The 52,103-nt window shown below is 39.5% G+C and overlaps 1 pseudogene across 1 annotated transcript; it reads left to right on the top strand.

Moving 5' to 3' along the window:
• Nucleotides 1-11,682: 11,682 nt before the first annotated feature.
• On the top strand, nucleotides 11,683-35,640 carry LOC100585882 (annotated as a pseudogene). Its single transcript, XR_004033263.1, has 2 exons — nucleotides 11,683-11,823; nucleotides 35,185-35,640. The product of XR_004033263.1 is annotated as a heat shock protein beta-1 pseudogene (transcript).
• Nucleotides 35,641-52,103: the final 16,463 nt, after the last annotated feature.

A 52,103-nucleotide genomic window follows, 5' to 3' on the forward strand; every position in this document is an offset into this window, starting at 1 on the left:
GTTAACATGCCAACACATAGAGAAAAGTTAAAGTTGGAGGGAGAGCTCCTATCAAGAGTGTCAGGGGAGCAAGGCTTTGAGCCCAGGATTTAATCATCTTCTTGTCTCGTCAATCGGCTCTTAATTACAATTCCCTTTGGTGGAGGAGACAGTGAAAGCACACTTCCTTATGCAGATCTTTCTCAGCAAGTATCCTATAATTAAAATAAAGGTGATGAGAAACAAACAGAACATGAGAATGATGGGAGAACAAGCCCAAATCATAAAACTGCTTTTGCAATCCTTTAGAAATGCAAATAGAATTTTCCTTTTGCATTAGCAGACACCATGAAATCTCAACAGAGACTGGCCAAGGCTTCATCCCTCTGACACTTTTGAATATTCATGGAACTCATGGATCAACAGCACTTCCAGATAAATCCTTGTAGATAGAACCACCTACTCCCAATGATCTGAGATGGAGTAAACAATAGATAGATTACTTTACTTGCTTTCCTGTTTCCTTTAGTGGAAATAAATAATTGCAGTCAATCTTCACCTCTTCTGGAAATAGGATTTAAAGTAGAGAGAGGTTCCCATCTCTGCTCATCTGAGCTTCAGAATGAGCCCCCTGCTTTCCCATACATTTCCCTGATTCTCTGTCCAGTACCCCAGGGTCTGCTGTGTTCCAGATTGTTCTTTCATCTCCCTCTTCCCCAGACCCAATTTGATTGTTTATTGATTACCCTTCCCAATTCTGGAGGCTCAATACTCTATGTAAAGAAATGTCCATAATTTGCAATTCCAGGCAGAAATTTTGAGAAAGGACATTCTTTGTGCTCCTTGTAAGATGCCCTCAAATATCCCTGCAGGTTCCTCCAAACTCTAGACCAATAGTCATTTGCCCTGTCTCCCCTGACATCTCTGCTGCTATCTCCATCCCCATATTGAATTACAAAGTTATAAACTCTTGCCCCTTATTAATAGTGTTAGTTGTCATTTTATTATGTCATGTCCTGTACCAGGCATTCTACAACCATCAGCTCATTTAATTTTCACAGAACTTTACCAAAAAATTTGTTAAAGCTACTGTTAAAAGAAAAGTTTTAGCTAAAATAAATTTAAAAGAGTTTAGCTGAGCAAAGAATGATTCACCAATCGGGGAGCCTCCTGAGCCAGAGTAGGCTCAGAGGCTCCGTCGCAGCCACATGGTGGAAGAAGATTTATGGATAGTAAAAGGAAAGTGACATATAGAAAATGTAAGTGAAGTGTGCAAACAGCGGGATCGGTTATAGTTAGGCATTTGCCTTATTTCAACAGGGTTTGAACAATGGCCACCTTTGACTGGCCAAAACTTGATGATTGGTACAAGAGTAGGCTACAGTCTTTTTACAGGTTCACTTAGGTTATAGTTCATGATGTACAGAAAAATCTTTAGGCCAAACTAAAAATGTATAAGGAGGCAGCTTCAGGCTAAACTCGATTTAACACTACTATTATTCTCATTTTGCAGAAGAGGGGATTGTGGCTAAAATGACAGAACCAGTATTCAAATCCAATCTGTCTTCAAACTCCATCACTTCCCTCTCTCACACTCCCACGGTGCCCTCCAAAAGTGCTCTTATAGAAGGAAAGTACTAAACAAGAGAAATGTTTAAGATTCTGCTCCAGTTATGAAAAAAAGATAGGCCACAGCCCCCTTGAGTTATCTCATCTGCCAAATGAGGTGGCTGGATTAGTACTAAAACTCTTATTCAGGGGGAAAAAAGGTATCATTGCCTTGTATTCTGCCTTGGTCTTAAAGTCTGCATAAAAGAAGAAGAATGTTTGAGCCCTTCTTTTGTCATTATCTCCCTGAACTTACATTTTCTACTGAATTTAGTGTTTTTCATAATTTCCCCCTAGTTCCATGATATTGACTTTCTGCTCTCACCCTGGGTTTTATTTGTACTGCCCAGAGCTGGTCAGTCCCTTTTAATTCTGCAATTGATTGTGGTTTCTAACAGGCATCTGAGCCCAATTACAAGCATTGACTCTGATCTCCAAGTGACATCATTTTATTCCCTGTGTAACTTCAAGGCTTGATGTATAGACCCACCACAGGAGTGGTTACCAGGCTTAGTTATGAGGGCCAAGATGCTCTTGGGATTCCTATTTCTAATATTTATTTGTCTAATGTGAATTTGATAGATTAAATCTAACTGCCAGAGAGTAAAGAATTGCTCTGGAGGAGCCAAATTTAAAATAGACTGTTTCAAAAATTCTCAAAACCACATCATTGTGTAATTATGTGCAAGCACTCAGGAGCATTGCCTTCCACAAGGAATTTACACCAACTCAGCAGCTCAAGTTCACGTGTTTGCCAGAGACTTCGGACACCAGAGAATCGTGCAGAAAGTGACTGGGATTTCACTGATAAACCGCATATACTTCCACAGGAGATATGAAGAAGGAGAAATTAGGACCACACCATGTACAACACTGTACTGTGTACTACAGACATTTGATTCCTACCTTCCTACCTGCTCCAAGAGCATTTCCTTGCACTAAATTTATGATAGTTTGTATATCCCTAACCCCCCAAAATATAAAGAAGATGTCATAAATTGTGGCCGGGTGCAATGGCTCCCATCTGTAATCTCAGGACTTGGGAGGCTGAGGCAGGTGGATCACCTTGATGTCAGGAGTTTGAGACCAGCCTGGCCAACATGGCAAAACCCTATCTCTACTGAAAATCCAAAAATTAGCCAGGTGTGGTAGTGGGCACCTGTAATCCCAGCTACTCTAGAGGCTGGAGCAGGAGAATTGCTTGAACCTGGGAGGTGGAAGTTGCAGTGAGCTGAGATTGTGCCACTGCACTCCAGACTGGGCAACAGAACAAGACTCCATCTCAAAAAGAGATGTCATAAATTGCTTATATTGTTAGTCAAAACATAGATTATTTTTAAGTTCAATTGAATCGTTTCTCCTGGTTTTTATTATTCAGTAAACAAGTTAAACCAATAATGGTATTAAAATAGCACTAAGATTCCTAGAACAAAACAAAGTCTAAGAAGCTTTCAAAGTTTTGCCCTAGGTAACATATCTAGGAAGGAACTGTTCTGCTGGTTTCCCAGTATCCCCTGATATTCTATTTGAAGAGCACTACCATGAATGTAATCTCATATATAATATTTTAAAGGTAATGATACCATCACTAAATACTTTTTAGACAGGAAAGTTGTACCTTAAATCTAAAGGATCAATAGCTACATAAAACCAGCTGTGGTTTTTGAATGCCAAATTACTGTCCTATAGAGAGAAAATATTTTTCGATTGTATTTGAACTCACGTGAGAATAGATTGCATATCTAGTTTTGAAATAAAGCAAAAAAACTCTAAATAAAATCAACATATAAAACCCAGATTTGCTTAAAAGGAAGAAGAGGAGGAGGAGAAAAAGAAAAGAGTATCTTCTTCCAAAATAATTTATAACTATTTTTTCTGAATCAATAAAATGTGATTATTACTTCCTGTTTACAGAGCTGAATACAATCTTTTTTGAAGAGCAAGATAAACCCTTATGAAAGTCACATAACTTTTATTTGTTAAGAGGCTTATGACATAATTAAAATCCAAAACCCCTAGCCTGGCATTCAAAGCTCTTCACAGTCTGGTTAGACCTAATGTTGCCAACCTCATCATATCTCATTGTAGCACATCCCTCACCATTCTCCAGCTACATACCACTGCTTGCTCTCTCCAGAAAAGACTGTGTCTTCGTCTTCCACACATTGCTCCCACATTTCCTGCACCCTAGAATGCCCTTCTTTTCTTTTTCCTTTCTCTCTCTCTCTCTCTTTTTTTCTAATTTCAACCCCTTCACATTTCTCCTGTCCAACACTTAGAAATTATTTGGTTTCTTCTCTGAAAGCCCATGCCATTTTGCTTGTTCTATCACCAGTGTCACTTTAGTTGTTTGCATCTCTATCTCCTCCTCTGAACTGCCTCTGAGCCTCAGAGGCAGGAGATATCCCATAATTATCCTCGTATTCTCAGAGCCTAACATAAGTGTTGGCCCATTGTCAATAAGCAGTAGTTGTTGAAAATGAATGAAGAGGTAGAAGACTGAACTACTCAGTGTGTTAATTTTTACAAACACTGATCCAAAGACCTCCTTTTGAAAGAAAAACTGTGTCACAAAAAGATGTTGAAACCACAAGTATCAATATCAGTAATTTTAATATCAATAATGCCTGAGCTCTGAATCCCAAAGGGCATATTTACATTGAGCCTTAATTCTACATATACATCTGTCCTGACAGAATGCCTTATACTTTATTGTAAGCAATAAAAACAAAATGACTTAATAATAAACAGTTATCTTATAGGAACAAATGTTCCAAAGAAGAACAACTCAAGAATCGGCTCACTGAAGTCACCAAAGTCCCAGGTTCTTTCCATTTTTCTGCTCTGCTCTTTGCAGCACATTACCTTTCCCATTAGATTGGCATTCTTCATGGTCTCAAGAGGGCTGCCCAGTTCCAGCCATCACTATCAGATGTGACATCACCCTAGGCTTTGTGCTGCAAGTCCCTTGTAATAGAACCCTCTCCATCCCAGCAAAACAGGAAGGTTGGGCACTTTACAGCAAACTCAAGACAAATGGCAAGTTTTCGTGCACAAGTCTTTAGAACCTAAGAAGGTATTTATGGGAAAGGGCTTCAACTTATTTTGCTCATATTTCACAGAACACCACATAGTCTATTAGGCTGAAAATCACTAATTATTATTAAAAAAAGTAAAGCACTACCAACACATAGACTGATTACTAATATCATCCTCTGATAAAAGGAACCAGGTCTCCCAGGAGAAATGGCTGATTCTAAGACTGTAGCATGGAGCATGCAAGACAAGCCTAGAGTGACTTCAAGTGTCGAAGTCAAGATGTGCTCAATAATGACACGAGAATGTCAGAAGGTCACAATAGTCACCCTGAAAGAACTCCTAATGGCCAATGCTGGAACAATTTGAGCAACAAAACAACATAATACCAGATTATAATGCAAGATTGAAGATATCCATGAATATCTACTGATACAAATAAATAAATGGCAGGGGTGAGGGGGAAACAAATCTCCTATATGAGAGAATTCCAAATAGCTGATGTAGATACCACTCCCCTCAAAGAGGTGTGCTTAGTTACTTGCTTTCAAAAAGTAGAGTATGAAAAAAGGAGGATGGGGTCTATACAGTGCAGAAAACTGGCAAACACTATTTTGGCCAGACGGTCAAGATTAGCATCATCGGTGGTAAGGGATATTGACAGCATGTACCTTAGTTATAGAGTGATGAGAATGGCACTTAACCTCTATAGTCATTTTCTTAAACACCTAGAACCCCAGTCTAATCAGAGGAAAAACATGAAATGAATGCAAATTGAAGGATAGTCTACAAAATATCTGACCAACTCCTCGAAACTGTCGAGGTCATCGGAAACCAGGAAAGTCTGAGAAACTGCCACATACCAGACAAGGCTAAGAAGACCTGATGACTAAACCCAATGTGGAATCCTGATTTAGGTCCTGGAACAGAAAAAGAAAATTAGGAAAAAACTACTGAAACCAAATAAGTGTGGAGTTTAATTCCTAGTAATGTACCAATATTGATTTTTTTTAATTGTGACCAATCTACCATAGTAACATAAGATGTTAAAATGGGAGAAACTGAACGAGGGCTATATGGGAACTCTCTGTATTGTTTTTGAAACTTTTCTGTAAACCTAAAACTATTCTAAAATTAAAAGTTTATTTAAGAAAATATAAGCCATACCTGTCGAAAGCATAAAAGGTAAAAAGGGAAAATTAATAAACTAGACCTTATCAAAAGTCAAAATTTTTGCTCTGTGAAAGACCCTGTAAAGAAGATGAAAAGATATAACACAAACTAGGGAAAAATATTTGCAAACCACATATATGACAAAGAACTCATATCTGCAACATGTAAAGAACTCTCAAAACTCAACAATGAAAAAACAAACAATACAACTAGAAAATGGGCAAAAGACATGAACAAACATCCTATCAAAGAGGATATACAATAGCAAATATGAAAAGATGCTCCAATGTCAATAGCTATTAAGGAAATGCAGATTAAAACCAAAATTTCACACCTACTATAACTAAAAAATAATACTAACGAAACACCAAATGCTAATGAGAGTATGGAGGAGTGGAATCTTCCATACATTGCTGGCAAAAATATAAAATCATAAAGCCACTCTAGAAAAGAAGAAGGCAATTTCTTATAAGACAAATATGTATTTGTCATAAGACCCAGTGATTATTCTCTCAGGCATTTAACCCAAAGAAATATTAACTTAGGTTAACATAAAAAAAATACACATAGCAGCTTTATTAGTAATTGCCAAAAACTGGAAACGACTCAAATATCTTTCATTGGGTGAATGGTTAAACAATTCTGATATGTCCATACCACGATGATTATTAAGCAGTAGAAAGGAATGAGCTATTGATACATATAACCTAGATGGATCTCAAGGAAATTATGCTGAGTGAAAAAAAATTCTCAAAAGGAAACATACTACTACATGATTCTATTTATATAGCATTCTTGAAATGACGACATTATAGAAATCAAAACAGATTATTGGTTGACAAGGGTTAGGAGAGGGATGGGGAAGGAGAGGCAGGAAGGCTGCGTATGGCTACAAAAGGTGGTGTGAGAGATCCCCACAATGGAACTGTTTCATATGTTGACTGTGTTGGTGTCACATGAATCTATGGATATGATAAAATTGTATAGAACTAAATACACACATACACAAATGAGTGCATACAGAACTAGTGAAATCTGAAGAAGGATATTGATCCTATCAATACCAATTTTCTGATTTGATATTGTACTACAGTTATAGAACATGTTAACACTCGGAAAAATTGTGTGAAAAATATACAGGCTCTCAGGGTATTATCTCTTACAACTGCATGTGAATTTAAAATGATCTCAACATTGAAAGTTGCAAAAAAAATGTAATCAATGTAGAAGAAAACACCAGGCTATAACAGGTGATTTTTTTTTCAGGATTGAAATATCTGCATTTTCACCATCTAGTTTTATCTTACTAATTCAGAGGAAAAGAAAAATAATTAAAAGTGCCCTAAAATGCAGCAGCTATGTAATCCATCCCCTTCTGCTATGTCATGTCAGTATATCCCAGGGACCACAGGCTCAGCAAATGGAAGCTCTACAAGAAGCCAAGAACATAGCATTTGTATAATTCTGTTGTTGGCTTGTTGTATGAGCCTTTAGGAAGAAATTTTCTATTTAACTCTCTGTAGGACAGAGCCAGAATTCTATGGTATGTTTCTAGGTTCGCCTATGTTGATGTTGACTTATTAATCTCTACTCTCCAGACATAATTGCTCAACCAATTATAAATTTATCTATTGACAGTATTGTTGAATACATTTTTTCCTCTATAGCTATAAGCATGTCAGTTTTTAAAAAGTGTTTTATTGAAACCAGGATAATCTCCATTTATAACATTCCCTGATCTACATTTGCCATATAAAAAACCTTCTTAAAAAATGTGGTTAATCTGGCATGGCCTTGTTTTACATAATCCATTCTGACTCATTGAGATTTCTCTCTTTCTTTGAAATGCTCTAAAAATGTTATAGAGTTTGTTTCAGGAACAGTACTCAGTTTTCTAATCTCTAATTTAAAAATGTACCTTTATTGTATATTTTGAAAATTAGAACAATGATAACTTCGTTTACAAATATTCACAATCCAAAAGGATGGAGAGACACAAAAATGTACAAACAGGGAGGTGAGGGACAAGAGTAATTTTGCCTTAGCCAGGAGATTTGGCAATTTTAGGCTTCCCAGTGCAGCTAAGCTTTAAGCAGATTGTAATAAACCACAACTGCTTAATTAACAGTTGTTGAATATATGATTCATGAGAAAATAAATAAGTAAGCCCATATTTGTACAAGATAATATGTGTAAGTATGTTTTTGTTTATAACAGGAATTAATTCAAACTAAGTAACATTAGAAAGGATCTGTAATCCCAGCACTTCCAGAGGCTGAGTTGGGAGGATCACTACAGCCCAGGACTTCAAGACCACCTTGGGCAACATAGTGAGACTCTGTCTCTAAAATAAAAGAAAAACAAGAAAAACGTAAAAGAAAAGAGTTTGGTTAAATGACACATAGCATGTAATTATAACAGTTGTTAAAATAAATGAAAAAAAAGCTGGAAGTATTAATTTGCAAAGACGCCCAAAATATCATATTAGGTAGAATAAATGAAAATAGAAAATTGCAAAGATATATGCATATATGCATGCATAACCATATATGCATGCATAACCATATAAAGAATATCATTTTATTTAAATATAATAATAGAATTTTTTGTTATATATATAGAAATCTAGAAAAATACACAATAAGTTATTAACCATTGTCTGTGTGGGGAAAGATAATGGGTACTTTTATATTCTTTTTATTCCTCTGATATTCAACTTCTTCAGGTAAGCTTTGTTGAGAATGAAAAAATAATCTGAGATGAGTAGGCGCTGCATCATCAAAGAAGCGAAAGGTGTTGTAGCCTAGGAACAGTTTCCATAGGTGTCACACCTAGGGGACACCATGTCTCCTGACACATCTAAGGCCTGGTCTTGGAGTTGGAGGCTGAAGAAAAATGTTCAATAGCATCTTAATTAATACGTTTGGTGTTAATATTTTCTATAGAGCATGGGATTTTAAGAAGGGGTAAAATCACCAAGCCTGCACTTTAAAAGGCAATTCATTCATGTTTTCATCCTTGATGATGGCACCTCTGCCTATCTTGGGGCTATATTTTGAGGTCCCTTGAACCATACTCATTTTTTTGAGATGTCACTGCCTGTTCCTCCTCTTTTTCTCAATGGGCTGCTATGTAATTGCGCGGTAAGAGCCCTGTTCTTGAGAGCCACCATCCCTCTTGAGCCCTCTTTCCTTCACAGTGCAGTGCCTTTTAGCTTTTCTCTGAACATTTGGAAACCTTTATCTTCTTTAAGTTATGAGTTTGTAGTTGATTCTGCCCCTCCTCTCTTTGCTTCTATAGTTTCTAAGGTAACGTGATCACAGTCCCATTTTCTGTCATTTACTCACCCTTAGCCAGTTTTTCCTTATTTTCCAAAGTAAATCAGAAAGAAATTTTTGTCACTGCTGCTTCTAACTCCCAAGGCCCAGCTCCCTCACTGCTGAGTTGAGATGACCGATGCCCCGAACAAGCTAAATGCCCATCCCAGAGGCAAAACTAGAATTGCAGTGCCTTTCTCTCACTTTCCACTTGGCATTTTTCCTCCATATTGAATGACTCCCAACGGGGCAGATGGCATGGCAGCTGGAGGGAGGTTAAGGAGCAATTTTTTTCTTTAAGCTGGTGCTTTTCTCTCACATAGGATGGGAGAGAAGAAGATGAATGAGGATGCATAAAATGAATTATACCTTATTTTTTTAAATAATTTAAATCCAAGATAGACCATTTCTTGTCTTTACCTCAAACTCCAGTCTTTGAAAGAGACCAATTTAATATCCTCTTACAACATAATTAAGGCTCAGTACTTTAACAGGAGTCGACTAAGGCATCTAAATCCTACCAGTCTTGTCTCTTGAGCTCTTTTTCACTCTATAAAATACAAGCCAGAGAAGATTTGCAGCGGAATATTTCTACCTATTCTCATCCACCTGTCTAGTGCCCTACAGTAGTCAACTTCCCCATATGCCACCACCAGCACCAGCGTTTTTCGCTGGGAAACAGCAGGGAAAACCAATTTGGCTCACATGCACTTGAGATTGTGTTTATGCCTTCAGAAGACTCAGCTCTGCCCCATGCAGACTTCAGAAAGGAGTGGAATCTAAGAAGCATCACTAAAACCCTGAGCTAGCATTTCTACCAACACGAGTGCTGTGTCCTCCCACAACCGGAGGCCTCGCCAGGTAATAAAGAGAAGTCAGCAGCTGAACGAAGAGCCCGGAGCTCCCATGGCCATAGCTGCTTATGATCTGCACTTAGGAGCAAGAGCCAAGTTGTTGATGGGGCAAAGTCCCAGCAGGTGCAAGTGATTCTCATAGGGGACCTGTCGTTGTCTATAGGATTTTATGTACTTTTAGTCACAAATGGATGTGCACTTAAGAGAAAACAGTGTCGTAATCCTAGCACTTTGGGAGGCCGAGATGGGCAGATCACCAGGTCAGGAGATCGAGACCATCCTGGAAAACATGGTGAAACTCCGTCTCTACTAAAAATACAAAAAAAAAATCAGCCAGGCATGGTGGCGGGTGCCTGTAGTCCCAGCTACTCGGGAGGCTGAGGCAGGAGAATGACATGAACCCAGGAGGCAGAGCTTACAGTGGCACTCCAGCCTGGGCAACAGAGCGAGACTCCTTCTCAAAAAAAAAAAAAAAAGAGAAAACAGCGTCCCTCCAACCACCTGGCTAGACTCTAGTTAGGTCTTGCAAATAAATAAAATATTAATATTTCACCAGCCTGCAGTTCTGTGTGGTCATTCTTTTTTGGCCACAAGATATAAGTTAATGAAATAGCTTATATGATCATTCTCCTTATTTATCTAGAACAAGTTACTACTTTCCCTCCACCAATGGGCAATTTACTTACATACAACTCAGTGACAGCCAATCCTTATGGTTCCTTGGACATGGAATCATAGGATTCCAGATCTCAAAGGAGCCTTGAAATGTATCCCGCATCATTCCACGCACCCTCATTATCACCAGGGGGTCCCTGGGTCCCAGCCTCCCTTCTCAGCACCCTGGATAGGCTCTGTGACTTTGCCAGCAGACTTTTTGTTTGGAACAACTTTTTCCCATGTTCTGCCTGAAAAATTTTCTCATTCTTCTAGGTGCAGGCTAAGGGTTACCTTCCTTGGAAGACTTCCCAGCAATCCCAGACACAGACACAGCTGCTCTGGACTCTACGTGTCTTTATATATATTTTTATTACAACACATGAAACACTGCATCGCAGTTACTTGTTTGCCTATCTTTCTCCTCTCTCTATTCTCCTGAAAAAAATTCCAACAAGCCTCTAACGTATTTGAGGACAATGACTTTCTTTCATGTTTTAATCATGTTTGGAGGCAGAGAGATTAAGCGATAAAGAAGAGGGAGGAATCTGAGTGACAGTGAAATCAGGGTGGATATGAACAATTCTATCTGTATACGTGCATGTGAACAGATTCTTTATATACTTATCTGTGGCATGCTTTTATGTGGCTGCGATGTTATTATATGATTAGGGATAGTATTTTTAGCCATTCACAATACTTTTAAAATAAAGATCTATGAAAAAGAGGGCGGGTTTTCAAATCCTCTCTTAATCATTGCAAAATAAAAGGAAAAGGTGATTGTGTGTTTTCCGTGAACAGGCTTTTCTGTTTCAAGTCTGAGCCTGAGGCATCCACTTAAAATGGCTTCCAAAAGCAATTCTAGGTATAGGCTCTCCCTTCTTACCACAAAAATGTTGAAGAATACAGAAAAAGCCTAACTCTTGTACTACCTCCCAAGATCTAGGACTGACAGTTCAATTGGAAGAATCTGGGAAAATTTCCAGATTCACCAAAAGTCACTGAACACAGAGCCCAAAGGGGTAGCCCATCCACACTCTGATGCCAGTCACCATCTGTCCATGGTGCCCCGACACCAACCCTACAGCCCTTTACCCTACCCCCCGACACCTAGTCCCATCCTCACAGACTCAGAATCTGAAGCTGTCTTAATCTGGGGTTGTCTGCTCACCAGGCAAAGAAACCTGCTGAAACTGGCCCAGGTAAAGGAGTAGTAGGTGTAGTTCAGAGAACCCAGAAGCAGGAAAAACAGCCTCAGGTGCTTAAACTGAAAAAAGAAGCTCAAAACTGACTTTCCTCTTCAGGTCTCAGACGCTGCACTCTCTAAGCTATGTGTTTTTCTGTTTTGTTTTGTTTGTTTTTTGTTTTTTTTTCTGTGTCTCCCAAGAACTTCCTGCATGTGGGGCTCTGATGACTTCCCCGAGGCCTGATGACCATGACCTCCCAGTCCAAGAGCTTCACAGAGCTCCAGGGCCTTGTTCTGTACTTCCAGGGGCAGGCTCTGAGTGGCCCAGCAAAATGGGGATGCACAGTGTGGCAGAGAAGGGGTTGCACGCAGCAACACAGTGTTCTTCAGCCTTCCAGAAAACAGCTATTGACGGGCCTCCTCAGATTCTGGAATGTGTATGTATTCATTTGCTAGGGCTGCCGTAACAAAGTACCACAGACCCGGGGGCTTAAACCACAGAGATTTATTGGCTCACGGTTCTAGAGGCTGGAAGTAGGAAAGGGTTAGTTCCTTCTGAGGGCTGCAAGGAAGCATTTGTTCCAGGCCTCTCCCCTTGGCTTGGAGATGGCCATTTCCTCCCTATGTCCCTCATGTCTTCTTCCCTCCATGGGTGTCTCAGCGTCCACATTTCCCCTTTTTATAAGAACTATTTTTCATAGTGGATTAAGGCCCAATCTAATGAACTAATTTTAACTTGATTACCTCTATAAATACCGTAGGTCCAAATAAAGTCACTTTCTGAGGTCCTGGGGTTAGGGATTCAATGAACGAACCTGGGGAGCAGAGGGAACACATTTTACTGCCTAACAGCACAGTTCCTAAACATGAGATCTTTCTGCATAGACCCCTGGGAAGTCTAGTGTTTGGTGGACTGCCATGTCAGAGTGGCAGCCTATCTTGCTGCATCTAGAACTGCTCAAGCCAAATGCTCATCAGAAACTGAGACTCGGGTGAGGGGTGTATGGGCACCAACCTGCCTTTCAGGTGTGGCTCTGGGAAGAGGGCTTCCAAGCATGCTCAAGTGCCTAAGAGTCAGCCTAGTAACTAAAATAATACAAAACAAGACAGCAACAAGATCACATTTACGTCGATCATACTGGCAGAATGTTAAGACAGGACTGCATTTTGAGAGGAGCACACACACCACACATTGCTCATGTCAGCAAAAAGTGGAACCACATTTCTGGAAACAATTTGGTGATTTCATCAAGGACATTTTAAAAAGTTGTATAATTTGACCCAAGATTCCTGATTTTAGAAATTTTTCTTCAGAAACTAACAAGGGCCACATTGAAAATTTTCTATATAAAAAAAATTCTTCTCAGCATCAGTTTTAATAGTTAAAAAAAAACCCTGGAAAACAGCCTCAATGTCCAATAAAAAGGGGATATGGCATATTCATATGACGGAGTAGTACAATGAAACTAGAAGTTTTCAAATAATTAGTTTTAATGACAAAATTTTTTGATATAAGGTAAAATATTAAGTGAAGCAAGCTACAAACTTATAATACATTATATAACAAACTATATTTAAAATATTCATAAAAATAATCGAAATTTTAGCAATTTATTTGGTGATAAGATTAGAAACTTTTATTTTTAAATTTCCATATTTCCTAAACTTCTTGCAAGGAATATATTTATACATCATCTTTGTAAAGCAGAAAGAATAGCAATTTTTTTTAACATTGTGCTTCCTTTTCTATTGTCACTTCTCTTCCTTCTCCTCTACCCTTACTTTTAACCAAGGCTAGAGGTCGAACAGTGACTTGGTGCTCACAATGTCTATTGCACTATTTGACTCAATAACTTTAGGTCTATTTCTCATTGTTATTGCATCCACTGTAACTTTTTCCATACCCTGATGCTCATGCAATAAAAAGAATTAGTGTAACTTAACCTAACTGTATCATTGGTTTCTATAAGACTGTAAAGCTTATAATGGGACTTGAAAATGGAAATACCCTGGTGGAATTACTGTCACATATAGACTACATTTTTCTATATTTCTCTTGTAATTCCTGACTTTGAGTTCCTCCCAGTAGGAATACACTGTCCTTCATGAACAAATATAAATATATAAATATAGCAACATTATAGCACTTCAAATTGTCATGAACTTTTCCAATCTTTTTTAAATTCTGACAAGATTATTTTCTAATGAAAGAATATGATCATGTTAATTTCCCAGTTTGAAAATCTTTTGGTGGATGTTGGGCTATGCTACCTAGGTCCTCCTTTGGGTGCTGTGCTGTGCTGTGCTACCTAGGTCCTCCTTTGGGGCTGAGCACCCCTTCTCCACAGTTGCCAGGAATGTTGGGGCTAATGGTTGTCAACTGAGTGGTTCCCCAGAAGGTACCCTCAGCTGAAGACAGCAGCTTCACCCAGGGCCACACCCCCTCCCTAGGAACAGCCAACCTCTGATAACTAGTCAATGCAGGCTGTAGAGCTTGACCCCCTTGCTTTCAGTTGGGGCAAATCTGAAGGGTCATCTCAGCTCTAGAGCTCCCTGCAGGTCACTTCTTTCCTCTGCCCACCTCTCCTTCCATCATTTCCCTACAGATATTGTTCCTGTGAACACTCTCTAATAAACATCTGCATGCAAGTAAATGTCTGCCTCTGTGTCTGCTTCCTGGGGGAACTCAATGTAAGACTTTGTACCAGGAGTAGTCTGAGGAAGCAGACTCTAAAATGGGGGTCTCTAAATAGAGTGTAAAGTGGGGACGTGGATGATCCCTGAACAACTGGTTATGAGAATCCTATCACTGGTGGTAAATGGAGCATGCGTAGCCACAGGCATCCTGTAGCAGTGAAATTGTTAAAGCTTTTCCCAGTAGTGAGCTGCAATTGGATACTAATGGAAAGGAATGCACTAGGGTGAGAATTATCTCAGTGCTTGAGAAATTTCAGGAAAGCAGAAATTCTAAGAACTATGGAATTAGGTATCTATTTTTGGGTGCAATCAATACACTGAAGGAAAATAGTTACAATCTGAGGGTTGGGGAGCTTAATCTAAGAGTTGGAGAGCTTCATTGGCATGATATAGAGTTCCCTTCATCTGCTGAAGAAAAAGCTTAGTATCAAAACCCAGGACCTGCTTATAAGAGAGTAACAGAGCTTCAGAGGAGGTTGAATTCTAAAGCTCATCAAGTCTTCTGTTGCCAAAGTCAGGGCTCTTGGAAAGGCACAGGACCCTGAGACATGGGATGGGAATATCTGAGCTATTGCACTTGAAATCTTTTTTTTTTTTTTTTTTTTTGAGACGGAGTCTCGCTCTGTCACCCAGGCTGGAGTGCAGTGGTGCATGCACTTGAAATCTTAAATGCCAGATCCCTGTGAAATCTCTGCACCTGCTAACACAGTCTACTCTTTTCTGTTACAGGGTAGCCCCCCTTCCCCACCTTGATTGAAGATGATGAAAAGCAAGGGGGAAGGTCCTTGCCCTTACAAGATACTACACACCTCTTTAAATGCCTACTCCACATCCCCTCCTTGACACACACAAATAACTAGGATTAAGTCATATCATAAATTTGTCAGGAAGGTAATAAGTTTACTAAGAGAGAAAAGAACTATTCCCTAAAGAAGCCACAGGACCTAGCCAACATGTACCAGCAGGATCTGATAGATGAGACTACATCTTGAAGGCACTGGATCAAGGGAGGTGGCAAAGTGGTATAAAAGAAAGTTTATTGATATAGAAGTACTCTCCCATGATACAAAATTTAACACGCTGGCAAAGACCCAGTCATGCTTAAATAGTTTTTGGAACCTTGAAGAAAGCAATGGTCCATGTATATAAGGTCAACATGGAAGAAAGGCCATGGAAGACAAAAAAATAGATGATCAAAAGCTCAGAGAAAGGAATGTGGTAGAAGGAATGTACTATGCAATGCCAGAAAACTAACTTGCTGACTATGTTCTGTGGGCAGCCTGGTAAAAAGTGTTTACCGAAGCAGTAAAAAATGCACTGGTTAGAGGTACAACTGCATCCCTGAGAATCTCAGAAATGGCTGTGTTCTATAGGCCAGGGCTAACAGTGGGAAATGATCTTACACAACTGGGCTCCCTGACAGCAATAAGAATGATAAAATCCCAAAATCAAAGAGGTTGGATGGTGCGCTTAAATATTACAATCAAAAGGGAACAAGTTTTCTAATAAAATGCAAGGTCATTGTAGCAGTCAAAAAGCTCTGGGGGTAATAGAACATGTCACACAGACACTATAGATGAGTAGGCAACAAGGTTAATGCTCAGTTTGTACAGTCTACATAAATCAAAAATGGATAATCAGAGGACTGAGGAAAGCTGTCCCAGTAAATCGTCATACTCACTTTTCCAGCTTCTGAACCTAAGCATTCAGACCCAGATCCCACACAGACTGACGTAGAGACCATGTGCCTTGGAGAAACCTGCAGTCCTATGGCAAGTGCCTTCATTAATGATATCTCCAGTCCTTTTCCAAAAGGACACAGGGCCCTTTAAATGAGTAACCATACAGTGGGGAAAGGAAAATACCAAAATACTTTATGACTGGTACACAATGTGCAAGCTGATGAGATACTGGGAGACCCATGGTCCCTCTTTTAGAGAGCGGTTAAAGGAGGCCTGAGTAATGAATGAAGCCCTGGCTCAGATCTGGGTTACAGTGGGTCCAGTGGGTCCATGACCCACCCAGCAGTCATTTCCCCTGTTTTCTAAATGTTAATTGGGAGGGATACATGTGACCGTTGGCAGAAACCACACATCAACTCCTTGCCATGTGAGGTAAGAGCTATCACAACGGGGAAGGCCACATGGAAGTCCCTAAGTCCTCCCCCTTCTGTCACCAATACAGTTGTGCACCATGTACTGACATTTTGGTCAACTATGAACCTCAAATATGACAGTGGTCCCAAAAGATTATAACGGACCTGAAAAATTCCTATCACCTAGTGACATTGTAGCCACTGTACCATCTTACTGCAATGAATTACTCATGTGATTGTGGTGATGCTGGTGCAAACAAACCTACTGTACTGCCAGTCATATGAAAGTCCAGCACATGCAATTATGTACAGTATATAATCCTTGATAATGACCATAAACAACTATGGGCCTGGTTTATATATTTAGTGTACTATCCTTTGTATCATTATTTTAGCATGTACTCCTAATTCCAAAAAAAAAAAAAAAGTTACCTGTAAAACAGCCTCAGGCAGGTCCTTCAGGAGGATTCCAGAAGAAGACACTGCCATCACAGGAGACAACAGCTTCATGCGTGTTATTGCTCCTGGAGTCCTTCCCGTGGGACAGGATGTGGAGGTGGAAGACAGTGCTATTGATGACCCTGACTCTGTGTAGGCCTAGGCTAATGTGTGCTTTTGCGACTTAGTGTTTAACAAAAAGTTTTAAAAAGTAAAACATCAAAATCAAAAATTTAAAAATAGAAAAAAACTTACAGAATAAAAATATAAACAAGAAAATATTTTTGTACAGCTGCACAATGTGAGTTTTAAGCTAAAGCTAAATATTGTTAGAAAAGAATTCAAAAATTTTAAAAATTAGCTTATAAAGTAAAAACGTTACTGTAAGCTAAGGTTAACTTATTACTAAGCAAAAGGTTTTTGTTTCATAAATTTCGGGTAGCCTAAGGCACAGTGTTTATAAAGTCTTTAGCGGTGTGCAGTAATGTCCTAGGCCTTCACATTCACTCACCACTCACTCACTGACTCACCCAGAGTAGCTCCTAGTCCTGCAGTGCCCTGTATGGGTGTAGCATGTCTTTTCTTTTATGTAATATTTTTACTATACCTTTTCCATATGTATATATATTTAGGTAGAAAAATACTCAGCATTATGTTACAGTTGCCTGGAGTATTCAGCACAGTACCATGGTGCACAGGTTTGTAGCCTAGGAGCAAAAGACTACACCATTTAGCCCAAGTGTACAGTAGGCTCTACCATCTAGATCCATGTGAGAATGCTCTATGATGTTTGCACAATGTTGAAATCACCGAATGACACGTTTCTCAGAACATATCCCCGTCGGTAAGTAACACATGACTATATAGTAAATCAGGCACAGTTTAGCATACTGAAAATATTCCAGAGATTATTATTACCATTAAAAACATAGAACACAGCAGGGCTGGCCCCCAACATAACCCCATTAATTCACCAGTTTAACGGAAGGCAATCCAGAGAGATACTAAAGGATTGGCAGTGGAGTGTCACAAACTCAGCCACGTGGTAATACCAACTGCAGTCTGTGCCACACAGGGCATCTCTGCTAGTGTAGAGCCGCACTGCCTCAGGTGTGTGTTATGCCACCATTGATCTGATAAATGCATTATTTTCCATCCCTACTGAGGAAGAAGATATGACAGAGTTTGCATTCACTTGGAACACACAAAAATATAATTTACAGTTCTTCTCTCTGAGAAGACCTGACCACCTGGGTATCCTGTCCACTACGGTGATAACATGATACTAATCATACCAGATGAGGGAAAAGTAGCAAGTATGTTAGAGGCCTTCGTAATTTCCATCACATCATTTCAGAGGATGAGAGATAAATTTTATTAAGATTTAGGGGCTCACCATTTTAGTCAAATATTTGTCGGGGCATGCTGGACTCTTCATTGTAAATAAAAAATTGCTGCATCTGACACTTCTTATAAGGTGCAAGGAAGCATTATGCCTATGAGCCACTCTAGGTCTTGGGAATTTCCATGCTAGGGTTCAGTCCATTTACTAGGCATATTGGTCAGGGTTCTCCAGAGAAATAGAATCAGTAGGATGTGTATATATAGAGGGAGACAGGAAAGAGAAGAAAAAAAAAAAAAAAAATTAGGGGGGGGGGGAGCAGAGAGAGGAGGAGAAGGGAAAGGAGGAGGAGAGAGCATAATTCAGAAAAAAAAAAAAAAAAAAAAAAAAAAAAAAAAAAAAAAAAAAAAAAAAAAAAATAAGAGAGACAGGAAAGAGAGAAACATTAATTCAAAAAAATTAACTCACATGATTATGGAGGCTAAGTCCATGATCTCAGGGTAGACAGGAAAATTAGAGACCAAGAAAAATGCTGCTGTTGCAATTTTTTTGATGGCAGTCGAGTCTGATGGCCACCTGCTAGCAGAATTCCTTCTTGCTCCAGTAAGGTCAGTGTTTGTTCTATTTGGGACTTCATCTGATTGGGCGAGACCCACCCACATTACAGAGGGCAACATGCTTGACTCAAGTCCACCAATGTAAATTTTAATCTCATCTGAAGAAACACTCTCACAGACACATTCAGAATAATGTTTGACCAAATATTTGGATACCATGGCCAGCCATATTGACATAAAATTAACCAGCATACCAGGTAACATCAAAGGTTGCCACCTTTCAGTGGGGCCCAAAAGAGAAAGTCAAAGCTGAAGGCAAGAAGCCCTATTGTTACAGTAGGTAGCTAGTCAGGCAGGAGAGGGCCCTCCCACCCCCAACGAATGTCAGGCGACCATATGGTCAGGTGGTTGTCACACTGTCTCTAAAATAATAATTGGTCACAGCCAGCATCAGGGAAAGGCAGTCTCTCAATAAATAGAAATATCAGAAACTGGTGATAAGATCTCAGAAGTTAGGGAGTGGGCCCAAGGAAGCACATTAAGAGGCAAAATGGCAGAGTTTAACTGGTATGTGACCGCCTAGGGACATTCAACTGGTAAGGGAAGAACACCTCAAGTGAGCATGTGTATAACTCCAGTGAACACACCGTGCATGCTTCCCTCCCAAGTGCTAGCAGGCGACTGTGCATGCAGACAGCCCACCCCAAGCAGAGAATCAGGCAAGAAGGGATGCAAGACCCCAGAAGCATGCCAATGTACCCCTAAAGGTATCAGGGGTAGGAAAAAAGGTGCATAATCATAAGGTACCAAGTGACCTTACAGACAGAACTTTCCATTATGACCTGTGTTGTGTAAGACTCCCCAAATCACAATATCAGAGCAAAGCAAAAACAACTTGTAAAATGCAAATGTTACATCTCAGACCAGGCAGGAATAGGGCCAGAAGACACAGATAATCTACAAGAACAAGTGGCCCAGAACCTGATGCGATCCACCGCTACGGCATGGGTGCGAATCTTTTAGTTCAAATCTTTAGCCACATGAGTTGTCCCTTATGACCAGCCCACCAAGGGGGAGAGGATTTGTTTTAGTTCCTAAATGCATTGGCTCCACAGCTGGGAGCAAGCAAGAAATTGACTGCCATTGCTCTCTAGTTCTATAGCAATGAGGATAAATCCTCCCAATGGACAGAGCTGAGGGCAGGCTCTGTGTGGAAAGAGAAGTGACCCAAGGTAAGAATGTGTAACACATGGGAGGTAACAAATGGCTAAGCTGGTTAGTTGGGGCCTGGAGGGAAGATTGAAAGATAGAGACAAGGAAGTCTGAGGAAAGGCATTTAGGTGGCCTGATAAGAGTGGGCAAGAAATATGAAGATGTTTTTATCTTATGGTAACGCCTACCAGAGAGTGTCCCCCATGGAAGGAGTACTATACAACCATGCAGATACATTTGTCAGCCAATCAACACCACCAACCTCTGCCACTAGCCATTCAGGCCTGGGACAGTGGGAGCATGAGCAGAGTAGCTATGGCCGCAGGGATGTGGGTTTCATAACATAAACATGATTGAGTGAATCACTGGCCACCTGATTGAGCTCAATCTCCAGTCCATCTCCCCTCCTTGGAGGTGGAGCTGTCCCAAAATTTCAGCCCTCTAATTATGTGATGGCCCCCAGTCTGAAGCCATCCAGGGGCTCACCTGAGTTACTTCATTAGTATAACAAAGACAGTCTTATCACTCAGGAAATTCCAAGCCATTCTGAGCTCTGTACCAGGAATTAGGAAAAAAAACCAGATGTGTTCCTTATACCACAGAAGGTGACTGCCCCTCCTTGAGGGCAGCCTGCATCCAATGGCTGCTCCATGGGAGATGTGAGCTTGGAGCGGAGGCATAATTGCCTCAAGGTAGAACAACTCTGAAGAACCATCCGGCTCCAAAGCTTCTCTGGCATCAGCTGTAGCTTTTGTTACAGTTTAAGTTCTCCAGTTCTCAGGAGGCGTTGACATGGAAAAGCAATCTCCAATAAACTTTCCTCATGCCTGCCTTTTTTTTTTAACTCTACTTCCAAGGTAACCTAACCTAAGACAGTTTTCATCTACTGGCAGGATAAAATTCAGACATCTCAGGAAACAAGGTCATTCATGTGCTCACTACCTAGTTATCTAACATCAATTTGTACAATCTTTGAACTTTACACTTCCGCCATATTGAATTTCACTCTAAAGTCCCTGAACTCCTTCATTTAGCTGGTGACTTGTGTTAGATGGTGCACTGGGTTAATGGGCACTCTCCAGCCCTCTGTAATCTATGCCGGCTGCTTGCTGCAGGTGGACTACTCATAAAGATCCCCACACAGCTGTGCTTCCCCAGTTGTATTAGTGCACACCTGGAAACAGTTCTTCCCAAAATGGTTTATGCTAGCACTTATTGTCATTGCCATAGTATAATTTAATTTAAAACTACATAAATCAGTAAAATAGGAAGATTAAAAAAAGAGATTGTTTCTATGAAAACTAAATTGGATGTATTAAAAAGGCTTGACAAAGGTGAATTTCTGATTATATTGGCTCTCTAATTTGGATGAAACAATAATAAAACAGTGAGAAAAGGGTATAACTCTCTAGAAAATGTTCTCAAGGAGTTTGTTTCCCCGTGACTTCAATTTCTCACTCCACTTGAAAGGAAGAGAAACAATAATTCAGAGGGTACATTAAGGATGTATGTTATGGAAGGAGAAAAATGTAGAACAGTATATATATAATCAAGCAAAGTTACCCTTTATAAAAAACTGGACAAACATAAGTGCACTTACATGTTTTAATGTAAAATGAAATGTTTAAAGTACATGTGTCTTCCTTTAATAATAATCTGTGTTAACTAGCAGTCTGAACCTGAACCAACCAGGCTCACATCACATGAGAACATCTCCACTGGCTGCTCATTCCCTCAGGCTACCCACCCTGCTTCTCTCTAGGCCTTTCCACACACTGCTGGAAGTCCTGAAAGCTCTCCCACCCTTTCAAAACTCAGCTCAGCCATCACTTCCTTCAGGGAGCTTTCCCAGACTTCCTAAGATTTCACAGGCTCCTCCTTGCCCTCTGGATGGATGTACATCTCGTAAGTACTAGGGGTATTGCATTTGTCCACTGATTTGTCTTCCCCATAAAACTATAAGCAATGCCTGCCTCTAAGTCCTCCTTGAAAACCTGTGTGCATTGTCTGGCACATGGTCAGAATTCAATAAATATGTTTTCATTAATAAGTTTATGCATAATTTGTCAATATTCCATTTCCTTTCCATAAGAAATTTGCACACAAACCCATATCCCCCCTTTTTATTTCTGGCTGCTGTCCTCCCTCCCCTTACATAAGAAAATGAACTTGTAGATGTCAGGGACATTTTCAGATGGTAGAAAGTGAAGTAAAGATAACTGTGAACTTTAGAGGCGAAACCGGAAAACAGAATCTTGAATATTTACCAACAATAGCCAAGAAAGGTAATTAACACAGGGTTTATGATAGCATCCTTATAGCATTTTTAAGTTAATGAAATGGAATTGCAACTTACCTCAATGAAATGTATCTTTGGAGGAAAAAATATACATTGATGGGTTTTACTAGCTTGGGTAAAAGAAATACAGACATAAGGTTATTTTTTCCCTGTCTTCCTGTTTTTGGAAATAAAGCCCAAATTATCCCCCATTAAATTGCCCACAGCTGCCAGATCTTTTTTCTTTGATTTTTTCTTTCTTTCTTTTTTTTAATTCCTATAAGTATCTTGAGAACATACACAATGGCTATAATAATCCTCATTTTCGAACTCTATGAAATCAAGTTCATATAATGGACCTTTATTGATTAAGGAAGAAGATTACACTTCTTCGAGAAGATAACTAACCATTGCCTCCAGAAAAAAAGGTGCAATTTGTTTGTAAATTACTGTGACGCCAGTAGCAAATTGCATTAATTAATCTACCCTCCACACACATCATTTCACCACTCCTAGAGGGATCAAACAAGTTTTGGTGCACTTTGTGTAGAATTTGTTACCTGACGATACATTGCTATAATAGCTGAAAACTTGAGTAGTATTCTTTATTTATTTATTTTTGTTGCTGTTGTTGAGGCGGAGTCTCGCTCTGTCGCCCAGGCTGGAGTGCAGTGGCGCAATCTCGGCTCACTGCAAGCTCCGCCTCCCAGGTTCACGCCGTTCTCCTGCCTCAGCCTCTCCGAGTAGCTGGGACTACAGGCACCTGCCACCACGCCAGGCTAATTTTTTTGTATTTTTAGTAGAGACGGGGTTTCACCGTGGTCTCGATCTCCTGACCTCGTGATCCGCCCGCCTTGGCCTCCCAAAGTGCTGGGATTACAAGCGTGAGCCACCACGCCCGGCCTTCAGTAGTATTCTTGACAGTGTGGCAACGTCAGTACAATGACACTGTGCCAAATGGATTTCAACTAGAAAGTAGCAAGGAACCTCTGTCATTTGTGACTCAGTGTTTTTAGTAGGCAGAATCCTGCCGGCTCCCTTCCTCCCCCTCCTCCAGCAGAATCTCCATTCAGAAAAGATGCCACTGCAGGCGGTTAGTGGCAATGTCCCAAACAGAGATCTGCACTTACCTGCTTATTATGAAGTCTGAGGTTGCTGCTCTATCAGGCAGTTAGAACAGAGAACAAACAAACAACAATGATAACAACAACAAAAAAAGAATTCTTCAGTTTCTCAGCATTTAGGGAATTTCTTAAAGAGTTCAAGAAAAATCCTCAGAAGCCGTGCATGTTTTCAATTCACAGTTACTAATATGAAGAGTTAATAAAGAGTCGTAGCAGATGCAGCCAGCTTGGTGTTGACTGTCCTTAGGCTCCCAGACCCACTTTCCCTGTGGAAGGAAACCAGGAGTACCTGGAAACTTGGGGGGTAGCCCTTTATCCACAACTGAGTGGGTCAGTGGCATAAATAATCGGCTACTTTGTCCCTGATGGCTTGAGCCAAAGTTACTTCCCCTGGGGCCTTGTTGGTAGCATATTTTGATTGGTCTCCTGCCCTTTTCCTCCCAGCTAGGGTGACCAACCACCCTGGGTTGCCTGGGACTACACCCGCTTTAGCGTTGAAATTTCCACATTCTAGAAAACTCTTGGACAGTTGTTCATCCTGTGCTTTTCTGATCCTGTACCACCACATCTCCTGAGAACGCTCCCCAATGAGTTGCCTTCACATGAACACTCATCTTGGGATCTGCCTCTGGGAAACCCAAGTGAAGAAAACAATCCTTAAAAACATTGGCCACCTAATCAGAAAACCTCTTTAACCATCTGCACATCCACCAGTACAACAGAGCACTTCAACAAGCAGAATCAACCCTCAGAACACTTACAAGGAAGGGAGGTTGATCTCTGAAGACACCAGCAGACCTTGTCCACTTTTCACCATGCCCACTGCCACCTCCCACAACCAAACCATTATCATCACCTCTTGCTGGGACAACTGCAGTAGCCACCTTGGGTCCCTCTTCTTCTGCCGCTGTGCCTGCAGTTTATTCTCAGAGTAACCTAGTTAAAATATAATCCAGTTCATGGGACTCATTGTCACAAACCCCTACAGTTACTCCTTAGCTTACAGTAAAAGTGAAAGTTCTGCTGGCATGGTGGCTTGCACCTGTAGTCCAAGTACCAGAGTACCATAGGCCAAGGCCAGGAGTTTGAGTCCATCCTGGGCAACATAGCTAAAAAGAATAAAAGGGTTTTTTGTGAGTACTTTTAAAAATTATTTTAATTATTTTTATTTTTATTTTTTGAAATGGAGTCTTGCTCTGTCACCCATGCTAGAGTGCAGTAGCACAATCATAGCTCATTGCAACCTCGACCTCCTGGGCTCAAGCAATCCTCTTGCTTCAGCCTCCTGAGTAGCTGAGACTACAGACATGGACCACCACACTGGCTAATTATTTTTTGTTGGAGATGGGGGTCTCACTATGTTGCCCAGGCTGGTCTTGAACTCCTGGGCTCAAGTGATCCTCCCACGTTGGCCTTCCGAAGTGCTGGGATTACATGAATACACTACCACCCAGCCAGAACATTTTTGTAAATAAAAGCAAAAGTCCTTTCCATGAGCCCACGGCTCCCCAGTGGGCTGCTCTGACCTCTCCTTCTGTCTCACTCTGGCCACCTGGATCTGTGCCAGATGTGCCAGCCCACCTGAGAGACTCTCCTCTCAGTCTGGAAGGTGACTCACTTCCTTTGGATCTTGACTCAAGACACCACCTCAGCAAGCCTTCCTCTGGGGTCCCAGCTAAAAGGGACATGCCCTCTCCTCCATGCACAGCCAAGCCCTGTCCTGCTGCCACCCCTCTTTTTGCACCACTCTTCGCCTTCTGTCTTTGCATCTGCCCTGCAGGGTGTAAGCGTCCTGAGGGCAGGTCTGTCTGTCTGTTTTTTTTTTTTTTTTTCATTTCACATATTGTTTACTTAATAGCAATAAAATGAGGTTGTATTAAATTAGGAAAAAACTTAAGCAAAAAAATATGATTCCTTTGCTTCAACTAAGAAGGGTGCCCTTGTACATGGAGTTCCCAGACACAGTCAGCTTCCTTCCTCCTGATTATCTGTGGCCAGTGAGAAAGAAAGGCATGACAGGGAAATTGAAAGAGCCAGGTGGATACCTCCATATGAGAGAACTTTTGGTGACATTTAAAAAACTCGCACTTCCACTTTAACGATTAAGAAACACACCAATCCAGCCCAGAGGTTTTTGTACATAGTGAGGAAACACTGGGGAGGTGGTCAAGAGACTGCAATAATTATCCTCCTTCACACATAAAAGAAGAAATATATCCTCAGATGCAATCAGTGTTTCATTCTTCCTTATCCAAGATTCCTCTCAGACTTCCAGAGACCAGTCCCATGAGTCAACCACATCCAGCTCCCAGTAGTGTTTCCCAGAGGAGAAGCCCTGGGTTCCCAGTGCAGCAATATAGTCAGATCTGTCAGAATTCAAAGATCCATCTTCCTGGTCATGTCTAAGCCGCAAACTTCTCACATCCTCAAACAGCCTCATACTGCGATTGGTTACTTAATTACTGAAGGAAATCTCCACTGTGGAAAGAAGATAATGTTCAAATCTAATGCAGTTTATAAACTCTTTTTTCAATGTACTAGCCAAAATTTTATTAAATACTTATTATTTGCCATGAAAATACATTAATGGGTAAACCATCATATAAATCTTTTTTAAATTTATTTATTTATTTATTTTTAATTTTACTTTAAGTTCTGCAATACATGTGCAGAATGTGCAGTCTGTCTGTCTGGTGCCTGCCACTCACCCCAGTCCTTGACAGTACTGGGATCACAGCAGATGCTGTCATGACTAGTGGTTGTTCTTCTTGTCTCTCCATCCTCCTACATCTGCTGCACCTCTTGAGACCAGGGTATAGTGTCAGAGGCCCTAGCTGAGTCCCCACATGGTTGCTTGCCAGTGACCACCAGTGATGCACACAGCTGCTCCTGCCCCACGCCCAGGCATCCCAGGGATGTGGCAGGCTTCCCTCCAGGCATCCCCTCTAAGATGAACAGGAGTGCAGTTGGAAGACAATAACCCAAATCAAAACAGAATATCCAATGGTAGAAAACAAAGCTTAAAGCCATGTGGGTGCATTTGGGCAAAGTCAGCAGGAGAAGCATTCCTCTTCCCAGCCCAGAGGCATGCACCTTTGATGACACCTTAGAATTCAGGTGTAAGACAGCCACAGCCCAGCATAGCACAGGGCTTCTCAAAGTGAGGTCCCCCGACCAACAGAGCCAATATTACCCAGAACTTGTTTAAAATGAAAGTTATCAGGTCCCACCATAATCCCTGGATCTACTGAATCAGAAACTCTGTGGGCGGGCCCAGCAACGAGTGTCTAAACAGTCTAAAGCCCCCCCAGGAGATTCTGACATACTGAGTCTAGAATCACTGGCCTCACAGGTAGTTCACATTGGGAATTATCTCTCTAGAAAACTCTTAGTATGGTTGTTTCATTGCAATCCCCTAGATCAGCGTTTCTCAACCTTGGCACTATAGACATTTGGGGCCGGATAATTATTTATTATAGGGGAGTGCCCTGTGCCTTGTGGGATGTTTAGCAGCATCCCTGAACCCTCTGTGCTACATGCCAGTAGCACCTCCTCACCTCTACCAGTTGTAACCAGCAGGACAATCACCAGGCTTTGCCAAATGCCTCTTGGAGGACATAATCACCCGTCGTTGAAAATCACTCTCTTAGACAATACTTGGAAGGCAAGAACAGCCTCGAATTGCAATGCCACTGAGCCTGCCAACATCAACAATTGGTGGCAGCCTCCCATTTTCAATAGCTTGATCCCAGAGCATCTGTTGCAGGTTGGGCTCCCTGGGAACAGACTTTGAGATTGGCATGCAGGAGGTTGAGCGGGCAGTTTGCACAGGAACAACTCTTGTTTGGGTGAGGGAAGCAAGAAGAGCCAGAAGGAGAGATTGGGCTGTGATACAACTGAAATGGAGGCTCCACAGGGAGCTCTGGAGTAGGATGGCCCTGCAGAGTTGTCCCAACAGAGGCACAGGAAAAAGCCCTTTACAGCCACTCCAATTGATCCATCATACCATAGATCACATGCTATTTCCTTGGGTGTAATTGTAGGTGAGCTGAATTCCTTCAGCTGCGTCAGTTCTCGGAGAGGGACTGAGCTGTGAGCTCTCAGCAGGAACACACCAGGTATCAGCATACATGTCCTAGGTGACATGCCACAGAATCCACAACAGCATCTGATCTCCATGGAGCTGTGACTTCAATCTTATCAGAACACCTGTGACTCCAGTGCATGCTATTAAGTGCTTAAATCCCAACCACAGTTATCTAAACACTTGAACAAAGAACATTTGTTTTTCCAAATGACATGTTATTATTCTAAGGCACATTGTGAACAGATCCAGTAGTTCATACTGTATCACTCTGTATTCCACTGGACCGATACTTGTTCTCATAAAAATATAATCTGTGGAGGTGTCCTCCCCAGATCTTCACCAAGGAGCCAGTGTGAATCAGGCCCAGGGATTGATTTTCTGGCTCTGATATGACTCTTCTCTGGAGGAGCTAATTATAGTTGATGAGAAGGTTTCTGGGTGTGAAGAGTCTCATCTTCTATTTGGTGTCTGTTCAGAATGACAATCCAGGAGTAATTAGCACTTGTCAGTTCAGACCAGCCCTGCTCACCCAGACACGAGACTGAGGTCTTCAGCCTGCAAACGTAGTACTGTCTGCGTCTGAGCCAATCATAATGGGCCCCATGTTGTTCTAGAAGTCACAGACTCCTCTGTAAGAGCCCCCTGGAATTTGTCTGGTCCGCTTCCCTAAGGCAGATATCTGGATATTTGTGTGTGGGTCAACATGCCCTCAAAGAGGAAGTCTCTCTCTCATTAATCACCGTAAGTAAAAGTATATATAAATGAAAGCTAGCATAACATAGCCTTTTGTCTTTTGTCTTTTCAGAAATTTGCCCCCAACACAAACCCTTATCTCATCACCTTGCACCATTTCTTGAAATGATGAGTTCATGTGGCTGTTTCTACCCTAGAGTATAAGCACATAGAGGACAGGAGCCACAGACTTATTTCTGTTCCAATTGTGTAAGTTTAGGAGCTGGTGGATAGGAGTTAAGGGGATGCCAGTCTGAGATAAGGGAAGACAAAGAGAACTGTTGGAACCTCAGACACACCATTTGTACAAGATTCTGTAGGAGCTGTGGCTCCTCCTCTATATGGACTCACACACAGCTTTGTGAATGTGATTCATTTTCCTCAGCACCACCACACCCACTGAACTTATCTAACTTTGCATACACTTTTAGGGGCTTCAGCAACTTCAGACTGGCCACCCACTCTGGAGTCCAGGAAAGAATCCCAAGCCCCCAGACAGAAGAGGTACCTGTAGCTCCTCTTACCTCTCCCTGGCAAGTGAACTACCTGACTTTCTCAGAAGCACACAAGAAGATAGCATGTTCTTCCACTTTGTGTTATGGCTGCATAAAGTTAACACCAAACACATTCTGTGGAGTGAGTAAGAGCATTGAAGTGTGACACACGACTTCCATCACTCAGCTCTCAGCCTGCATCTATTTTTGCCTCAGCAATATTTGGAAGAGCGATGGCCTGTAAATATATATAAGTGCATAATTATGGAGTTTCACAGAAACCATTTTCATAGAATATGGAATGTGTCATTATGAAAACCTTTAGAGGTATTTTCCTCCCAAAAATATATATTTTAAGAAATAAAAAAGTGGCCAAAATGAGTATTAACTCATATACCAATTGATGATAATAAATACACTCTTCACAGTATATATGTATTCAATCACATTCCAAGCATTCATATAACAATACATCAAGTCTAATCTCCTAATAACTCAGATCTTAAATGATTTTTCATTGTTAGAGGAGAAAAGAAAATGCTGCCTTGGGCTCAGAATTTGACGTTTGGTTGTGGCTTACACATCTTTTGACAAAGTTTTTCAGGTTGAAGTAAAATTGTTTAGAGAATAAAGCATAGATCATTTTTACCAGGCTCATCACCTAAGAAATTCTTCAAAATTACTCCGCCATTCTCCGTCGATGAAATCTTCTCCAAGACTCCTTTTCACCTGTCTAATTCTTACTGTGGTGATATAAATACTGGCAATTTTGCTCTAGAAAAGTCGAGTTGTCTTTCAGAAAGGGCATAAATTCAATTGCCTCCAGGAAGCCATCCAGGAATGTGCAATCCATACACCACTCTCTCTCTCTTTAAAATTCCTATAGCACCTGAAGTTCATAACACTCCTTTAAATAGTAAATTGTATAAAACTTGTTTCAAGTATGGGTAGCATCAGTGCCACCCATTTATGTACTTCCTGAAGGCTGAACTCCTGGCTGCGGAATGTCCAAATGTGTGACCCTGAGTAAGTCCCATCAACTCTGAACCTCAGTCTCTTCCCTGTGGAAGTCTCATTTCAGAGATATTTTAATTATTGAAAAAATTTCTCACCGTTGAAAAATTTGTCAGGAATGGACAGTAAAATCCACAATGCTGTCAATTTATTTCATGAACAATAATTGTGAAATTCTTATCTTGAAGAGAATGCTTACAGTACTTACCAAAGTTGAATCGCCATCTTAACTAAAACTAATGTCGTAGTGTGTAGTAACTGTCCTGGTAAGCACAGGCTAGAGATATCAGACATTCTGGAAAGCTTCTACCCCAAATTCAAAAGATATTAAAACCACTTATGGCTGGGGGTGGTGGCTCTCGCCTATAATCCCAGTAATTTCGGAGGCTGAGGTGGGAGGATCACTTGATGCCAGGAGTTTGAGACCAGTCTGGTTAACATGGTGAAACCCCGTTTCTACTAAAAATAGGAAAATTAGCTAGGCATGGTGGTGCATGCCCGTAGTCCCAGCTACTTGGGAGGCTGAGGCACGAGAATCATTTGAACCAGGGAGGCAGAGGTTGCAGTGAGCTGAGATCATGCTGCTGCACTCCAGGTTGGGCAACAGAGCCAGACTGTCTGAAAAACAAAACAAACCAAAAAAAAAAAAAATCAAAAACAACAACAACAACAAAAAACACTGCTTACAAGCCAGTTTATGGAAAAATAAAATAATTTTTGTCTTAAAATGTGGTCTCCAATATAAAGAGATGAGCCCAAATATTTCTGTATACAGATATCTGTTGTCAGACTACATATAAGATTAAATACTAGAAAACATCATACATTTCTAAGAAATAGGGTCTATACAATGTAATATTATTCACTCATTAGAAGAACATTTTAGGGAAATATTTAATAACATGGTAAATATTAAAAAATATATAATATTATGTACAATAGAATTTTGGGTTTATTTTAATGTATTAAAATCTGAAGAAAAAAGTCAGTAATTTTTAAAGAATACAGTGATTAGCACCTGATAACGGGAACTTATTCCTCATTTGCATCTTTCTGGATTTTAAAAATTTCCACAATGTACATATATTACTTTTATAATCAGAAAAGAAGTAGTAAAGATATTCTCAAATAAATGTGATACTCTCTGTTGAAAATTTGGTTTTTAAAAAAAACTTCCAGTTCTAAAGCATAATTTTTGTTAATGGCAAGAAAAATGGTGAGAACATAAGGTTTTCTCTGATACATTTTTAAAAAACAGAATGTAATTCCCCTAATAGATTTTGTTTTAGAAATATATTCTCCAACAACAGAAACCATGGATCTTCAGGGTAATTACTGAATTCCAGGTCTAAGGCAGGGAAAGTACAGAATGAGCCTGGAGCATCTTAAGATGCCGGAGACTAAGGACATGCACAAACAATGACGCAGATGTAGCAAAAGACACAGGCGGCAGCTCGAAGGGTTCTCAACATCCAAATTTGGGGAAATTTGAGCATGAAAATAATTACAGAAAGAATTATAATCCATAGAATGAAACAGATGTCCATGAGTCTATACTGATATGAAGAAAGATGATAGCAGATAGATAGATAGATAGATAGATACATACATACATACATACATACATACATACATACATACATACAGATACCTACGTGGATACAAAGATATGTAGGTAGATAGACATATATAAATAGATGGACAGATAGAGATAAATAGATTTATTGATTGATTGATTGGGAGGTAAATAGAGATGGATGGACGAGAGGGAGGAAAAGCTCCTTCTTACAGTAGAATTCCAATTAATAAAGGTGGTCTTAATTATTGTACTGTGGGTACCTAAAATGTTACCATGTGATGAGGTTTGTTCTAGTTTGGCAACTTTTTCTGTAAATTTAAAATTATTTCAAGATCAAAAGTGTAAAATTAATCTACAGAAAATGGCATAATTAGTTTATATTATGAAATTGGTATGTTTATAGAAAATTGAAAAGGAGAAAAAAAATCACAACCCATAGATCTATGATACAGAGATGCATTTCTGCTGTCTGTGCTTTCTCCTGGCTACTTTTAAACTAATACTTAAAAGGCAAGAATCTGTAAAGATCTAAAGAGAAACTTGTGATGCGTCCTGGGTTTATTCAGGTCTACGACCCTGAGCTCTTAAATAGGATGCTAGACAGCCATACTTTTGGTGCTCTGAGTCATAGAATTAAAGCCACATGTGAAAACATGGGAGGAATCAGGCCAGAATCAGGAATGCCAAAGAGGGCCTCTTCCGAACCACTCAGAGGAGGTTTCCTGCCTGGAAACGGCCATCAGCCCGTCCCATCTGGAGAGCATTAGCAGGAATTTCCACTGGTAGCATCAAAACCCCCTACAGGCATAAAGGAGTCTTCTGACAGCCTGGAGATGGTACTAAGATTTCCAGTGGCAGAGAAAGAGTGAAAATTATGTTTAAATTATCTAAAATTGCTTCCCTTAATATGAAAACTTGATCAAACACCACCACATCAAAAATAATTACCAGGCATCTACCTGGTCGGTGTCATTACATAACTTGTAAGCAAACAGACAAGAGGCATTGAAATAGACTTTGCCTCTATTCACAACCACTAGAACCGTATTTGCTGGTAGGATATTGTGTGCTCCCATCCCATGTTGCCGAAATGGCAGCTTATAGCTGGACAATGGGGAAAAGCAAGCTTATAGTTCTGTGGGAGCCAGCACAGCGATCCTGTTCTCTCCAGCAGGAACTAGGTTGTTGCTATAGCAACAACCAAATGATAGACAGATTTTTGAATGTGCTGTGGTCTACTGTGATAAGAGCTCCCAGGATATCCAGTCAGTATTTTCAAAGTGTGCTAAAACATGCACACTGTGTAATTATACTAAATGCTATGTTTCAAGATCAATTTTCAACGTCTTTCTTTTAAAAATTGAAATGATAGAGAATCTGAGCTATTTTTAGCTCTAAATAACCATTTGTGCTAATATCAGTTTTATTCACTACCATGTCAAGTCAAAACTTCCATTCTTTGTGCAGCACTTATATGCTTCAAGGAAGCTTGAGTCGAATTAATGAAAAAGTATAATGTCTCCAAGATAATAGTAACTTCTTGCTGAGGTGAATTTCATGGCAGGTGTTGTATAGGTTCTAAGAAATCAACATAGTGAAAACATGGTAGAATGCTTTAGACCTTCTCTTGTTCTATATATTTGGCTTGTTCTCTTAAGAAAATAGTGTAACTACAAAGCAATTTCATTGTGGTTGAAATAGAAATGAATAATGCCCACAGTACAGTAGCATTTCTATGCAATCAAGATTCAATTCTCCAAGTTTTACGCAAAATGTCCCTGACTTCAATACATCAAAAATACTTTTAACACCCTACATTAGAAAAAAATGCAGTGAGATTCTTAGAACTGCTAAAATTTGGAACAAGTAGCTTCCTCAGATCACTGCTTAGCAAAGACCCTCATCATCATTTATGCCATAGCTAAGGTCTAAAGGAAAAATCTTAAAATCCAAGCAAACATTTTTGTGCATTTGTAATCATAATTTAAGTTTCTTGGATGGAATGCAGACTGGCTTTACTAAGAACCACAGGTTAAAAATCATCTATCTTGAGGTGAAGATTTTCAGACTGATAATTGATTTTTTTCTTTCTTTTTATAGAGTTGGGGACTCACTCTGTTGCCCAGGCTGGAGTGCAATGGCACAATCATAGCTCAAGCAACCTTGAACTTCTGGGCTCAAGTGATCCTCCTGCCTCAACCTCCTGAGTTGCTCAGATTCAGACTGATTTTCTTAAATAAACTTTGTATTGCAGTATGTTATATTCAAATAGAAAGAAGTATCCATATCATAAGTATAATCAGCTTAATTCATTTTTGCCAATATAACATACTGTGTAACCAGCACCTAGCTTAAGAAACAGAACAGAATAAGATGCAAAGGAGGCCCTCGCTTTGGATATGGGGGATGAGTAATGATCCCCCAATGATAACTATATCCTGACTCCGTGGGTTAGTTCTGCCTTTGTCTGAAACTTATATAAATGGAATCACACAGTGTGTGCTGTGTTTGGCTCATTTAACTTAACATCATGTTTATGAGATTCATCCAAGCTGTCACTTATAGCGATTATTTGTTCATTCTCATTACTGTATAGTATCTGATCCATGGATTCATTGGAAGAACGATCTGGGTCAACTCTAGGAAATGGTTACAATTTTCAAAATAACTTTTTCTTGATGCTAGATAGCAAAAGAAGTTAACAGAAAGTTGGGAGGTGCAAATGTGCTTTTCTTTGAAATTTGAGTGATCATTATTCCATTTTACAGTTGGGTGGGAGTTAGAGTAAACTTCAGACATGATAGACTTTAAGAACTGAAAAGTGAAGAGAAATATCAGTATTTTTAAAAGTCATCCTAATTTTTGTGTGTGATATGTTCAAATCCCACATATTTTTCCACTTCTTAAATGCATCCTGGTATTTAGTAGAAATGTTTCAGCAAGATACTAATTTATTTCTTCTTCTTTTTTCAGTCTAAAAGGCCTAAAATGATTATTGGCAAGGAAAAAAATAACACACTGTCAGCATGGATATGTTTATATGACCAGTCAGAAGAGGCAAAATTCCCATACCTCTGGACCTGTTCTCTATCTTCAGAGATGTCCCTGCTTTTATTATGATTGTTGGAATTGTCAAGGGACAATTTGCAACAGCTCCAAAATAAATACATTATTTTCAGAGCCCGCAACATCTTCCCCAAAGCACAACTCTAAATTTAGATTGCTTTCTTAGAGATTGCTTCTACAAATTTCTACCATATCATCTAAAAGGAGATAACATGGTCAATGATTCATTCAAATGCCTAATATTCTGAAGCTCATTTCCATAAAGAAAAATGTGGTCTCTGTGTCTAAAAGCAAATGTAGACCAAGGCTTAAAAGTCAAAATTAATTCTATTTTTTACACTCTGCTGCATTAACTAATGAATCAAATAGAGGCTCTCTTTTCTTCTGAATATAGGAGCTTTAGAAACCAAAAGAAAAGAAACTAGGTAAATATTTTATCTTACATTTACTCCAAAAGATGTAAAAATAAAATTCGATTTGCCTCTGGGGTCAAGACTAGCTATGAGACTTTTGGATCTTGGTTTTCTTATAAACTGAAAGGATTTGACTATACAGTCTAAGTTTCCCTCCAAAACAAACATGCTTTCTTTCTGTTTCAGGAATAATAAATCAAGTTGTGAGAGCCAGGTCAAAGCAGAGGCCAGGAACTTGGGTGATTACAGTTAGAGGGAGCTGAAGCCCTGGCAACAGGCCCTGAAGTCGGCAACAGGTTAATAATAAATAATTCCCCTCTTCCCCCCAAAGGCAAGCATGAGGAGCGGCAGGACGAGCATGGCTACATCTCCTGGTGCTTCACGCGGAAATACACGCTGCCCCCCGGTGTGGACCCCACCCAGGTCTCCTCCTCCCTGTCCCCTGAGGGCACACTGACCGTGGAGGCCCCCATGCCCAACCTAGCCATGCAGTCCAACGAGATCACCATCCCAGTCACCTTCGAGTCGCGGGCCCAGCTTGGGGGCCCAGAAGCTGCAAAATCCAACGAGACTGCCGCCAAGTAAAGCCTTAGCCCGGATGCCCACCCCCGCTGCCGCCACTGGCTGTGCCTCCCCCCACCACCTGTGTGTTCTTTTGATATGTTTATCTTCTGTTTTTCTCAAATAAAGTTCGAAGCAACCCCCCCCAAAAAAAAGAAAAAAAAGAATAAATAATTCGACCTCTAGGGATTTGGGAGAGGATTTGGGATCTAGGAACACCAATACATATGCCGAAATGAGCCTAATCCTAGTGCCCTTTGAATTTCCTACTGAGTAATTGGTGTGTGCAGGACACAGTAGCAACAAAGAACTGAGTCTGTCCCATGTGGAGGCAGAGTTCAGGCAACAGACATGACAGGAAGGTGTGGCTCCTCCGCCCTGTTGGAGAGGGGAGCAACCCAGGGCAGGATATGGAATTTGAATTTTTTTTAAATAAAATTTATAAATAATTGGAAGGTTGCAGAAAATCACAAAGATAGTACAGAGATTTCCTACCGAGTGTCACCATTACTAAAATTATTAGTTATTATGAAACATTTGTCACAATTAATGACCCAATATTGGTACATTATTATTAACTGAAGTGTATGTTTCATTCAAATTTCCTTAGTTTTTCCTCACGTCCTTTTCCCTGTTCCAGAATCCTACCCAGGATACCATATTACAGTTAATCACCACATCTCCCTAGGCTCCTTTTGACTATGACGGTTTCTCAGACTTTTCTCATTTTTGATGACCTTGACAGCTTTGAGGGGTATTTGTAGAATGTCAGTTGGGGGTTGGCTAATGTTTTCTTAATGAATCAGAGTTGCATTTTGGGATCTGGGGAGAAGGACTATAGTGATAAAGTGTCGTTCTCATCACATCATATCAAGGATGCATACGGTGAACATGGTTTACTGCTGCTGATGTTAGCCTTGCTCTTAACCAAAGTAGTGTTTGTCAGGTTTCTCCACTACCAACTTACACTTTTTCCCCCTTTTCATGCAGTAATATTGAGAAGGAAGCCACCATGTGCAGCCCACAGGAAAGGGTGAGGAGTTATGCTCCACCTCTTTGAGAACTAAGTATCTGCATACATTATTAGGAATAGTTATATCATCATGGACTCATGGGTATTTATTTTACACTTTGAGTTAAAATCCAATAGTACTTTATTTTCTCGTTTGAATTGTTCCAGCTTTGACCATTGGCAGCTTTTTCAGTTCACACCCTCCCATGTCCCTGTGACATACCACTATCATTGTGGAATTGTTTCATCTAACAACTTTGGCAATTTCTGGGACCTGGGATTTGGATTTTGATAAGAGTGGCTGACCTAGGATAATTTGGTCTTATGCGCACTGTTTTGTTCCTTAACTTTTTGTCCTGTTGAACTTTGAAATTATCCAGATAATCTTTACACTTAGACATTTTCAGATTTTACTTAAATATCAGGGAACAAAATATAGGATTGCTCTCTAATTGCCTTAGCCCCAGGTTTCTGTTTTCACTACCTGTTATGTGTTACTATGGTCTTAAGGAGATATCTCTTTTCAACTTTGAGAAATATCCTCCTTAGCATTTTTGATAAACATTACCCCTATATTTTCTTTGTTTTCTCTTTCTAGAACTCTTACTAGTAGGATAACCTTCTGGATTGATCCTCTTGAATTTCAAACCTTTTCTCTTTTTATCTCCTTATCTTTTTGTTCTGCAATTAAAAATATATCTATATCCTTATCTTCCTACCTTTCTAATATGTCATGCACCACTTAATGATTAGGATAAGATCTAAAAAATAAGTCCTTAGGTGATTTCATCATGTGAACATTATAGAGTGCACTCACACAGACCTCGATGGTACAGCCTACTACACACCTGGGTTATATGATGTGGCCTATTGCTCCTAGGCTACAAACCTGTATGGCATATTACTGCACTGAATATTGTAGGCAATTATAACACAATGCTAAGTATTTGCGTATCTAAACACAGAAAAGGTATAGTAAAAATATAGTATACAAGATTAAAAATGGTATATCTGCATAGGGCTCTTACTATGAATGGAGTGTGCAGGACTGGAAGTTGTTCTGGGTAAGTCAACAAGATAGTGGTGAGTGAATGTGAAAGCCTAGGACATTGCTGTGCACTGCTGTAGAATTTATAAACACTGTATACATAGGCTACATTAAATTTATAAAAATAGTTTTCTTCAGTAATAAACTCTAACTTTTTTACTTTATAAACTTTAACTTTTTGATTCTTTTGTAATAATGCTTAGCCTAAAACACAAACACATTGATTGTCCAATTTCACAAAAATATTTTCTTTATCTTTATTCTATAAGTTTTCTTCTATTTTTAAATTTTCCTATTTTCTACTTTATAAACATTTTTGTAAAAAGCTAAGACACCAGCACACATTAGCCTAGGTCTACTTAATATCAGGATCATCTGCATCACTGTCTTCCACCTCCACATCTTGCCCCATGGGAGGGTCTTCAGGGACCATAATGCATATGGAACTGTCATCTACTGTGATAACAACACATTCTTCTGGAATCTTCCTAAAGGACCTGTCTGAGGCTGCTCTACAGGTAACTTTTCCTTCGTAAGTAGAAGGACTACACTCTAAAATAATGATTAAAAGGATAGTGCAGTGCCTCAGAAATGATGTTGTGATCTCCTCAGTGCATCATATCGAGATACTAGATCTTGATTTGTCCAAAAGGTAACTTTAATCCTGTTGGGAAGATGACACCTACAATGTTTCTGTGCCATAAAGTGATTCTTTTTTCCTTTTTTAATTAGTGAGTATCTTGAGGGGTGAAATTTTGATGACAACATACTTACATAGTCTCATATTTTACTCACTGATTTTGACCTGAATCAATTATTTCTATAATGGCTGCCTTGTAATGATTTCCTAATTCTGTCATTCCTTCTTCATTTCTTTATTTTCTTCTTTTGTTCTACAGTAAGGAACTACTGTAGATAAATAATCTTACTAATTATTTATTTATATCAGCAATTGATGGATTCTCATTTTATTTCATAGATAATAATTCTTTTCTATAATTATTTATTTTGATGCTTAAATTGTTCTAGAATTGACCAGTAATGACTTCAAACTATGCTACAAGACTACAGTAGCCAAAACAGCATGGTACTGGTACCAAAACAGACATATAGACTAATAGAGCAGAACAGATACCTCAGAAATAACACCACACATCTACAACCATCTGATCTTCAGCAAACCTGATGAAAACAAGCAATGGGTAAAGGATATCCTATTCAGTAAATGGTGCTGGGAAAACTGGCTAGCCATATGCAGAAAACTGAAACTGGACACCTTCCTTACACTTTCTACAAAAATTAACTGAAGATGGATTACAGACTTAAATGTAAAACCCAAAACCATAAAAACCCTAGAAGAAAACCTAGGCAATACCATTCAGGACATAGGCATGAGTAAAGACTTCATGACAAAAACACCAAAAGCCATTGCAACAAAAGCCAAAATATGACAGATGGGATCGAATTAAACTAAAGAGCTTCTGCACAGCAAAAGAAACTATCATCAGAGTGAACAGGCAACCTACAGAATGAGAGAAAATTTTTGAAATCTACCCATCTGACAAAGGTCTAATATCCAGAATTGACAAGGAACTTAAACATACTTACAATAAAAAAAAACCCATGAAAAAAGTGGGCAAAGGATATGAACAGACACTTCTCGAAAAAAGACATTTATGCAGCCAACAAACATATGAAAAAAAGCTCAACATCACTGATCATCAGAGAAATGCAAATAAAAACCACAATGAGATACCATCTCATGGCAGTCAGACTGGCAATTATTAAAAAGTAAAGAAACAACAGATGCTTGCAAGGTTTCAGAGAAAAAGGAACACTTTTATAGTCTTGGTGGGAATGTAAATTAGTTCAACCATTGTGAAAGACAGTATGGCAATTTCTCAAGGATCTAGAACTAGAAATTCCATTAGACCCAGCAATCTCATTACTGGGTATATACCCAAGGGAATATAAATTATTCTACTATAAAGACACATGCACATCTATATTTACTGCAGCACTATTTACAATAGCAAAGATATGGAACCAACCCAAATGCCTATGATTGATAGACTGGATAAAGGAAACGTGGTACATATACACCATGGAATACTATGCAGCCATAAAAAGGAATGAGATCATATCCTTTGCAGGGACATGGATGGAGTTGGGAGCCATCATCCTCAGCAAACTAGCACAGGAACAGAAAACCAAACATTGCATTTCCTCACTCATAAGTGAGAGTTGAACATTGAGAACACATGGACACAGGGGTACAACACACACCAGTGCCTGTTGGGGGGTGGGGGTTGAGGGGAGGGAACTTAAAGGATGGGTCAATAGGTGCAGCAAACCACCAAGGCACACATATACCTATGTAACAAACCTGCACATTCTACACGTTGACCAGTGGTAATATCTTTGCAAGTTGGTTCCTGGGGCCTTGTGGCATGTCCCAACATTCTTTAATCACTTTTTTACTTACTGGTACAAAAGGATATTCTATTACTCACCTTGTATTTTACTTGCCACAATCTTTGGATCTGCCTTTTCTCTAGGGGAACCATTTCTCCAAGACATTTTATTAGAGGGTGGGATTTAGAACCCAAGATTTGGGTGCTCATTGGTACCAAAGGATATTCCTCCCAGCCCCCCTCAGGAGGGAAAGCTAGGAAATACATGAATGACGTATTCATGTATATAGTTATGAATTTATACAGAAACCTCCAATTCCATTTCATACCACAGGGTTCATCTTAATGTCCGCCCTCTACGTGCTTGTTAAATCAGTTCTCCAACAGGGAGAAACCTGAGACCCATTAGCCTCAACATATTTATTTATTTACTTAATCCTGAAATGCCCAGAAGTTGTTTCAAAACTACTAACCCATATGACTGTGAAAAACAAAGTGACTAAAATTCAATATGCGTATCTATTTTGATCTTTAATCTGAAGTATATAGTCAAAATACTATGTTCAAAAGTTATTTGGGAAAAAGAAGAACCAAAATATTGAGTTGAATAATCACACTTTGAGTAGATCAGCTAAAAGAGACTGCTGGAATTCAACAAAGAAATGATAGGAAATACTTAAGACAAGGAAGGAGAGGGAAGTGAGGCAGCCTGCTTGGCTGGGACTGACTGAGAGCCTGGAAAGGATTTCCAACATGGGAAAGGTTAAATGAGTGACTAACAGTGATCCACATTCTCACCATGGACTCCTGCGATTCCAGCCATGAGAGTCCCTTGACCCACCTGAGGCCCGAGATTTACACACAGAGCTGCCTGGAGACTGCACAATGGCATTGCTCATGAGAGAGAGCTCACTCTGGGTCCCACACACCGTGAGGCCTGGGCAGCTATAGCAAGGCACCATTTTGAAAGCCCAGCCCCTGTCAGACTACATCCTGCTCTAGGGCCTATAAGCCCCTGCATCTCCACATCCCTGGTGCTCCAGTGACAGCTCCTAAGTGCAGCTGGGTATTGCTGCTGGTTGCGGCCACAAGGTCTAAAGCAGGAGTCATGGACAATGACCCCAGAGCCCTCATTAGCAGGGCCACATCACATTTACAAGTGCCCTGAGGAAAGGCAACTGTGCTTGTAGCCACTAACTGGGGTCAAAGTATGTGTCCTGCTAGCTGCCTGTTTACAGTTGCTGCCACTGAAAGCAGCTCCACTCTCTTCTCCAGCAAGGCCACTGTGCAGATGCTGTTGCTCTCACTTAAGCATTTGACAGGGGCCTGGGGATCACCCTGCCTCTGCCTACCACAGCCAGGTCCACATGAATCAATGAGGGTTCTTCAGGACAGGCCTGCCCAGGCCAGCTCTACTCACCCTTCCTCCACAGCACCCAAGCATATCATTTGAGATCCTGGGAATCACCCTGTACCATCCACCACCATTGGTGCTAAACACTCTTCCAAGGGTCATAAGGATGGGCCCACCCAACCTGTGACTAACACACCTGCTGGCACTAACCCACACATGCCACCTGTGGGACTTCAGACTGGCCTGCACAGCCCATCACAGCCACTGCCAAAACCAGGAAAAACCACTTTGGAGCCACGGGATTGTTCCCTGCCCCATTCTCCGCCTGGCCTTGGCCACATCATGTTCACTGCCCAGGGACCTGAGGACCTGCCCACCCACCCAGCCCACCACTAAAACTTCTGGCACCTAAGAAAGCCCAATAATTGGCCCACTTGAACCTACTAACACCCATTCCACTATACACTACCCTGGGGCCAAAAGACAGGCATGCATGGGCTACCACTGGGGCCTGAGGTCTAGACTACCTGATGTTCCAGTACCCAGCAAAACTTCACCATAGCCTCTACCAATAATTTCCTCAGTACCAAGAAGACACCAAGGAAATCACAGACATCATGGATGCTGTTTACAGCCAAAAAAATCATGTGTAGATGACACTACTGCACAAATCTGGAATCAAGCCAAAGTGCCCTACCCTATCAACACCATAGATACATATTCAGGAAAAAGTCCTTCCCAACAAAAGCAAATTCAAAAAACGGGAAGAAGAGACTGTTATGCCAGATGTGCAGATATCAACATAAGGACACAAGAAACATGAAAAAGCAAGGAAATGGGACACCTCCAAAGGAATACAATAATTCTCCAGCAATAGATTTCAATGAGAAATAGATTTATGAAATCTTGGAAAAAGAATTCAAATTCATGATATTAAATATGCTCAGTGAGATACAAGGTAACTCAGAAAACCAATACAAAGAAATCAGAAAAACAATTTAGTATATAAATGAAAAATTTACCGAAGAGGTAGATAATGTAAAAGAAAAGAACCAAATAGAAATTTGGGAACTAAATAACTAACTGGATGAAACATAAAATACATTCAAAAGTGTCAACAATAGACTAGATCAAACAGAATAAATAATTTCAGAACTTAAAGACAGTTCTTTTAAAATAACCCAGTCAGAAAAAAAAATGAAGCCTACATGAAATATGGGACACCATAAAGCAACTGAATATCCAAATTTTGGGTGTCTCTAAAGGCAAAAAGAAAACAAAAGAAATAGAAAAACTGTTTCACAAAATCATAGCTGAAAACTTCACAAGTCTAACAAGATATTTAAACAGATATAGGCAGCTAAGAGATCCCCAAATAGATACAATGCAAAAAGATATTCTCCATGGCACATTATAGTCAAATTCTCAAAAGTGAATGACAAAAAGAGAACTTTAAAAACAGCAAAAGAAAAATGTCTAGTCACTTATTGGGGAGCCTGTATCAGAAGAACAGAATAATGATTTCATGTGGGATGGTGAGTATTTCTCAGCAGAAATCTTATAGGCCAGGAGAGAATGAGATGGGATATTCTAAGTGCTGAAAGAAAAAGAAAACTATTAGCCAAAGATACTATACTCAGTAAAGTTGTCTTTCCTAAATGTGTTTCCTAGACAAACAAAAGCTGAGGAAATTCATTACCACTAGACAGGACCTACAGTACATGCTTAAGGGAGTCCAACATCTGGAAACAAATGGACTCTATCATCACGAAAACACACAAAAGTACAACAAAACAAAACCTGTTAGAGGCTGGGTGCGGCAGCTCACGCCTGTAATCCCAGCACTTTGGGAGGCCGAGGTGGGTGGATCACAAGGTCAGGAGATCAAGACCATTCTGGCTAATACGGTGAAACCCTGTCTCTAGTAAAAATACAAAAAATTAGTCGGGCATGGTGGCCGGTGCCTGTAGTCCCAACTACTTGGGAGGCTGAGGCAGGAGAATGGCGTGAACCCGGGAGGCGGAACTTGCAGTGAGCCAACATCATGCCACTGTGCTCCAGCCTGGGTAAGAGAGCAAGACTCTGTCTCAAAAAAGAAAAAAAAGAAAGAAAGAAAGAAAAAGAAAAGAGAAAGAAAAAACCTGTTAGAGCAAATGCACAAATCAGGAAAACAAAGAACTCAAATATTACCGCCACAGAAAACCACCAAACTGCAATGATAAACAATGAGAAAGAAAGAAACAAATGATATATAAAACAAGAAACCAATTAATAAAATGACAGAAATAAGCCCTCATATGTCAACAATAACCTTGAATGTAAATAAATGAACCTTTTCACCTAAAAGATATAGATTGGCTGATGGATAAAAAAGACATGACTCAACTTTAGGCTGTCTACAAGAAACTCATCTCACCTGTAGAGACACATATAGACTGAAAGTGAAAAGAAGGAAAAAGGTATTCCATGACAGTGGAAACCAAAAACAAGCAGAAGTAGCTATGATTATATTGGATAAAACAGACATAAACAGACACTTCTCAAAAGAAGACATTTATGCAGCCAAAAAACACATGAAAAAATGCTCATCATCACTGGCCATCAGAGAAATGCAAATCAAAACCACAATGAGATACCGTCTCACACCAGTTAGAATGGCCATCATTAAAAAGTCAGGAAACAACAGGTGCTGGAGAGGATGTGGAGAAATAGGAACACTTTTACACTGTTGGTGGGACTGTAAACTAGTTCAACCATTGTGGAAGTCAGTGTGGCGATTCCTCAGGGATCTAGAACTAGAAATACCATTTCACCCAGCCATCCCATTACTGGGTATATACCCAAAGGACTATAAATCATGCTGCTATAAAGACACATGCACACGTATGTTTATTGCGGCACTATTCACAATAGCAAAGACTTGGAACCAACCCAAATGTCCAACAACGATAGACTGGATTAAGAAAATGTGGCACATATACACCATGGAATACCATAAAAAATGATGAGTTCATGTCCTTTGTAGGGACATGGATGAAACTGGAAATCATCATTCTCAGTAAACTATCGCAAGGACAAAAAACCAAACACTGCATGTTCTCACTCATAGATGGGAATTGAACAATGAGAACTCATGGACACAGGAAGGGGAACACCACACTCCAGGGACTGTTGTGGGGTGGGAGGAGGGGGAAGGGACAGCATTAGGAGATATACCTAATGCTAAATGATGAGTTAATGGGTGCAGCAAACCAACATGGCACATGGATACATATGTAACAAACCTGCACATTGTGCACATGTACCCTAAAACCTAAAGTATAATAAAAAAAAATCACACAGAAGAAAAAAACAGACTAATTGAAAACAGTAAAAAGAAACAAAGAAAGCTATTATATAAAGGGATAAATTTGGCAAGAGGCTATAACAATTATATATGTACCCAACACCAGAGCACCAGCTATACAAAGCAAATGTTATATCTAAAGGGGGAGATATAGTCCAATACAATAATAGTTAAGGACTTTAACACCCCATTCTCAGTATTAGACAGATCATCTAGACAGAAAATTAACAAAAAACAATTGCATCAAAATTTCACTTTAAATCAAGTAGACTTAACAGACATTTGTAGAACATTTCCTCCAACAGCTACAGAATACACATTCTTCTCATCAGCACATGGAACATTCTCCAGGATAGACCATATATTTTGAAACAAAATTAATCTCAACAAATTTTTTTAAATCTAAAATATATTAAGTATTTTCTCTCATCACAATGGAATAAGCTTAAGTATCAATAACAAGAAGAACTTTGGAAACTGTACAAATATATGAAAATTAAACATTATGCTCCCGAATGACCACTGAGTCAAGATAAAAATTAAGGAGGAAATCCAAAAACTTCTTGAAACAAATGAAAATTAAAATACACCACATAAAAACCTGTGAGATAAATAGCAAGAGTAGTTCTAAGAGGATAGTTTCACATACAATAAAAAGTAGAAACATTCTAATAAATAATCTAACAGTGCACCTAAAGGGACTAGAAAAGCAAGAAGAAATCAAACTTAAAATTTGTAGAAGGAAAGAAAGAATCAAGATCAAAGGAGAACTAAACAAAATGAAGACTTAAAAAATACAAAGGATCAACAAAACGAAAAGTTGGTTTTCTGAAAAATAACCAAAATCAACAAACTGAAAGCCACACTAACCAAGAAAAAAAGAGAGAAGACTCAAATAAATAAAATCAGTAACAAAAAAGTGACAGTAGAACTGATATCACAGAAATAGAAGAGCTCATCAGAGACTGTTATGAACAACTATACACTAACAAACTGGAAAGCCTAGAGAAAATAGATAAATTTCTGGACACACACAACCTACCCATTGAATAAGGAAGAAACAGAAAACCTAAACAGACCAATAATGAGTAAGAAAATTAAATCAATAATTTTAAAAAAAAGTATCCTCAAAAAGAAAAGTCCAGGACTGTATAGCGTTAATGCCAAATTCTACCAAACATAAACAGAAGAACTAAAACCAATTTTCTTTAAACTATTCCAAAAAACTGATGGAACTCTTAGAACAGCTTTTGCTGTATCTCATTGGTTTTGGTGTATTTTGATTTTTATTTGTTTGAATAATTTTTTGGTTTTCTTCCTTAATTTATACCTTGATTTCTCAATGTGAGAATTCACTGAATTCTCCCTTACTCATTCTGTGATGCCACAATTACCCTGATACTAAAACCAGACAAAGATGCAATATATATGTATATATATATATATATATATAGCTAAAACATCATGCTCTTGGTATTAAAAAAAAAACACATAGACCAATGGAACAGAATAGAAAACCTAGAAATAAATCTACATATTTATAGCCCACCAAGTTTGGACAAAGGTGTCAAGAACATATGTTGGGGAAAGGATACCCTCTTCCATAAATGATGCTGGGAAAATTGGATAGCCATATGCAGAAGAATGAAATTGGATTGCTATTGTACACAAATCAACTTATAACGGATTAAAGACTTTAAATGCAAGACCTGAAACTATGAAACCACTAGAAGAAAACTTAGGGGGAATACTTCAGGACATTGGTCCAGGCAAAGATTTTAGCACTATGACCTTAAAAGTACAGTCAACAGAAACAAAAATAGATAAAAGAGACTATAGTAAACTAAAAAGCTTCTTCATAGCAAAGGAAAGAATCAAGAGAGTGAAGAAATGACTTGTCAAATGGGAGAAAATTCATAAACTATTCTTCCAACAAGGAACCAATATCGAGAATATACAAGGAACTTGATGTGTTTGGGCTGTGTCCCCACCCAAATCTCATCTTGAATTGTAGCTCTCATAATCCCCACGTCATGGGAGGGACCTGGTGGGATGTAACTGAATCATGGGGTCAGGCTTTCCTCATGCTGTTCTCATGACAGTGAGTAAGTCTCAGGAGGCCCGATGGTTTTCTAAAGAGCAGTTCCCCAGCACAAGCTCTCTTGCTTGCTGCCATAGAAGACATGCTTTTGCTCCTCCTTCACCTTCCACCAAGATCGTGAGGCCTCCCCAGTCATGTGAAACTGTTGAGTCCACTAAATCTCTTTTGCTTTATAAATTACCCAGTCATGGGTGTTTCTTCATAGCAGTAAGAAAATGGATTAATACAGAACTCAAAAAGCTCAACAGGAAAAAATAATAATAATCTGATTACATGCAGCTGGTTACAAAGTGGGTAAAGGACATGAATAGACATTCCTCAAAAGTCATACAAATTGCCAATAGGTATCTAAAAAATACTGAACATTACTAATCATCAGGGAAATGCAAATCGAAACCACAAGGAGATGTCCTCCTACCCCAGTTAGAATGGCTATTATTAAAATGACGAGAAATAGCAAATGCCGGTGATGTAAAGAAAAGAGAATGCTTACTGGTGGAAATGTAAATTAGTACAACCACTATGGAAAACAGTATGGAGATTTTTCAAAAAAACTAAAAATATAGTTACCATATGATTCAGTAATCTTGCTACTGGGTATTTATCCAAAGGAAAGGAGATCAGTATATAAAAGAGACACCTGTACTCACATATTTATTGAAGCACTATTCACAATAGCAAAGATATGGAATTAACCTGTCCATCAACAGATGAATGGATAATAAAAAGTGGTATATATACACAATGGAATACCATACAGTCATTAAAAAGAATGAAATCATGTCATTTGCAGCAACATGGATGGAACTGGAAGTCATTATGTTAAATGAAATAAGCCAGCCACAAAAAGACAAATATCGCATGTTATCACTCATATGTGGGAACTAAAAATGTTGATCCTATAAAGGTAGAGAGTAGAATGACACTTACCAGAGGCTGGGAAGGATGTGTAGGTGGCAGGGGGAGGGATAGGGAGAGGCTGGTTAACAGGTAGAAACATACAGTTAGATGGAAGGAAGAAGCTTTCGTATTCAATAGCAGAGTAGATTGACTACAGTTAACAAAAATATGTTGTTCAAAATAGCTAAAAGAGAGGGCTTGAAGTGTTCCCAACACATAGAAATTGCAAGTACTGGAGGTGACAGAAATCTTAAATACCCTGACTTGATCATTTAGACTATGCAGGTAACAAAGCATCACATGTACTCCATCAACATGTGCAAATATTATGCGTTATTTTTAAAAATAAAGTATAAAAAGTTATTTGGGCTAGTTTTTTCTCCCTGTTTGTTGCCGTAATATTTTTTAACACTTTCTTTTTCTTTTTTTTTTTTTTTTGGTGGAGGTGTTTCTAATTCCTGTTACTTAATTTATTTTCTTTAGTATGCATTTGGTGATGGTTTGCTGTTTTGTTTTATTTCTATTCTGAGTTCTGTCAGGCTGTGTTTAATAGTATCTTGCCTTCCTACATCTCTTCCCCAAGTTCCACTTCTTCATTGTATACTTTTTAAATGGCATTTCTTTGAAATTAATGAAAATTTTATTTTTTGCCATTTTGGTCTCCCCCGTATCAATAATTTTCTGGGGAATATTCTTCTTCTTTGGGTGTTCTTTGCTGCTCTTTTCTTCCCCTTTTGGTAGCATCTTTATATAGATGTTGTATATAAAAGGTTCTAGTCCCTTTTCTAAAATATCATTCATATGACTGGGTGTTTTTGAGCCAGCTATCTGCAAGAGATTTTTGTAGGAGGAGTGAAGCCAGTGTAAGATTCCAAATTTGTTGCTTTCCACAAAGCACACATTCATTCTCTGCTCCTCAGCCTCCTCATGCAACTGCTTCCTGCAAAATTTTATTTCTTTGCAGTTCTACATTTGGGCCACCTCTTTTGCTTTGCTTTACTGTGTTACATCATTTTCATACTGTCTCTTTTTTCCCAATTTTTCCCTCAAGGTGAGCAAACACTTTCTCAGACTTTACTTTTGTTAGAACTTTTCCAAGTCTGCTACCACTGAGTTCTGTTGTTGAGAGCCTTTGCTAATAGTTGTTATATCTATATTATATTTTCTTATGCCCTTGACCTCTGAATATTACAGCTGCCTATTGCCAAGAGCTAGTAGCTATTTTCCTAAGGCACCAACTGAAAGGGATTCAATGTATTCATCTAAAACAGTGCCAAATTTGTTTTTATAGCTGTAACTTTTCCCAATATTCTTAGGCTGGTTACTCAAAGAGCAGAGCCTGAGGCATAAGCCTATGTGGTATTGCTTTATTAAGCAGTGTGAGCTGATGCACCAGGAGTTTGAGAAAGAAAGCAAGGAATGGGAAGAGACAATGCAAGAGTGCATTCCTGGCTGGCTACCACTTCACATCAAGCAAGCCTGACTGTTCATATTTTGTTAATGTCTTTTGAGAGGCCCTTTCTGAAGCTTTTATTATAGTCAGTTCATAGAAGAAACAAAAATATCCACTGACTTCCATTGCTAAAAAGGCTTGCTCCAAAAGGGGGTTAATTTTCTCACCTTCCAAGTTGCACATGCATGGGCACTGCTATGGTATGAATGTTTGTGTTCCGTCCAAAATTTATGTTGACACTTAACCGCCAATGAAACAATATTAAAAGGTGTGGTCTCTGAGAAGTAATTAGGCCACAAGGGCCCCACCCACAAGAATGGACTTCTGCTTCTATTAAGAAGCTGGAGGGAATTATTTAGGCTCTTTTGTCCTTTCACCTTTCACCATGTGAGGACTCAGCATTCAAGGCACCATATTGGAAGCAGAGACCAGACCCTCATCAGACACAAAACCTGCCATTGTCTTCATTTTGGACTTCCAGCCTCTAGACCTATGAGAAACAAATTTCTGTTCTTTATAGATTACCCAGTCTCAGGTACTTTGTGATAGCAGTACTGACGGACCAAGACAGCACCAAGCTAAGACTGTTATTCTTACTAAACTTCAGAGTCAACAGAGAGCACCAATAACAGTAGAGGTGGGCAAACAGAAGTCTCTATTATATGGTGGCTGCAGGACGTTAGTTGCTGAGATTCAGATGGCCACAGGATCTGCTTTACAGACAGAGTCCCAGTTTAGTTCTGTGCTTGCACTGTAGTATTAAACGCACCTATGTTTTCTCCAAAACCTCTTTTGAATTCTTTTTTTTTTCCTTTTTGAACTTGCTTTCCTTTTTTATTATTATTATACTTTAAGCTTTAGGGTACATGTGCACAATGTACAAGTTTGTTACATATGTATACATGTGCCATGTTGGTGTGCTGCACCCATTAACGCATCTTTTAACATTAGGTATATCACCTAATGCTATCCCTCCACCCTCCCCCCACCCCACAACAGGCCCCTGTGTGTGATGTTCCCCTTCCTGTGTCCATGTGTTCTCATTGTTCAATTGCCACCTATGAGTGAGAACATGCAGTGTTTGGTTTTTTGTCCTTGTGATAGTTTGCCAAGAATGATGGTTTCCAGCTTCATCCACGTCCCTACAAAGGACATGAACTCATCACTTTTTATGGCTGCATAGTATTCCATGGTGTATATGTGCCACATTTTCTTAATCCAGTCTATCATTGTTGGACATTTGGCTTGGTTGCAAGTATTTGCTATTGTGAACAGTGATGCAATAAACATATGTGTGCATGTCTCTATAGAGCAGCGTGATTTATAATCCTTTGGGTATATACCCAGTAATGGGGTGGCTGGGTCAAATGGTATTTCTAGTTCTAGATCCCTGAGGAATCGCCACACTGACTTCCACAATGGTTGAACTAGTTTACAGTCCCACCAACAGTGTAAAAGTGTTCCTATTTCTCCACATCCTCTCCAGCACCTACTGTTTCCTGACTTTTTAATGATGGCCATTCTAACTGGTGTGAGATGGTATCTCATTGCAGTTTTGATTTGCATTTCTCTGATGGCCAGTGATGAAGAGCATTTTTTCATGTGTCTGTTGGCTGCATAAATGTCTTCTTTTGAGAAGTGTCTGTTCATATCATTCACCCACTTGTTGATGGGGTTGTTTGTTTTTTTCTTGTAAATTTGTTGGAGTTCATTGTAGATTCTGGATATTAGCCCTTTGTCAAATGAGTAGATTGCAAAAATTCTCTCCCATTCTGTAGGTTGCCTGTTCACTCTGATGGTAGTTTCTTTTGCTGTGAAGAAGCTCTTTAGTTTAATTAGATCCCATTTGTCAATTTTGGCTTTTGTTGTCATTGCTTTTGGTGTTTTAGTCATGAAGTCCTTGCCCATGCCTATGTCCTGAATGGTATTGCCTAGGTTTTCTTCTAGGGTTTTTATGGTTTTAGGTCTAACATGTAAGTCTTTAATCCATCTTGAATTAATTTTTGTATAAGGTGTAAGGAAGAGATCCAGTTTCAGCTTTCTACATATGGCTAGTCAGTTTTGCCAGCACCATTTATTAAATAGGGAATCCTTTCTCCATTTCTTGTTTTTGTCAGGTTTGTCAAAGATCAGATGGTTGTAGATATGTGGCATTATTTGTGAGGGCTCTGTTCTGTTCCATTGGTCTATATCTCTGTTTTGGTACAAGTACCATGCTGTTTTGGTTACACTAGCCTTGTAGTATAGTTTGAAGTCAGGTAGTGTGATGCCTCCAGCTTTGTTCTTTTGGCTTAGGATTGACTTGGCAATGCAGGCTCTTTTTTGGTTCCATCCGAACTTTAAAGTAGTCTTTTCCAATTCTGTGAAGAAAGTCGTTGGTAGCTTGATGGGGATGGCATTGAATGTATAAATTACCTTGGGCAGTATGGCCATTTTCACGGTATTGATTCTTCCAACCCATGAGCATGGAATGTTCTTCCATTTGTTTGTATCCTCTTTTATTTCATTGAGCAGTGGTTTGTAGTTCTCCTTGAAGAGGTCTTTCACCTCCCTTGTAAGTTGGATTACTAGGTATTTTATTCTCTTTGAAGCATTTGTGAATGGGAGTTCACTCATGATTTGGCTCTCTATTTGTCTGTTATTGGTGTATAAGAATGCTTGTGATTTTTGCTCATTGATTTTGTATCCTGAGACTTTTTTAGGTTGTATCCTGAGATTTTGCTGAAGTTGCTTATCAGCTTAAGGAGATTTTGGGCTGAGACAATGGGGTTTTCCAGATATACAGTCATGTCATCTGCAAACAGGGACAATCTGACTTCCTCTTTTCCTGATTGAATACCCTTTATTTCATTCTCCTGCCTGATTGCCCTGGCCAGAACTTCCAACACTATGTTGAATAGGAATGGTGAGAGAGGGAAACCCTGTCTTGTGCCAGTTTTCACAGGGAATGCTTCCAGTTTTTGCCCATTCAGTATGATA

Source organism: Nomascus leucogenys, chromosome 14 (genome assembly GCF_006542625.1).
Source record: "Nomascus leucogenys isolate Asia chromosome 14, Asia_NLE_v1, whole genome shotgun sequence".
Lineage (NCBI taxonomy): Eukaryota > Metazoa > Chordata > Mammalia > Primates > Hylobatidae > Nomascus > Nomascus leucogenys.